General features: G+C 34.8%; 1 protein-coding gene across 2 annotated transcripts; it reads left to right on the top strand.

Moving 5' to 3' along the window:
• Positions 1 to 22,357: 22,357 nt before the first annotated feature.
• Positions 22,358 to 42,500, top strand: side (motor axon guidance molcule sidestep). Of its 2 annotated transcripts, none has more exons than XM_018458442.1 (12): positions 22,358 to 22,761; positions 31,534 to 31,666; positions 36,103 to 36,314; positions 36,388 to 36,498; positions 37,070 to 37,285; positions 38,758 to 39,054; positions 39,328 to 39,458; positions 39,537 to 39,696; positions 40,072 to 40,374; positions 40,723 to 41,181; positions 41,579 to 41,788; positions 41,880 to 42,500. In XM_018458442.1, exons 1-12 carry the CDS (start codon positions 22,659 to 22,661, stop codon positions 41,921 to 41,923), a joined length of 2,379 nt encoding a protein of 792 aa, XP_018313944.1. In that variant the 5' UTR covers positions 22,358 to 22,658; the 3' UTR covers positions 41,924 to 42,500. The 2 variants fall into 2 exon arrangements, with proteins under 2 accessions (XP_018313944.1, XP_018313945.1); XM_018458443.1 differs by having other exon boundaries at positions 22,659 to 22,761; positions 40,723 to 41,175.
• The last annotated feature ends 29,589 nt before the right edge of the window (positions 42,501 to 72,089 follow it).

Below are 72,089 nucleotides of genomic sequence, written 5' to 3'. Positions count from 1 at the left end.
TTTTGAATCTCGGAGTATTTATAAACTTACCTTTACCGGCGCGAAGTACAACGTGGCCCTTGTGTAAATGGAATCTCTGCCGATCTTGCCGTTAGTCACGTTTTAGCGCCAGATCTACTTCCAATCGAACGTATTATTACGTCCATTCATGTACGATCACGTGTTAAAATTATCTTTTAGTGTTGTTTAAAAAATCGTTAATGAATTATTTTTCAATCGTTTCTTCGATCAAATTTCGATATCTGAACTAGCGTTTAAAAATTTATACTACAGATTACTAAATATATTATAGTTTCCCAAATATAATAAAGTTTCTTTTTTTATAAATTTATCTTCACCAGCGCGAAGCATAATATGGTCCTTGCATAAATGGAATCGCTGTCGATCTTACCATTAGTCACGGTTTGGTGCTAGACGATCCAATCGATCATACTTATTCACTTCCGTAAGATCACGTGTTAATCAATTATCTTTTAGTGTTGTTTAAAAAGTTTTCCCGATCGAACTTCGATATCTAAGTTAGCGTTTAAACATATTATAGTTTATAATGTATTAAATGTTATAGTTTTTTCAGATATATTCAACTATTCTCTATTCTTTTATAAACTCACTTTTATCGATGCGAAATACAGCATGACCTTAATTTGCGTAAATGAATATCTACTGAATCGACAGTTAAAATTTATACTACAGAGATTATTAAATATACTATAGGTTCTCTAAACTCTTCTCTTCTTGTAGCTGCGCACTAATTCCTGATATTTTGGCTTCTATCCATCCTCCTCAATCATCGCCTTGACAATTGTGAATTTCTCCCTATGTTAAATGTTTCTGATTATCTAGAAAATAGTACTCATTTTTATAAGATAAAAGAGTGACTTATAGATATTATTTGATGCGTTATTAAACACGCGTATCTCAAGTGTCTTCAACCTTCTTGATAAAATGCGGCCTGCTCTTCTCTTCTTTAAGAACGGCGTGGATTAATCATCTCGTACCAAGGTCTTTACATTCATGCGGCCCTGCGGGGACGAGCCGAATGGTCAGCCAAGGGATTCTTGGGATAATCTCGGAAAAGCGGGATAAATAACCAGACGGTCGGCAGACTGATCCGTTTACTCGTTTATATTTGGATGACGATGCCTTCTCTCGGCCATCGTCGCGGCCTCGCACAAATTGTATCAGTGTGTCATTCCGCGTCGCAATTTTATGCAATTTTACTGACGTCGCGGCTGTTCTTCCCGATCCAAGTCACACCGGTGGAAAGTGGAAATCCGAGCGAAGCGAATCCAACGGCTTGTTCTCTTCTCATGTCGCATCGGGAAACTGGCGAAGCAATCGACGAAAGGAAATGTCCTGTTCCGAAGCAACGTTTTCTAGAAAGCGTCCCACATGTATTTTCATTCGAAGTTTTCTTAGCGTGCGTGGAATTTTAACGCGAAATATCATTTCCATTAGCAAATTCAGTTAACGCGTTGGTGCATATTAAAACCGTCGTACACTGATTTAATCTGTGTGAAAGTAAAATGCAAATATTTCGAATTATAAAATATAAATTTTACTTAACAGTGCAATAAAATGTATTTAGGATTTCATAGTTTAATTCGTTTTTATATTAAACACATTTTTACGTCAATTTATCTACGACGACTATAATTCGTATCAAAGTGTACTGAGTGCCCCCCCCCCCCCCAATTGAATACGCTATAATGAATTACTCTTAAGTCCGTTTTCATAATATATGACTCAATCAAATTCATTCACTTGGTAACTTCTTGGGAATTTCTTGGCAACTTTTAATCTTTAGATAACCATGTATTGTGAAAACGAATTTTAGAATTTTCTTTGAATTTATTTTAAGCACTTTACATGCAACTAATCGTGGAACTTTTTACGGGTTCAGTGAACCCGAACAGTTTTTTCAATTACTGTCGTGAAAAATTATTTGTAACAAATGTTTTTCACAACCTTATATAATTTTAAGTCACATAATTTGATTCTTCGGATTTTGACTTTTAAAATAAAAAAAATCATTCAATTACGTTAACGTTAAGCAAAGATACATTAATTTAAAGTACACTGGACCCGCGAATATTAGTTAAGTAAAGTTTTGGAATGAATATCGATTAGTGTTAATTGCTGTGCGTGATATTTGTGTGATTGTGATTTATCATCTAGTCGAGCGACATCTTCGGAAACCGCGATACACATCCGTCAAATCTTTTTTCGTTTTCTTTTTCCGTAGAACGAGAGCGTAGTACGAGAAATTCGGCGACGACCGAACCTTCGCCGAGCGAGAGAATCTCCCGCGCGTTTCCCATGACAGGATGGACGGATTCGTGCCACGTGATACTGTTTTGACTGATACACGCCTGCCAGTGGAATCCCATCGCAAAGAAAAACGAAACCAGAGAGTGACGGAAAGGATGGAGCAGAAAACGAGGAAGGGAACCATCTCGCGACTTGCTCCCGTGGGACAAAACGCACAAACGCTCCTCGATGTCCCTCCTGTCATACGAAACGTCATTGTGAAAAAGAACATCTCGGAAAACATTTTGGCTTTTTCTTACTGAACATGACTCGTAGGATGGAGCAAAGGTTCTAATTATTAACATCCATCGTGACGTCAACTCTCACGACTTTTTATGACAGGCGAATAAGAATTGCTGCATATGATTTCTATAAAATACATTTTAAGTTCTTTAGATTTTGTTAGACAGTGGAGAAGTTCTGATCTACATTAAATTACTATCGGCACTTTTGCGAGTTAATCGTCAATTATTAACTTAACCAGAAGTTAGTGAAAGAGGCCTAATATCCATTTCTACCAATGTAGATTAATTTCAATTAGATTAACTCGGTTAATCCTTAGCTTACCCTTTATCTTTTTCTGATTCTTAAAACTAGAAAAAGATAAAAAGTAAGTTAAACCGAGATTAAAGTTAATCTAAATTGATAAAAATGGACATAAGTTTTATCGAAATTGCCTTTAATTAAATATGGACTTTTTTCTACAATTTTGACACATCATAATTATTAAATCAATGCTACAACATTGTTATGGACGCATTTAGTTCACTCATACTTAAAAACGAAGACATTTGTAACATGTTTTTCAAACGATTTAGATATGATCTTATTTATTTTGAATTTGAAAAATAAAAAGAAAAAAACAAGAAGATACTTCCATGTCGACGAGTATAAACTTCAAAATTTAATTCTAAAAAAATTGTATAGAATAAGAGAGTGAATTTTTTTCTAATTTCAGAATTAATTAAATATAAATCGTTCATGGTAAATAGGTAGGTTTAAAAATACAAGACTAAACTCGTAATTAAACTAAATTAAAAATTCGAAACTAAATTACAATAATCACCGTCTGCCTTTTAGCGTAACCTAATAGGATACTTCCCGTTGCACATGCAAGTCGCAATGCGTTTGAGCGCCGTTGCCCTTTGGCCCTTGCCAATTTGTGAGTGACCTTAAGTTTCAATTATGTGAGATCGTTTTATATGACGAGTTAAAAAGCGCCCTTTACGATTCGACGTCCGGACGGCGGACGAGAACAAACAATTTAGATCACGCTACACCCGCTTTTAATTCCCGGGATTCCACTTAAACGATTTTACACCGCCGGTTAATAAAATTGTCGACTAATTGTTGGCAAGCGCCACGCTCATTACCGGTGTCTCGAATTTCAAAAGAAAAAATTCTCATCGCATTATCGAGAGTATGCAGGTCGTTGAGGTCCAGTCCCAAAACACGTGTCGATCTATATATAACCGGCTGAAACTCGCGCACCCTTCCGATCTTTACGCTTCAAACGCGACAATAGTACTGTATCGTAACGATTTAGCATACTGACATTTGTGAAATAATAGACCTTGAATACCCCATTCTCGATATGACATATCCGGTTTTTTTTTTAAAAGTCTTTCTCGAAAATCTCTATTTACTTTGCTTATAATTTTTTAACAAAGATACATACATTTGCTTGATATCGTTGTATTCCTAAATACTTGATATTTCGATTGAAAAAAAATTGTTACAATACGTTTATTTTTATGAAAATTATAAATAATCAGTTTGGTTGGATACGCCATACACATTGCAGTGTGTTGCACTCGATAAAACGATATAATGCGGCATTGAAGAATTAAAAAAAATTAGATATTGCAAAAAATAGCGTTTTACTAAATGACATAATGATTGATTTCTTGATAACTCAATCAAAGCCATTACTTAAAACATCAGGATTTAACAAAAAAACCAGACCTAAAACTAATAAAATAGCGATATAATTCTATAACCAAATTTTTAAGTTTAATTTTCGATATTATCCCTTCATTTACAATCACTGTTTTATTCTATCCGTTTATAATCTTTTTTTTCCAGTCCAAGATTTTTTTACTGTTCTAAACTTTCTAAAAATATTGGAAAAAATTCAGGAATACTTTTCAACAACTCTGTTACATTATCAAATACATTATAAGATATTTAGGGGGAGGGAATCAGACTCCGCTTTCCTTTATTCCGAAAAAATTTGAGAATGAAATTTCGCTTGTGTCAAAAAAGACCCAGATTGCAGACGAAGAATTATGATGAGCATATAACTTCAAATTCATCAGTTTTCTTCCAATAGTAGAACAATTTAACTCGCTAAATAATATCCAACATATAAAAGAACAATAAAAGAATGTTATTAAGCGTTAAGTGAATTGATGTAATTCCAGTCTCGGTACTTTGATCCCCATTTTATTGGAAGTTCAACATCAGACGCTTCGTACCTGATGTCCAACGTGCGCTAAGCGACTTACGGTGTTTGCAGTGTGCGTCGACGGAAATAGCGTTACAGCGTGCACGGCCAAACAGCGTGAAGAGAAAAGAAGATAGAGAGCATCGCGGAGAGAAGCGTCACGCACGAAGGAGAGAAGAAACCTTCAAAGTTCTGCCCAGAAGAAGACGAAAGAGAGAGAGATAGGCGTGGCGAAATGAACGCGGTGAGAACGACATGGAACGAATCTTCGAAACGAAACCAAGAAGGAGGAAAGCAAAAGTGAAGAGAAGTTTCGGAGGCGAATGGGACAGGCAGAGCGGTGAAGAGTAGACAGGCACAGCGAGGACGAAAAGGAAGAGACGAAAAAGGAATAAGGGGGATACGAAGAGCGAGAAGAGGCGTAGCAGACTCTTCCTTTTTTAGAGGGACAGGTGCACGCCTCTATTTTGGCGATGCCGGCCGGCGAATGTTCAGTCCAATCTCGCAGAGCGAAATCGCGACATTCCACCGCACAGCTCCTCCGCAAGCAAGCTCTCCGCCCGTTTCGATCTCTCTTTAGCCATGCGAGCTTGCGATTCTGTAGTATGTCACCCTGCGACGTCCTCCGGTTTTCCACCCTCTCTCACGTGTACGAAAATTACATAATGCATCGTCTAACGTTTCTCGTCGATATCATTTCTGGAGACTTTCAATAATTCTCCGAAATTGATCTTGAGCATTATGAAAGCTTCTTTCTCACAATGTTAAATCAAAGGAGTAATGATAATTCTTTGAGTTAATAATTATAATTTATTATTTTTAACTTCGTGTGTCAAAATGTAAATTAATCCATTTCTGTGATTAATTTCAAAGTAAATAACGTTCATATTAACGTATATATTTAATAAATAATAAATTCGAATTAAACTTAGTCCACATTTTCTAATGATATATTGAGTAGGAACAGTGACAAGCTACAGAAATGATGAAAAATAATTCAAGTTGGATATAATTTGACATTATGAATTTAACAGTGCATAAGTATAACTGTATAATTAATATAATTTATTAATTTTATGCAAAGAGCAGGATACGCTAAGCATATTTTCGACACTTCTAACGGACAGAAATAAAAGAAATAAAAAACTTTTTATTTCTGTGTTAAACTTTGCAGGAGAGATAAAAGTTCCCAAAATATCACGAGTGCGAAAAGTTCGAAAAATCTTGTAACGTGACTTCAAAGCAACTTGTCTAAGTGGACTTCTCAAAGGTACTAGTGCCATAGTAACACTGTAATATACTATGTAAAGTAACAAAATTGCCAATAAAATCTACTAGATTCTCATATTGTGTTATAATTAAGAATAGATATACATACTGCACAAAATGAAAATAATAATGATAATTCATAAATATGTAATTTTACTAACTTTTGCTGAAATTATTTAATATAAAATTTAATACATTGCTTCTCTCTCTCTCTCTCTCTCTCTTATTATCCCTCTTATAGAGTTATCATATCAACTGTAATATAAATTCAAACAAAAATAATTTTAACGCATTTCAAGCAAATAATTAAATACATTAGTATTACTATTTATGAATTTACTGCATCTATATATAATAAGAACACATCCACGAACATACAACCACGATAACTACGATTTCTCGTTCTGCATCTGAATAAAGCTTATCATTTTGAACTTTAAATATAGTGCCTCTCTCGTCGATTTAATTTTCCTCATATTTCACATGAAATAACTTGAATAAGCTTTCAATGTGAAAACGTTGTAGCTTACATCCGATTAGCCCGTTTCACATAAGTTTCGATGATGGTTGAAATTAAAAAGTTATTTCGCCACTCTACCGTGGATTCTTCCATTTCGTTTGTTTCTCGTACGCGTCGATGGTACCTATATCTTTCTCGCCCGCATTTGCGTTGAGTTAAAAGCAAGAAAAAGGAAAAAGAAAGGATCGCTTTATGCCTCCATACGCGGAACGACGAAAGCAACAGCCACGAAAACTCGAAGAATTCAGGAACACTGAATTCTCGGCGCCAGAAAATGCGAAACGACGGCGTCTTCCATCGGCATCCCTCTCCGTGATGCCGTCGTCTGTATTTCGCTGCTTTCTTTCTCGACTGCTATTTTCTAGTCGCTTTACACGCCACGTTATTTTCGCGCGTGCCGAACGCGCCGCGCAATCCGCGGTCGAAATACCGACGCAAGTGTATGTCGAATGTAGAAGAATTCCGTCCTAATTAAGGCGGCAACTTTTAGCGAAAAGCAGCTACGCAATCTAGAATGGCAGTAATATCTTTACTGAATCAATCATTTTTTCACGGAAAGAATGATTTAGCTGAAATATTTAAAAATATAGGAAAATACAAATCTGAAAACAATTTGACTGAAAATTAAAATAATTTTGTAGAACTCAGTATAATCAGCAATATTGCAAAAAAATTTGACGTTACAGCAATTTTAAAGTCCTATTAGTTGTTTAGATAATATTAATTAGGATTTTAATACTAATTGTTAAGATAATACTAATTATCCTAATTTTTTTGATCATCTAATAATATTGTTTTCAGATCTTTATCTAGCTAAATTTTTACTACTTTTTCTTGTATATGAAGAAAAATGGTTGAGTAATACTTTTTATCTTATAAGATTTATAAAAATATTTTAGGTATTTTTGCGGAACATATGACAAACTTTACTTACTTTAAAGTAAAAATATCGAAGTAAGGTAAAATAAAGTACATTACAATTATAATAATCCAAAATTCAAGTTAATTTATAATAATTTTATCTACAATTATAATAAATACATTCAAGTCATTTTATCTACATTATACTATTCTCAAGATTGTAAACATGAACAACTCCAGACTTCATACATTTGGATTTTTTACGCGCAGTAAAGTAATTTATTTTTTTTTTGTCAACGTTAAGACAAAAAATATTCCCCGATAAAGTAAACTCTATTGAGATGTATGGTAATTATAGATTTATTTTACAAAATGTAAAAAGTATCTTACAACATAGCTCAATGTTCGCTCATTTACTAGAAAAGTAAAATAAATCTTACATAAGTGAGTGCCTGTTCCTATATATAAATTTTACGCACCTGTCAATTCCATAAAATTTAGAATCCTAGCGCATATTACTTTACATTTTTGTCTATATTTAAAAAGATCAATTATTCTTTTAATGATACTTTTAATTATAAAAGAAAACTAAATAAGATACTTCTTTAATAGAGTCTCTGACTATAAATTAATCTTTTTCTTTTACTGCTTGCCTTGATCTAGCCGCTTTCTCGTCCTCATTAATTTCATGCCACGGTTGACCGGTCCGAGGGAAGAGAACCCCACGCCGCTAAGTGCGAACGAAAAATGTTAGACGCCAACGGGAAATGTGACGGAATCGGGACACGTGCGTGTAGCTACATACATATGCACGGACATATACACGTAGCGTTGAAGACGCAGCATGTGTGTCAGTTGGACTGAATGGATGCCTTGAAACGCCACGAGATTTATTGATGCATTAGTGCTCCCGAAGTCAGCCGGGCGAGTCGCGTGGCTGACGCCTCTCGTCCGGCAATTTCCAGATTTATCGAAGAATTCGGAGGTAGAGATTCTCAAGGCCAATTATTCGCCTTGTTCAAAAAGCGCATTGACTCCAGTCCGGGTGATCTCGGCTCGAGCGATCGGAGGTATTGCGGAAAGAGTGATAGAAAATAATGCAGGCTGAAGCACGCGGATAAATATCGGACCGTAAAAATAAATTGCAATGTAAATTCACGCTCGAGAAATTTGGAGCAAAAACATCGCTCGTATAATCTCATATATGCGTAAAAATAGCAAGTTTATGATCAGATCTTAAATTTGATCTCTCTCGCCGTAAGAGTTTGTATTAAGGGATAAGGGACCACCTCGAGATAACTAAAAAGTTATTAACTTTTCTAACTTACACGATCCAAGTTACGAGATTCATATTCATAAGAGTTCCTATTCTAGAAGGATGAGTGTGTGTATATATATATACTTCTTTAGTTCTAAGAAATAAATTCTAAGAAAAAATTCTCTCCGTGTACGAAATAAAAGCCTTTTTATATAATCTTATCAAGCCTAAAACACAAAAGAAACATATGTATAATTTTAAACGAGAATTAAAGTCATAATTTTTATTTGTAATAAATGTAATAGAACACAGATTTTGATCTTGAACAGAAACGTAATAATTGGTATAAAATCGTTTTTTATATATCTAATTAGAATATAGAATACACACAATAGTTTATGAGTTAATAAAGATTTTAATCTTTTTTGATGCGTGTACTTGCCATATCAAGAGTTTTTTCAGAAGAAATATATATGCTATTTGACTGTTTTTTGTTGTCCTCGAATACATTCTGCAAAATGTCAAATCTCTTTTTTGCAGATAATGCAAAGCCGCAAAGAAATAAAAGATACACGATCACGATCGATCGCATCGTGAATGAATAATTCAATATTGACGAAAAAGAGACAGACAGCACAGCTTTTTTAGAATAGTATGCTGTGTATATTATTATTATATTGATATATTATTCTATTGCTAGAATTACGATGCAGGATAAATGAAGAAACACAATACGTGCTCCACGAATGCGCTTTATGCAAGCACTATAAGTAAGTAAGAGACTATCAAAAGTTGTTTGCACTAATAGCGCAAATATTAGAGGTAATTATATAAAATATTGCGTTATTAATAGTAATACAAAGGTTTTCGAAATGTCACATTTATGTAACGAGTATGTTGTCGTTATTTTCTTGAAAAATACAGACAGTTTTCCTTTGGTTTCTGTCATATTTCGACCGATAAGAGCACCACATTTCAGTAGCATATGTTATGAATATTTCACGAAATATTCAGTGAATAATTTAAAATACAAGAAAAAAGAGACATTGATTCGATGATATACAGTATTGTAAGTGTCATTATTCAGAACAGCATATTAGAGAAGAAGAAGTAACTACACTAACACTAGAGAAAATAATTAAAACAATAATGAACGATACAGTTTTTCAAGGAAGTTTATAAATGTTCTACAATTATTAAATTCAAACATACAGAAACGCTCTACTCTAAAACTCTTTAGGAACACAAAAAATGATCGTAAGTACTACCATTGAATTGAAGATTCTGCCGTCAATCGCCGTGATGTTTATAGATCCTGTTCTTCCCTTATAGCCCATTTAAGTCAAGCTGTGGTTTTTACAACCTTTAGAACGCAGTCTTGATTGTTAGAGTATAATTTCAATTGCTATTCACATTGAAATATAGTCTAAACGATAAAAATATTTTACACTGAAAAAAGTTTACTAATACATATTTCTTTAAATAGTACCAAGTAAACATTTATAGTAAATAAATATTTACTCAATAAAAAAAATGATAGACTAATTAATGGTTTTTATATCAAAGAAATATACGTATACATATATATTTTCATTTAGTAAATATTTACTTAGAAATTTTATTCAAACAAATATTTATTAAAATTTAGCTTTTTGTCAGTGTATTTATATTCTAATTTATAAAAATTAATTTAGAAGTTAATCCTCAAAATATTAAGTAGAAGGATAATTTTTATACATCTATAATGTCATTATATATAATTACTAATTTACTTTTTCTTTTATACAATACCAGAAAAATTGGAATACTGAAAAACTTGATGTTGCTGTTAGATCACACATTAACAACATGTAATACGATCATAAACCAATGCGATAATGGTAATCCCTTTCGAAATCGATAAATCCACGAGGATAGCGGAATAAATCGCCGTCAACGCGCAAGCTGCTAACGAACGTATTTCCCCGAGCGAGAGCAACACACGGCACCAACCTCGATATGTCCCACGAGGATCGCCGAATGCGTTTACGGCTAATCAAAATCGCGCGTACCACCTGGAATAATTAACGGGGCGATGGTGCGCGATGGTCCGCGTGGGATTTCTGACGATTCATTCATGCGAGCGGGACGTTGGAAACATAGGTGGTACCGGGGGGGATGCTTTACAGTATCGAATGGGGGTGGCAGGAAAAGCCTGTAGGCTCGTGAATCATAGCGCCCACGCGAGAACACCATAAAAATAATGCAGCATGCGTCACGGTAATATAGTAAACGTGACTCATCACCCTACGAGCGCAAATGTATCGCACTCGCATCGCAAGATTGCATCGACAAGTCGCTTGACGCGAGATCCCCATTTCCAACAACGCGAGAAGTTATGTATCTCGCGGATGAAAGCACAGCTGTGAACGCAAATGCGATACGGGCGATGCATTTCAAGGCACGCGCGAGTAAACATATCGTGACCGAAAATTGGTAAATACAAACATAACGTGACAATAGCAATCGAACAAGTGGCAGTTTCGCATCATTGCGGAGACTACCGACAATTAAATTAACAAATTGCGATGTAATTTTGGCTGCGACGCACATAGCTTGAGAAATGATTAATTGATTGAAAAAGGCGTGAGAAAGTAGAAAGACGAGTCACAACTTCCACGAAAGAATTAAGAAAGTTAACCGAAATTTACCGCGCCAGACAAGCGCCTGGTAAACACGAGCGGTAAACATTGAGAATTAAAATTTAACATCTGCGTTAACAAGTCGCAGGTACAGGGTTTATTCATAGCCTTTCCCCGAATTGAATGCGAGCTGAGAAAAAAATGACATTTCACAGATGATTAATTGATCGCTCGTGACAAAGAGAAAATGGTGAAGTGCACCTCGAGTTTTAACGATAGCGCGATAAGTCCATCATCCCTGAATCGTTCACAGTCAGAGTGATATCGACCACTCCTGATATTTCTTAGTCATCGCCGACATTTCGTGCTGGCTTGGAGGAGCGTTTTTCGTGAGTCACTAATAAGAGAGTCCATTTCGAGAGTTAAATACTTTCCCAGTACGCAACGTCAACTAAACGTCAGATGCAATAAACGTCCAGACGTTTCGCCGACTCTCGTGGAACGAAGGTTGATCATTTCATGTTCGAAGATAATACCATTGTCATAATATTTTGTTAAGATACTCATTAATGTATTTATTTTTTCTACATGTGAAATTTTCAAATTTGAAATCAATTTACCGTACTGTTTTCAAAAAATTATTATGAAATAAACTAGAATTTTTAACAAACATATAGACTATTAGACTATAATATGATCAGTTGCATGTATAAATTAAAAAAAAAATTGATTTCCAATATCTGAAGTGAATACTTTTAAGTATAATAAGATTTTAATATCATGTTTTCTTATCTATGAAAACTGCACCAGCGTATTATACTTTTTGTAATAATATTTCATGTTATCTTATTAAAAGCTTGAAGATTGGTTATAGTTTTAGCTTCTATATTCTCGCGTATTAAACAGCTCATTATTCTCTGTTGTTAAAAAAAAGAAATATATAACATTCTTGTTGATATATCGATGCAATTTTTAGCTAAATTGATAGATTTAATTGTTGCATTTGTGCTTTTAATTTATGATAATAAATAATACGTATCAGTCAAATTAGTATGACGAATGTATATTCAAAGTTTTACTTCGAAAAAAGATTATACTTACATTTAAAGGAAAAGAAAACAAATTTATTTCACATTGATTGTTTTGTTCATTGCAGTACTAATTATCGTCATTGACGACATAATTGGGGCTGCGTTCCGATATTTACTGCCAGTATTGAAAATCTATAGTTATGTTACGTGTACTATAGATTTTCAGCAATGAATATCGGAACGTAGCTTGGAAATAATGTGCAGTTTGCTTGTAATCAGTTCTATCGAATGATGAAATTATAGCGTGGTATTGTGATACAAGGAAGGCAAACAGCTTTACATTTATCAAACATTTACCATGAAATAAAAATCACTGATTATGTATGTGTGCGTGTGTTTAAACATTTCAAAGTCCTTCAATTATCATATTTGCTTGTATTGCAAAAAAATTTTAGGAAGAGAGAGAGAAGAGAAAGAAAGAGAGAGAGAGAGTTTCCAAACTATAAAATGCTTTTGCAAACAACTCTTTCTGATCACTTTTGCCAAAGCAAACTCACTTGAAATTTGACTATTCTTCGGAGGCACGTGAATGTTTTAATTTCGCTGGTAATTGTCTTATATGATATATGTAGATACACATTATATTTGCATATATACTCGCTTCAATGGAAATAAGATTACAGTATTATAGCATTAAGATCCAATATTTCTTAGTCGCCGACGTTTCATGTTGATCTGAGAGAGCACAAAATGTTTCTTGTGAGTAATTAATGAGAAAATCCATTTCCAGTTAGATGCTTTGCTTGTATTGCAAAAGTCAATTAAGTGCCAGATGTAACAAACATCAAGGCGTTTTGCCAGTTCTCATAGAACGAAGGTTGATTATTTCGGCGGAATCGTGTACGTTTATTCCAAATTTTCCGTGTAATCGTTTCCGTGAAAGCACGCATTACCACGTCATAACTCGGTATTATAGTCGAGCGAATTTTCCTCGAACTCCGAATAAACGAAAAATATACAATAAATATGAATAACAGATATTTAAATAAAAATGTAAAAAATTAAATTATAATTAAATTAATGAAAAAGATAAAAATTGTATAAAATCTCCGATGGTTCAATTTAAATTTATTCGAAAGAAAAATATTATGAATTTTGAGCCATCTTGATTTTAAATTTTCTGAAACGCTTTTATCAATTAGCATCTGTTTCCGTTCATAAAAGATACATAACGTAACGTAAGTTATGTCGTAAAATGAGTTGGATGGTAATAACCAAGCTTTGGCATCATCGTCTGTCCGAGGGGATAAATTGGAAGTAGTAATTTACGATCTTACGCACACGCTTTGAACCGGAAGAGTAACTTTCGTAGCCCGCATAAGGACGATTAATCTTCTAGGAAATCGAGAAGGCGTAACCGATGCGTGAATCTACATAAGTAGCTACGGACGCTAAGTAGCATGAGTTTTCGTCACGGGTAATTCGTTAAATTTATTTGTTAACGCTTTGTTGTACGTCTCTCGAGTGAAAATAAGGCATAAAGGATGCGTTTCTAAATACCATCAAAAATCCATTTCTTCGTCTGTCTTGCGTTCGAGAGTGCCGAGAAGAAAGAGCATTAGCGTTTTTATACTCATACTGTAGCAGCACTTTGATAGTGTGTGCGTTTCCATCGTGATGAAAAAAAACAAGAGGCAAAAACCACATTTTAGTACGCTTCGAGAGCCTCGAGTGGCTCTCCTTGGATCCCCGCTGCTTTACGAGGCGAGTTGAATCCGTCGAATCTCCCGGACGATCGTGAACTTTTCTCCCGGGACCATTCGTCGAAAGCAGAAAATTTTCAAACGAATATATAAGAAACGGGAAAACACTTCTCAAATGGATTCGTCGAGATCATGATAGTAAACGTAACTCGATTAAAAAGTGCAATCGGAGTTATTTTAATGAGACGTATTCAATTTCTGCGGAATTATTTGACGTTCGTCGACGTAGTAATGACATTTCACATCGGCTTAGTAATGGCTTTATTCCATTTGACAAACGTACACGTAGCACAACGAAATAAAACGCGCGCGCCCCGGGGCCACCCACTCCGAGAGCACTCATAAATTACGTCGGCAATTCGTAACAATTACGTCTCTCTCTCTCGTAATTCTATTATTTATGCCCAGGAAGGGCTACAAGCGGGTCTCATCCGTCGTCGTAGGGACGCTGGATATCGATCTGCCTTTTCTCGGTCGCCCGCTTATCGCTCATTGCGAAACGCACGTGCGTATAACCGCATTCAACGTTTATCGGATGGCGAAAGGGATCATTTAGGCTTTAGGGGCAGCTGGAGCAGAGTCGAATGAGGGGATGTATGCGACACCGCCTGACTAACATCATGGACAAATAGATGCACTGCTCGATGCAGCGATAGACATCGAGACGAATGATGTTCGAATCCCATCAATGAATCGTGAGATAAACCTCACGTGGCGTCGGATACTCGCGATAGCAGGCGGCGTGAGCCATTAATTGAAACGCTATTAAACGAATATCGGTGCGTAGCATCGACGATAAAGAACTAATAAAGAAGTATTAGATATATATCAAATTGTGACTATATTATACAGAATGATTCATTTTAATCTTAACAGGCAAATATTTCGAAAATAGGTAATTTTATCAATAACCATTCCAAATAAAAGTTGTATAGTATAAGAAGGTCACCATTTTATGTCTCCTTCTATATACCGTACAATTTTTTTATTTGGAATGTTTTTTAATAAAATTGCATATTATCGAGATATTTGTTTATTAAGATTAAAATAAATCACCTTGTACATATATCATTCAATATATAAAATATTATCAGTTGTGATATTTACGTGTCTTGTGTAAATTTGTCCACAGAGATAAACCAAATTAAATTATATACCACTAATTGGCTATCGTATCGTGATCTCGGTTTATGAGAGCGTATTTAATTCCTATGTTATTTTTCTAATAACGAGTGATATTTGTGTTCTTTCTCAAATAACAGATTTTTTATAAATAAAAAAATAATCATTTTCTTGTTAAGGCACATAAGTGGACGGAAGATATAGATGAAAGTCTTTCAAAGCGTGCATCCATTGCGCCGCACTCGCGTTCACTTCATCTGCGTATAAACAAATCTATGACGGAGTGAAAAGAGAGATTTGTCCGGTTAAATAAACTGCGGTTCGACGAAAAATAATGTTAAAATCACCGTCAAAGTAAAAATCGCCATTTCCGTCGCGTCAACGAAACAGTCTCTTCGTTTATTGAATTAATAGTATAAATATTTATTCTACAATAATTACCATTGTTATTTTGAGAATTTATTTAGCCTCTTTCCGCGAAAGTTGCAGTGGGAACACGAAAATATATGAGAATTTGTGTCATCAATGCCAATAATATCTTAATCCATGAATCATTGTAATAACTATATCAGAATAACTATTAGAATCATTATAGAAAATATTTTAAAATTACAATAATCATATTAGAATAACTATATTAGAAAAATCATATCATTATAGAAAATATTTCAAAATATTAATTCTAAGAACACATTTGAGAGTTTCATTCTTTCTCCGTCAAACTACTTCTTTAAAGATATATTACACACATGTCACATATTTCCAAAATAATGAAAAAATTATAAAAACGGTGCAGATTATTTCATATTTAAAAGTAGTTTACAAAAAGTCACTTAGTAGTTTACAAAAAATTAATTAGTGGTTACAAAAAATTTAGAAACTGGATCAACAATTATTCCAATAAGAAGTAGTATTTTGTTTATCTGTGTGGAAATATATAGAAATGTACTATAAAAAAATGGTAAAGTCTCAATTTTTTAATGTAAGTACTTTAAATATTCAAGATAAGTTATATATTTGTGATCTTCAATTTTTCCTGTTGAAATAGAACGTATCTGAAGAAATAATTTTACTGAAATATTTAAAAGTCTAGCTAAATATATAGATCTGAAACTAATTTTGTTGGACCATAAAAACAAATATGTGGAAAATTCAAGCATGATGAATAGTGCTGCAAAAATTTTTAATATCCTAGCTTGAACATTTTACATAATTATTTTAATAGGTCAAAAAAAATATTTTTAAATTTGTATGTAGTTAAATTTTTCGATACTTCAGCAAAACTATTCTTTCCGTGTAGCAGCGTGTTATTTCCGATATATTAACATCGTTACCTTTTCATTAACGACATATTATGCGTTGGCGATTACGCAATTTGCAGCAGTTTTCCGGGTAATCACTTACAGGGCATTGAGCCCAAGGCAGAGACAGGCCAGCCGGCGAAAAGTGCTCCTCTCGAGCTACGTCGCGCGTATTTACGCGAGTGCGTACGTCGGTTAGATGAAAGAAGAGAGAAAGAGAGACAGAGAGAGGAGGGTTGCCGTTGCATGGCATCCAGCGAGGGAGAGCTCGAAAGGAACAACGATGGGAGTCTAGAAATAGAGAGGCTGCGAACCGAAGCGCCAAGGCTAGAAAATTTTACAGGCGCCGTAAAATCGTGCGGCCCTGCGTGCCGCGCGTGAACGCGGTCGCCATGCCGCTACTACTTGTTTCGCAGCGATGAAATTTGAACGGAAGCGAGAGAGTGCGTTGGAGAGAAGCGTGCATTTTATTTATAGGAAGTTTACGCTGGCGGAAACGAGCGCGCGAATGTTCGCGAGAGCGGTTGCGAGGCGCTAGGGACAACGCGAAAATTCACGTTTCTCGCGAGCGTTTCTGCTTGGCAAAACTTGCGACGCAAATGCGCCTAGCAAATTCGCCTAATGAGCCTAAGCCGTGGTGAGTAATGGTAGCGGCAATAATAGCGACGGGAACGCGTTAGTAGTAATAATAATAGTCACTCCGCACCGTGAGATGCGTTTGCTAAGTTTGGGTACACATTTGTGAACTATATGTACTTGGAAAGTAGTTAAATTGAAATTAAGGGTTGTTTGTCTCATTTTAGTGGAAACCACAATCGGAGTAAACATCGAATCTATTCTGAGAGGTTGCGAGATATTTTCAAGTTGCAGGAACAAAATACATCAGACACAAACAGAAATTTGTGACACTGCAGAGGATATGACTCGAAGAAATAGGATGCTCTCAATAAACAATCTAGTAAAAGACGTAGCATATAATTTCGAATTACAGAAAGAGATAAGAGATATAATTATGAAAAATATCACTTTAGAGAAAATACACGATAAAAAAACGATTTTTTGCTGAAGCATTTAGAAATTTCATTTTAAATTCACAACGAATAATTTAAGCACTAAAGATCCAGCTTGACCGTTTAGGACTTTCATTTCCTATTTGTTGCATTTAAAAATTTAGTCAGATACATAATTTTGTTGAACCATCAAAATAATTACGTAGGAAATTCAAGCATAATGAGCAATGCTGCAAAATATTTTAACATTCTACCAACCAGTTTGTGTGTCCTACATAATTATTTTAATGGTTCAACAAAATTATTTTCGGATCTGTATCTATATAAATAAATTTTTAGATGCTTCTGCAAAACCACCGTGTGTTTATTCCATTGGGAATTAGTATAATTAATTTGTTGTCTATTCAAGAATCTTATTTACGAGAACCATTTTTAGAGAGCAAACATTAGCGACCTGATCCTGGCAGAGAACGTGAAATACTTTTAACCAACTGAAAATATGTTTATAAAGACCCCGCGTCTCCGGAATGTACACTCGATCGAAAGGCCAACGTCAGTTCTACGCTTATTTGAGAATTTTGTTTTCGAAAGTCACTCTTTCTCTCGGAGAGCAAACACCAGGCTGGATCCTGCGGCGGAGGATCTCAGAATGCTTTCCCCACTACAAAAGCAAAACAGAAAGCGCGCGAGCGCGACTGGTGAACACGCGTGACAGGCAGGAAATCATGGCACGCGTGAAAACTTGCCCCGGGTGCAACAATAGGGTCCCTGGGCAAACAAGCAGAATTCGATGCATCGTGGCGCCGACAACACGACGCGACGCTTCGAAATATGCTCGGTTCTTTCAGAACACATTCCTGACCCTCGCTTGCTCCGAAACTCAATGGTCTCTGCTCCACCCTCTGGGCTAGTTCGAGATTGCTGTAACTGCGTTTCCAACCCCTCCGGCCGGTCGGCTCGGCCAGCATCGCGTAATCGTCCGTACGATGACACGCCAGAAACCCACCCCTGTACATTTATTCCAGTGCACCAAACTCGGCACTCGGGGTTGCCTTTCCGTGGCGGAAGGATCGGGAAGGAGACGCGCGGTGGAGCGGAACGCGCGCGTGTGCGTGTACGCGCGCTCGCCCGCACGAACGCACACGAGGTATTCGGTATATAGCGTACTTTCGCAACGGGGGATTGTTACCGGCAGAATTTCGGCGTGATTCAATTCACGATACTGTGGATATATATGGCCTACGGAGACAGTAAACATAATGCTTCGCACTGACTATCTAACGTTGTCGTTGAAAACGACCAAACACGTAGATCGTTTTCAATTGTCTAAAGCAATGAAATTCGAATCCGGCGGAATCACGCAGAATTCACTAATTAATCGAATCACGAATTGAGAATAACTCGATGGAATTCGATATATCTAGCTACAGGCAAAATCTGTATTATGTACCATCATTTGCCTAGAAAATGGAATCTCAAATAAAGTTGTTATCCTTAGTTCTCTATTATACGTTGTGACCAATTAAAACAAAATTACCAAAAAACCACAAATGTTATAGATACAGTATGCACAAAAAAATGCGACTCTCACAACTAACACTTCAGTTGTCGGTTTAGTTAAATAAAGTGAGTGGACGGGGGCAAATTTGATTATAACACAAATATTTTGTCCTTCTACCAAATATTTATTCGATATGATTTCCTTTAATTGCAATCACTGCGTTACTGTGTCACACTCAGCAAACATAATAGTGATTAAAAGAGAGTAGCATTTTTTTTGGTGCATACTGTAAAATCATTACGCACCGTTATTTACCTGGAAAATGGACATTTAAAATAAAGTTGTTAATTCTTAATTATACGTTGTAATTAACATGAATAAAATTATCAAAAATCATAAACGCTACAGGTAAAATCTATATTATGTACCGTAATTTTCTTGGAAAATGGACATTTAAAATAAAATTGTTATTCTTATAGTTCTCTGTTATACATTGTAATCAATTCAGATAAAATTATGAAAAAACCATAAATGCAACAGGTAAAATTATTATATATCATTTACCTGGAAAATGAACATCTTAAATAAAGTTGTTAACTTCCTCTATTATAAGTTTTTATTAAAACGAACAAAATTATCAAAAGATTATAAACGCTATAGATAAAATCTATATTCTGTACTGTCATTTACCCGGAAAATGGACATTTTAAATAAAGTTGTTAACTCTCTCTCTCTTCCTATTATAAGTTTTTATTAAAACGAACAAAATTATCAAAAGATTATAAATATTACAAATAAAATTTATATTCTGTACTGTCATTCATCTGGAAAATGGATATCTCAATATATAATATATGAATATCAAATAAAGTTATTATTCTTAGTTTTCTATTATACTTAATTCTATTATAATTAATACGAACAAAATTATCAAAAAATCATAAATTAACATTATAACTATTTTCAGAGAAGAAATCTCTCTCGAAGATAAGTGTAAAATCTCTTTAATTCTTTAAGTACTCTCTTTTTAATTCTCGATTTTAATTTCAATTGTTAAAGTACGCCTACACTGCGTGTAAAAATAGAGATACGGTTTGTAATAGTAAATTCCTGGAATTCGCTTTAGACGATCTATAATTTGACTGAAGAAAATGGAATTCTGTTTCTAATTTTATCTGCGATGTGTAATACAGGAAACATTTGAAAAATTGAAAATATTTGAAAAATATGACATATAAATTATAAATTTTGCTATAAATTTTATTGCAAATTATAAATAGACCCATAATAAAGAATTAAAGAGTAAAGCTAATTAAATGTTCAGTACACTTCACAAAAAACCAACAAAATTTCCAGTCTTCGTGTAACAAGCAGAGCAAGTGCAACGTTTTACAACTTTGTATTACTCACTGCGGCATTTGCATGCGTTACTTAGACTCTTATTTAGCATTACTCCCACGTCCACGCAAATGCACCTATGCACCGGATCCGGCGTGTGTGAGGGCGCAATTCACTCGTATGTGCTTCGCAACCGCGTGCTCGGGCCGAAGGCGCGCTTGTGCGGATCTACGCGTGTAGGTGCGTGCCCGCGTTTCAGACGTGCGTGCGTGAAGAGTGGAGTATTAGTGCGTGTGCCGCGCGCGAGAAGGGCGAGGGTGTCTCGGGTAGGGGAAACTAAACGCGTGTCTTCGGTTTTGGTTTTAGTTTCGTGGCAGTCGTTGCCGACGACGACGCCGACAACGACGATCGCACGATCATAACGACGACGACGACGTCGATCCTGCCGAGCGGCACCGATCTCGCCGCGAAAACACGACGCGTCTTTTATCACGCCGATATCATTTCTCCGATTAAATCGACGTCGCGCGCGCGCACGTAAGTGAACGAGTGATACCCTCTGCATCTTCGTGGGTACCAGCTGCAAATGCGGATGAAACTAAATCCGAAAGTACGTGTCTTCAGTGTCGCCGATTACATCTTTGTGTATTATCCCCCGAGAGATAAAGATTTATTCGAGTCGGAGTACCACACATGTTACGTTTCCCCCGTTTGAAACACTCGAATAGAATTTACGCGGTTCTATGTGACGCGGGATTTAAATCTCCTTCAATCTATCACGAGTGGTACCGATAAACTGTACTAGTATCTTTTCTCTCCTCAAACTGTTGTGTAAATATCGAGTTCTTCGCCAGTGCTATTGTGAAGCTCCAGCTAACAAAACAAATATTTTCTTTAAAAGACCGAGGTGTTAATTATTGGCCAATCCTCTCTTTGGAGAACCTGAAGAAATACTGACTTTAACTATTAGCCAATCTTTTCTTTGAAGAACCTGGAAAATTTTTCTTTTAATCTAAATCTCATTCTTAATTTATTCAGTTTAAAAGACTTCATTGAGAGTCAATATCGATATACCTATGTTCTACGAGGGTGTTCGATTTCAAGTGATTTCACGTTAAATTCAAAACATCGACAATGAAACAGGATATAGACGATAATCACTGACATCGCTAATAAAGAAGCGTGAAAGTGACGTGCGATAGTACCACCTGACCGCGTCTCTAAATTAAACCGCGCGGCGTGCAAAAGGAGGACCACCTACCAAGAATAACATCAGGAGAGAAGTGTGGGGAACCAGTGGTAAAAAGGGACGTACGAAAGGCACGCGCCCGAAACACAGGATCAAAGTTGAAATTCTTCGAGAGGGTGGCGAAAGAGGAAGAGGAAAAGAAGGAAGATCGTATGGTCGGAGGAAGTCAAAGCGGACGAAGAGGACGATGACCAAGTCGAATGCCGTGAGGCGAGAGTTTCGACGGGAAGAAACGAGCGTGTAGAAAGAAGGGAACACAAAGGAAGCGAGAAAAACGCCGACTGGTTTTGTTAATCAAAAGATTTTGAGACACGCGTTCAGCCTAATAACGAGCGAGGGGAGGAGGAAAGGCGGGCGTGAAAGGACTCGTCGGAGGACCTCCGGTCGTGAATTGTGTCGCTGGCGCCCGTGCTTTTTGTACTCCCGATTGAATAGGGCTGACAAAGAATAAGGGTCCACCCTTGAATAAATGAATGAGTATTATTGAACTACCGTCGAATGCAAATATATTTGCGGGGAATTGGAGGCTTTAAGAGAAACTTAACAAAATTTTTCGCGTGAAAATTAAACGTTTGCAGCTTGGAAAGGATACAGAGAAAGTACAGGGACTTCTTACAATTCCAATTGTTATTTTGAAGTGGGTCACGACGATAAAAAAAATTGTAGGATTCAGATCGTGTGGTGATTACAAATAACGAAAAATAATTTTTATTTATTATATTTATTAATATATAAATACCAGTTACTAATATAAGACTACTTAAGTGCAACGTTATATTAGTGTGAAAAACAATCAAAACGCGAGAACGTCGAGAATGCCTGGATTTTCCGAGTCCTTCGAGTGGTCGCGATCGATCGAGGAAGCGACGCGATCGAAATTTTTCTCGGATCCGCGACTGTCTCGCGAGAAAGACTGTCGCCGAATCAGCTCTGCCCTTATTTGAAAAGTAAATTCGATCAATCAAGATCGAATGCAGCTCCTCGTGACGGGAGAGCGGATTCGACGTGTTGAGTGCAGTCATCGTGACACCTGAGCCTCGATACAAGACGATATCGAAATGCGCTGTGCGTCAGGATACGTATTTTTGACGAGTTTGTTGATGGTGCTAAGGACTCGCCGAATGGGCGCGGCTGCAGAGGAGTTGGAATTTCAGAACAAAGGTATGTGCCAAGGATCGAGTTTCCTTATCTCGAAACGTTCTGTGAAATCTGTGAAATTTTCTCTAACCGCCACATTAAACATCTTTTTAATGATGAATTTATTCCTGGATTGCGCTAAAAGTCGGTGCTTGAAATACAAAATTCCGTCTATTTTTGACCGTCAATCTCCATCTTCGGTATACAACGGAGGTATGCAAGCGCCTTAGCTCTCCTTGTTGCTCGAAACTGTCAGAAGATTGACATCTAATTAACAGGTCAGATCCGTCAGCGAGGCTATTAACGCAGTATTCGCTTGAAGTTCTACGCGCCCTTCAAGTTTACATTTAGCTACGTTTACACGTTAACTAATTAACTTTGCATTGACATCATGCGGGGGCGATTTTCTGAAATGTGATTTTCAGTAAATTTCTTTCAATACTAAAATTTCCGGCTACGCGGAAATTTGATATTCTCATATTTTATCTGCTGAGAAAGAGAGAGAGAGAGAGAAGCAAAGTAAATAATAAGCCAGCAAAAAATTTTAATAACGTAATTCTATTAACTATAACGATTAGTTTGTTATAATAATTACACAGAAAAAAAGATTTTCTCTGCCGCAGCTAATCTTAATTTGTTATATACCATATTTGCTACCGTAATTATAAATTACAGCGAAATGGTTTGCTGTTGCTGCTATAATATAGATATCGCAGTTAAGACATTAGCTATAATACCTATATTTTAGCTGTCCATATTTTACATCTACCATTTAGTTACCATGGACAGTTTTTAGTTACGACAGCTACGTTTTTTCCGTGTAATAATTTGTACTCAAAAAATAAGAAAAGAAAAAAATAAATGTATATAATATAAAATAAATAATAGCTGTTATTATTAAAAAAAGATTAAAAAGACAGTATCGAGTAAGAAGAACCGATGATTTTGGGTCATTTTGACACAACTTGTGAAGTGTCTTATTACTTTTTCACCATCGAAACCAACCGGAAGGATTTAAATAAACCCACAGGCCCGCATGCGAGCTAGTGACGTTTTAGCGTTCGTAAAATTCATTCAAGACACCTTTTATTATTTATTAAATTCAATCTCTAGCATATTAGAACATTAGAAGCACGATGCGTTGTTTCCTGTTTATATCATTGCAATACACTATCTCAATTCGCACTGGGAAGGAAGCAGATAAAACATTGCATTCGTTATCGCGTAAGAAATGCCATACATGATTAATTTAATTAATCATGTCACGAGGAAGAATCTGGCGAGTGCGGTAATAGCACGACACGACGGACAAGTAGACAAAAATTGGAACTGCTGTCTGAAATAGACGTCGCCAGTTTAATTTGGCGAGACTGTCGACGTTCGCTAGTATGCCAGAATAATTACGTTATTAGTCTCCGAGTCGCGGACACTCGGAAAATCGCGACGTAAAAAAAGCATTATGCAGAATCCGGAAGGGTCCATCTCAGTAAAACGTGTTATAAGTGAGATTAAATTTGTGATTACGACGCAGTCAATAACATGCGTCGGTCTAAGTAATTCTCTTGTAGTTGTTTAATAATTATATAATATATTTTCTCTCTCTCTCTCCTTATATTTGATACACGTATTCAAGAATAATCTAACCATAAATTAGAGAACCTGCTTTACAAGTTCAGGGAAAAAATTTAAATATTAAATTATTTAATTTAACAAACTAATTGAACGTCTATGTAAGAAACTATTATATTTATCCTACGATTTTTTTTATTTTTATCCTTTTGTTTTATTTTTTAATAGTAAAAATTGAATGGGAAAAATTGATTAATTTTTATAAATCTTTATAAAACACATAAAGAAATGAAAAAAACTTTTGGTAATTTTGTCCATTTTGAATTTATAATTTTTAATATAAATTACTTAAATAAAAGTTTATCGATTTAATTTATTCAAAAGATAAACAAAATCATTTATTAGTTGAATATTATTTGTAAAAAAAGGATAGGAATCACTTACACTTTATCTTCATTTTAAATCTTTGTATCTTTTTTTACAAATATTCTAAGTGACTAGATTTTCGGAAATAATAATTTTTTTATCCTTAATACAAATTGCAGTCTAAAAATTTTAATTAGGAGTTACAAAAATTTAAAAAAGAAAAACGTATAAGACTCCTGTAATTTAATGAAAATGAGATATTTTCAAGGTATCACAAACAAGGTATGACATTTAGGTATTTTAGGTAGAAAATTTAGATATTTTAACCCTCGACTACACTGAAAAAAAAATTATAGACTTTAAATAAATATTTACTCCAATAGTACTAACGAAATATTTATTTATAGTAAATAAATATTTATTCAAAATAAAACAGTTATCTGACCGAATACTTCGACAATTTATGTAATATTATTTGTTTTTACATTGAAAATGATCCGATCGGCGTCAAAACGTTTGTACGAATATTAAATATTTTTTAAATTTTAATTGGTTCGTAGCCCTTCTTTTATTTATTGATTTATTCTTATTGAGCCATATTATTAATTTTTTTTTTAAACAGTTATGTTTAAATCGAATAAATATATGTTTACATTTAGTAAATATTTCGTTAGTACTATTGGAGTAAATATTTATTTAAAATCTGTAAATTTTTTTCTTTGTACAGATATGGATTTTTTAACTAATTAAACGCGCGAGAAGAATATCAAGGAAAATTTCAAATGATAAAGAATAATAACGACTGATGCTAATGATTTCCTAGCTCTAATTGCGTGAAGATATACTAATGCAAGGGGAAAAATACCGAACCGCAGTGTGTTAAAATAAATGAGCGGCACAATGCTAGAGCAACCGCACTGCGACCGTTAAGATAAAGTAACCGCGATTTATCTACCCGCGAATTATATCCGCGAATCGATAACGCGTGTGAAAATATCCTGTCACGTGAAAAACAGTTGATCGAAAGGAAATGCCATAAGCGCGAATTGGTGTGTGGATTTTTTAGATGATTTCTCTCACATGATGATCTCTATAACTAATGGAAATTAAGCGCAATTACTACAGAGAATAAGAAGAAAACAACGATCCCTATCGAATCTCATGCAAGAATGCGGGAACTTGGATCATTTCGATTTTGTGTCGAAAGAATTCACGCGATTTATTTTCAGCATGTGGAAAGAAACCTTTGGCTCTATCACTGAAGTGTGATCATTTATATACAATATATAACTGAAGAAATCATTATAAATTGTGAATTAACGTTGCCAACAAACACGATGTATTCATAAATTTTGAAATGCAGTAGCAACAGCGAGAGATATGAAAATGCATCATTCCACCAAATATATTATTGAGAACGTAGCTAAATATATACAGAAATATATGTAAATGTGAGGGGGTAATCACTAACTGAAATATTGTCCTACAAATTACATGATTTCATATGATTTCATCTGATTACATATAATTTTTTTTCACTACATATGAAGTAATTTGGTAAAATATACGATTTTATTTAATATTCTACAATGATTTCTCGTGGTTGCATATGTAATTATCGGATTATACATAGAGATTTCATATGAATTTTATAATGATTTCGAGGACTCTGTCCCACGATTACATTAAGTGGTTACTCCCTCATGTAAATGCCTAAGTTCGGTAACGAAGCTTGATAGTTTTATAATATCGTTTGATCATTTATCTATATTATACATATGAAAGATGATGAAATCTTGCCATTTATCATCATTCTCATATAGGTATCGCAAGAAGCTTTACATGTTTGTCTAACAGTAAAAGTCATGTGGAACGGCCCGTTGCGAAAGCAACACTTTCGACGGAATGAAAACACATAAACCACTGCAATGTGCTTTTCGAGCTCAGATCACCTTTGTATCGTCATATCTCAACAATTCTCTCGATATAATGCATGCTAATCTCCTAATGCAAGTCCAATTTACATCTTATTTATAAGATGTGCATGAAAGATTAACTAGCAGTTTTTACATGAAAGAAAGATCAGGTAAAATGATATTATAATAAAATTTGCTCCAAAGAAAAAATATTGTAAAAAACACACGAGTAAAAAATATAACATTCTAAATAGAAAATATTCTAAAAAAATACACGAGTAAAAATATAACATTCTATCTCTCTTACTCTCTAAAACTTTAGAATAAATCTCTTAAAGATAGAAAATTAATTCTTTTTCAAGAGTGGCTCAATCTTCACTCTTTAGAGTGATTCTTCCACTTCGAAGAATTTAGAAATATTTCTTCTCGTCATTTAACTATGTAACTATATATTGTGCATTGCAATAAAGCTTAAAGATTTATCTTGTATTGTTTTATGATTAATTAAAATATCAAAATTAATAACTAATTACTGTAAGAAGACGAATGAGTTTAATTTCACGAAATTTTAAGTATGAATTACATCTTCAACGTGCCGGTAAATGCATTTAATTAGTGCGCATTACTAACTTGTTGCGAACATCAGAAATGATAAAGTAGAATAAAATAATTCCTCATTAAATGGAAACGGACCTTCGCACATGTTCCAAAGTGACATTTGCGATAATTATACGTTATTTTCTAATTGAAAGAGTAATTAGCGTAGTCAGCGTGAATTGCGTTTTACAAATATTTTACAGTATGCACTGCCACTATTCCATTATATTACTTATAGTCGCTCAGTCTCTTTATTGATTCGAGTAATCGTTGATTCATCAAACAAGATCTGCGTTATAATTAATTGCAGCGCATTTTGACATTTGTCCAACCGTTCACTGATCCTAAACCCGCTGTTGTGCGTGACACATGTCGCCAACGTCACGGACGAGTATGTGGATTATATGCATGAAAATTATAGGAAAATAGAGGAAAATAGAGATTATTTACGGATATATCAAATATGTACATAATATCATTGAAATAGTTGATACCTCGAATCAATTATTTGTTAATATCCAACTATCAAAATAATTAGCAATTTCATATTGATCAAAACGGATTATTTCTTGTGTATATATATATATATATATATATATATATAACTGGGGAACTACGAGAGGATTTTTATTTTTAAACTGATACAGTTATAGATCTACAAGATTGAACGATTAATACTATGAAATTATTCATGAATTCAGTTATAATGAAATGTTAAAGTGTTATACATGTATTTTGTGAAAGATAAAATCACATTCTGTTATCGTTTCGACACTGATTGTGAAACATTGCGTCGTCAATGTTTAAACTCAAGGGTCGAACGATAAAATAGCGAGGTGGAACATGGAGAAAGGGTTGGCCCTTTGAAAGCGGAACAGGTTTGACTAATGTAACGAGGAAACCACGCGGGATACGTGGGTCAGAGCATTGGTGAAATTATCATACAAAGTGGTCAAAGCTATCCCGGTGTACTCTCCTTTTCCATCCCTCGGGCGACCCTTGGGACGGACAGCTCGCAGGGTGGTCGAATAAGGAACAGAAGGTGGTCGACCGAGAATATCGACATAATTGTCGGGTTGCGTGTGGCTCGTTATTTGGAAATAGATCCGGATAATTTAGGTAGATGACCACATGTTCTTCGTAAATAATTACTGAACATCGAGATGAGATATATTACCTATTTCTCAAATAAGAATTCTTAGTAATTTCAGCCTTCATAACTCTTCAGACTTAAATTCGATATATCAAGCTTTCACATCGATTAATATTACTACTATTAATCATTTTATATTTTGAATGAAATTTTCATTTCTATATGTGTAAAGTTTGCCTCTAATTCATCATACAATTTTCATATATAATAACAAAATTAATATATACAATATTAATATTATTTTTTAAAATTATTAGTATTATTATTACTACTAGTAATAGTTTATGAATTCACTTATGTGCCATTTTTTATTTAAATCTTTTATTTGAAATATCTACTTTTATGTAAATAACAAAGAATCATCAAGTTTTTATGTAAGTTTCATGCTTTTTCGTTACGTTATTTTCTTAAAATCAATGATCTTCTTTTATGAGATGGAAAAACTCCATTGCATAATAAACATGACCGCGAATTCGATTCGCGGATAGATGCACGATCGAGTGAAAGGAAGGGCAAGGAAAGAGGCCAGGCTACGACCCGCACGGAAATAGACGCGAGTCGCCGGAAACGCGATTTCCCAACGAACACACGATACAAAAATAGCAGAGTTATCCCTCTCTCGACCGACTATTATTTACATAACCATCCGATGTGTGAGCATCTTTTTTCCGATCTGGAGATTGGTTCTTCTGGAAAAGAAAAAAAAAGGAGAAGATATCTGTTTCTTACATTAAAATAAAAAAAAGAGGAAGAACAAGAGGAACGTGTGCAGTGATCCACTTTGGGGTCCGTGAACTGTATGTTCATTTTTTTCCTCGCGTAGAAGACAGGTGGATGCAGTAACGGAGTGGCCGACCGCTTAAAAACAACAGATCTACTCTTTTTAACCACAAGCTCTTATTTTTTTTATGAGATTGAAATGGAAGAAATACATACTCATGCCAGAAAGAGAGGAATAAAAGAGGGAATGATCGTTTTTGTTTCAAAGGGGAAGCGAAACAATGATAAAATGATAATAAAAACGATGGATTGTGTCATAAAGAATTTTCATTTAGTTTATTATTTTAAGATATAGATTATTGTGCACGTAAATTGATATGTCCTTAAAGATAAAAATCATAGGAAAAACAAGTGTTGAAAATTTTCCCTATTAACTATTGCTTGCAATTCTTTGCACACGTATCGAAATAAAAAAAAGAAATGTGATAAAAGGTATATGTAACATTTCTCAAATCTTTTCAAGTTGATATAATATATAAAATGATGTAATAATCTAAAGTTTCAAGATTCTGCCTTGAACGCCTCAACAGGTGCAAATGCACCGCTGAGTGTGCAGCAAGAATGCCTAACCGCCAATGTAAAACTCGACAGGGCGGTTAGTTGCAACCCTCTCATCAGGTTCTTAAAGGCTCGTTGAGGGCGATGAAACATGTAGCGGCGTACTAATGAAGCAGTTCCTCGCGAGCGACACCGTCGTTATGCTCGCGTAGCCACGTAGATATACGGTATGCACAGAAGAGATACATCCGCTTTGCTAAACTCGGTTCGGTCTTACACGAATAAGTAATGACATGAAAATTTACGTGACTTTTAACATAAATAAGCGAAGAAAGTCATATTCGGTCAAAGCGGATCTTAGTGCCTAATATTTTTGAGTGAATTTTACAATTTTCAGTTCAAGTAAACTACTCACCGATTATTTATCGGTCTTGAAATAGTTCTAAACTACAGCTGTACTGAGGAAAATGTTTGAAACTAGATAAACTACATAGAAGATTCTGATTATATCAGTCAGAATTCCGGTTATCTCAACTAGAATTTTAATAGATTTAACTAAAACATTTTTTAATAGATTTAACAAAAAAATTTTCTGGTGAAATCTACTTAAAATTCTAGTTGAAATAATCGGAATTCTGATTTAATCAGAATTTAATCAGAATGGTTTATTCATTTTCAATCAAACCATTTTTTCAATGTATACTGATAATACTGATGCTAATGAGTATAAAGCGAATATGGCTTTCTTCGCTTATTTGTGTTGGACATTTCCCCGTGAATTTTCTTACTATTGTTCATGTAACTTTTGTTCCTTATTATTTTTCTCTTTTATATCTTCTAGGATAATTTGTACTTGAAGAATCTTTTCATTCACACGTATGTTCAATATTGTCATCGTAGTACTGCGTCACGAGTCTATTGAGTTCTGTCAAAGACAAAAAAAAATGGGAACTCGATAAAATACCCAACGAGAGACGTTCCGAGATGTGTGTGTTCACAATGGAAGAGTTATCAATGGCATACCGCAATGTGCATTAACAGCAGCGCGCCTCGTGCACGTGCGACGACGGCTGTCCGGCCGGCCGTCGGCTTACGTTATATCGTTTCTATTTTCTGCACTGGTACTTCATAACAGTGTGGCGAATCTAAGTATAAATCCCGCGCTGAGGGCCACGTAAAATCATGGACAATGGTGCATCGAACTGATGTCCACTGTCGCGGTTGCAATTGTGCGATGAAACTAGCAGAGTTGCGAGGGAAACGATTGTTATGAAGAAGCTTGAAGACAACAGGCCAAGAGTATTTTTAGTCGTATTTAAATCTCAATTTGTTTACTCTGAAATATATCAATTTAAAAATTCAAAAATTCTTGCAATTAAATCTAAGTAAATATCTTGCAATTAACAATTAGAAAAATTCGTATATATTAAATTATATTTAAATACATATAGATGCGTATATAAAATTTAATAAATATGCTCATATTTGTAAAATATGTAGAATTTAATTTTTTTTATTTATATTCATTTAAAAATAACAAACTAGAAATTATAAACTAAAATTTCAAAACAACATTATTTTCAGAACAGTATTTTCCTTTGATTTTTGCTAACATTTGTTCGATAATTTATGTAGTCGTTGATTTATGTAATCTTCTGCCAGCCGTTCGAGGACATAATCGCATAAAACGTATGATTCATATATCACGGGAAAGACTTGTATCTCGACTTTTTAAATAGGTCGATGTACGGTGGTTATTGATCATAATTTTGAACGAACAGAGTATTCCAACCTTCTACTTTCTAAATCTCTTGGTTAAATCTCGTAGAATCAAGTGTTAAAATTATGATGAAGGTTTAGAATAAGAAGAAAAATATCGCAGACGTAGTAGAAAATATGCAATTTTTCCTCTTTCAGTGCCCGTGAGATTAGTCTGGGCCACCGAAGGCGATGATGTGGAACTGCCATGCGACATCACACCACCGACGCCAGAGGATTCAGTTAACATGGTTCTCTGGTTCAAGGACAATGCCGGGATACCGCTCTACAGGCAAGTCTTGCACTTTAAAAATAATCCTACCCCGATCCGACTATTTTTACATGGCGCTAAAGCCACGAAGCTAGGACATCAACCTATCTGAATTTAACTCTGCGAAAGATGTCGCCATTAATTTCACAAATCATAACCAAGCTACGAATCACTCCACAAAAATTAGAAGAAAGAGAGACATAGAGATCTGTGGAAAGCTTACGTTCACAAATTTATATGCAGATCAGAATATATTTCTTAAAACGCAGCAGAAATATTTTTTTCTCTGAGTGTGCGGTCTAAAAGCTTAAAAATATTCTTCCTGCTGTCAATTTCCTGTTTTCTAAGAACCCACGAGGACTGATTCACATGGTTGACTTTCTGCCGAATGCCAGCTGGGTCCGCGTTATTGGGGGATGGGATGCCATTGTTCTGAAGCCGCATCTCGAAATATCTCGGTACTAGGCTAGGCTCGAGCATGAACTCTCATTATGGACACCTCCGACGTGCTCTGCTCACGACATATAAATATCACGGCTCATTAACTGTCTATGCAACTAAGTGTAGTCTATATTTCAATGCTAAAGATTGTTTTTAGTATACATATAATTAGATAATACTTTTATGTTAAAAAGGACTAACTATCGGTCTTAATTGTGGCACATTTAAAACAATTAGAATCAAATTCAAAATTCTTATATTTTGAAAGTATTAATATAAAATTTTTGTAAGATATTAATGTTTTATATATAATTGTGATACGAATTTGGACCGATAAGAATAAATTTAGTTAAATAAGATTAATCCTATGTTCGGCCAAAGCGAATTTAGTTCTTAAATGTTTTCGTGTGAATACGTATCTAATTCTGTGAACCACGTGTCGGTCTTTTTTGGTCCTGAAACGTAATCATGAACAAAACCAGAGTAGTTATATCATTTGTTTAATTGACGAGAAATTTAATAATTTTTGATGTTAAATATATATATATAAGCATCTTTATAATTTATAAGAATATTAATAATGTGAAGTTAATAAAAATGGTAAATCTGTATAAAATATTGTTTTATATATAATATGTGAACACACACACATATATATATATGCATACATATATATATTAATATTTGTTCAATATTTTTAATATAATTTTTAATATAATATATTAAAAATAAAATTAATAAATTTTAATTTCTAAATCGATTTTTTAAAGGAATGTTTTGAAAATCATCATTTGCTATCCTGCCATATCTACTTTATTCAAATATTCATCGCGTGTACGATTATAGAAATGGATGCGTTGCGTATTGGTGCGTGCACGAGGAAATTCAAGTCAAGCTAGATCAGGACTGTATAAATAATTCGACCGAATTTCCACGATCGGAAGTGTAGGATGATGGAATTTCATAACACGACCCAGAGATTCAGGAATAGCAGTCGATCGAAGACCCTTTTCGGCTGACACAGGCATTAAACAGAGCGCAAGGCGTCGCTTATTTACGAAAACGGTCTCTGGAATCATAAAGTAAAATATTTCCTCATCAACTACCATCATTCTATGAAAAATAAATGGAACCGTGTGTAAAAGTCGCGTGTATTTAAAAGGATTTTTATTATCTACAAATTTTTATTACTTTATTATGGTCTGTCTTTCACATTTTCGCATTTCGTTTGATAAAAAACTAAAATGTAATATAAAACATTATGTAAATACACGAGTTGCTTAAATCTTATTATATGTATAATTATTTTTTTAATAAGATGTATTTTCCGATTCAGATTTTGAAAATAAAGAAAATAAAGAAGAAATGTTACCGAAGTAATTATAAAAAATTGTAATTATATAAGATAAATTATGAAAAATTAAACAATATTAATATCATGTTTTTATTAAATGTAAATATATCTCACTTTGGGTGGAGGTTTATATAAATCTCGTAGAAATTCTCGAGAAAATATGGACAGCTAAAAGTGAAATACGAAAGTGTAATGTGGACGATGAAGGAAACTATCAGCGAGTGGTTATCAGAAACGTGATGGTTATAAGACTCACAAGAGAGCATACAGTTCCGGGTAATATGTCAAAGGACCTTCATAGAAGAAATACAACAAGCAAAAGGGAGATCGTACCAAAGGAAAGCGAGTGAGTTGCGAAGATGGAACATAAAGCAGTGTCTAGTTATTTGTCTTCTGCTAGTGAAGCGTTTCTCACAGACTCTCGCGGATTCGCGCTTCCGATAGTCACTGAAATGGTCGCGAAAATGGCAGAAAAAAAGGGGAAAAAATGAATCGTGCCAAGTCGGAAGGAATTTGTGCTGCGGTGCAAGTGCTTCGAATTCGGCAACGAAATGTTTTATCGTAATATATTCATATATATCTTTTATTTCAATCACGGAAAAAAAAACAGATTGAATTCAGCAAAGCTAGAACTTGCTGCGCGAGTATCTACAACTAAGATTTGATGATTCAACGAAGAAATTATGTCTGTAAGCATTATACTAATTCAGCTAATTCTTTGTTACAATGAAAATTGTTAATGTAACAAGTTTCCTTCATTGTAGCAGCAAAAGTACGCTATCTTTAGATAGCACGTTTTGTTAAAAATTTTGATCTATTATATTGAACTGATTTTCTATAATCGCTAATTTTATTCAACTGTACAATTTTATTAATTTAACATAAAAAATGATTGTCCGTATATTATGGCTGTAGATTTGTTGAATCAGTAAAATTTTTAGTTATTTTAACCCATTAAAGACCAAGTCCTTATTTTTTTCTCAAAATTTAAAATCCTTTTAATGGCAAGCTACTATGCCCTTAAGGAGCCTTTTGATAGAGATTTCGCATCTCAAAGTTGACTTATTTTTTTTGGTCGAAAAATCGACCAGCCGGTCTTTAATGGGTTAACAAATCTTTCTTTCCGTGTATATAAAATGAGAACAATTTTTTACTATTAAAGTTATTTATCGCATAAACGTGGATCAATTTAGAGTCTTTTCAACAGTTTCATGGTGACGTCGAATTACTACTTGATCGATTAAACGCACGTGATTTAAGCAAGTCAGTCTACCAGCTGCTTTTTGCGTTTTCATCTCCGAATTCCTCGTAACGGAGGACATTTCGTGCATTCGAAGAACCGTCATATTCTCGTTTCGATGGATAGAAGATGGCTTTGCTAAATTTCACGGCACATAATCTAGGTTACACAAGATGGAACTTTCCATTCTCCGTCGCTTCCGACTTTGACGGCGTATTTGGCGAAGATCGTCGTCAACCCCATATCAACGGATCGCGCGGACGTGCGGTAAACAGCTTCAGCTGATATCTCTTTTTCCGTTGTCAGCTATCCGTTTTTCCACCGCCTGGCCGGAACGATTTCCTGTTCCCGTTATTGCGCAATAGTCAGCTCTCTAAAGCTAAGAGGATCTAAATCCGCGAGTGGCGAGTCTGCCAACTGTCCTTTTTTCCAGCCGCGAATAGACGACGTGCGATGCACGCGAATTTAGCCACTAAGAGCCAATTGGCGAAAGCGCGATGTTTACTAAGTTTCCGCACCGGAAATGCTCAAGATCGCGATGGAGAAGCTTAGCCTAGAAAATTCCTCTTGAATGAATTAATGGCGCCTCGGCTTAAAAGAGACATTCCTTAAATAACGCTGCTCAAGCAAATATTTTTATCTCAAAAAAATAAAAATAAATCCCCTGATTACCGAGAGAAATGTCTCAAAGAGAGAGGAAATACATTTGACAGCATATTTCTCTTCGCGTTCTTTAAATTTTTAGATTATTTTGAAAATAGTAGTATTGGACACACATAATAGGTTTTCGAGACTTTGAAGAAGATAACATTTTCCTGATCTTCGATATAATGTTATTCCGTCCGCATGCTTGGCCGTCAGAATCTCGTTTGTAAGAACAGGATACACAGCGTGTAGATGAGATTGAGACTTGGAGAGGCTATTGTGTGATGAGCGCGTCGCTATTTCGTATGTCCCCATACGACAATGTTCAATATTTTTATTCCGTGAAATCGTTAGCGTTTACTAAAGCGAGTTGTTTACTCACTATTCGTTCGTGCTCGTTTGCTTGATCTAATTTGAAAAAAAAAATACAAATTACTTGTTTAAACAATAATTCGAACTAATCAAAATATAATCTAGTTAATCATTATTTTTATAATTGTTGTATTACATTATAATATAATACATTAAAAAAATTAAATCAATTTATATATTATATATTTTTTTAATAGTACTAATTGTAAGTAAACTTTTAGTTACAGTAAATAAATATTTACTTAGGACTATTTAAATAAATATTAAAACTTAATATTTTTTTCAATGTAATATAAAATATAATATAATGTAATATAATATATAATGTAATATAATATATAATATAGAATATAATATTTAATATTATATATTACAGTTTGATATATTAAATGTTCTTCTCTGCAGTTTGGACGCGAGAAACGGTAGCTTGATTAGCGCCATCCACTGGGCGGTCAGCGACGACCTCGGAAAGCGAACATACTTCCAGGTTGGCGACGGTCACCGAGCAAAATTAAAAGTCACCGAAGTGACGTTGAAAGACCAGGGGGTCTTCAGGTGTAGAGTGGACTTCGTGGACTCTCCGACGCGAAACTTTCGCGTGAACTTGACTCTAGTTGGTAACTATCGCGTTTCAAAAGTTACAAGAGAGCGATGAAACATTCGTTACACCATCACGTTTGACTCTTTTAGAACAGCCAAGTAAGCCTGTGATATATGATGCCCAAGGACGAGAGGTGACGGGGGTGGGCGGCCCCTTTCTCGAGGGTTACAATCTTGCTTTGATATGTCAAGTGGCTGGAGGTAAAGTCTTATCTTCTTAAATAACACATATCTTGCGCATCAACATTTTCTGTATCATTACTCAGTGCATATAAAAGTTATCATTGTTATTAAATTGGCTGCGTTCAGCAGAAAAAGCTTGCGATTGTTATAAGATTCTTTGAGAATATTCTGGCTGTACTATATCAGCGAAAAGTACCAGCCAAAGTCAGTTAACCCTCTCTTTGTATACAGGGGTGCAAACACACCCCAGGCTAATAAAAACGTAAATAAAAAGTTGCCGAACGGAAAATTTTCAAAGTTTTCGTTGGAATTTTTTTTCTTAAAATATTTGTACTTTTGGATAAATAACTTTTAGTTTTTAATTCTTCGCTAGATCTAAATGTGTAAACCAACCATGAATGGCTGTATTCAGCAGAATATTTATTTTACAACGCGCTTATTGATTTTGTAAAGTGCTTATTGAACGCTGACTTTGCTGAATGCGGCCATTATATCAGCTTGCAAGTAATAAATATTATATTATCGTATAAATCGTATTGAATCGATTGATAAAAAAACCATGTGTGTAATGTGTGTAATTGATTCATAGGTAAACCTAAGCCCTCGGTAACATGGTGGAAGGACGGCGAGCTCCTGGATGGCGTAGTCGACACTTCATCTATCGGTTCGTCGAGCAGATTTACGGAGAATCACTTATTCGTCGACACAGTTACCAGGTCACTGTGGGGAGCGAAACTTGAATGCAGGGCTCAATCCGGACCGATGGAGAAACCTATCGTTCGCGAAGTGCCTCTTGACATATATCGTAAGCATCGCATTTTACGCAAAGCGGAATATAGATAATTTTGGACGGTTAGATAATTTTGAAAAAATTTAAAATTAATAATTAAAATTAATCTCAGGAAAATTTTGAAAGACAAGACGTGGTTATATTTTCAAGCTGATTTCTAATTATGATTACACGAGCTCATAAATCTTTTGGCGATCACGCCCTATCGAGGATTTTGACTCGAGGATCTTCCGACGTTTTTTTTAACTTTTTTTATGTTCAAGCGATGAAATGCAAAGGGTGACATTACTAGGAAATGGATCATAAATGCCGCGTTAACGTGACATCTGCTTAAAATAAATCGAAGAAATATACACATACACACAAACACACACTTCAAGGCCATTCACTAAATCCTAAGCACGTGCTAAAAGGCAGTCTCAAGCGGCGCGTGTTAAAGGGCACTCTTGGCACGTTTTATTCGATCGACACATTGCGCTTCCGTTCCTATGCCTTCCTCTCGTATTTATTTTTAGGTCGAGCTAAACAGGAAAATCGTCACACTTTGCATCTATAAGAGGCACAGGGAAAACACTTGTTGCAATCTCTTCGGAGAAAGATGGCATTCGAATCTAAACAACGTGCTTACATTTGAAGATATTTCTTGCCATTTTCAATTATTCAATGAAGCTTAAACATAGAAAAGTTATTTAATACATTACGCATTTTTCAATTAAATAGATATAATTTTCCATTTAATTATCCTAATTTTTTTCTTGATATCACCCTTTCAAAATTCTTTTGCACCCTGAAATATTTTATAGCAAAGAAAGAAATTTAAATATAGTTGTGAGCAACTGACCCGCAGCGGAAGCGAAATGAATTCCAACCATTTCGCGTGGATCTCCTTAACTCCTTTGACGGTCGTATTTCGCAGAATTGTCGTCCAAAAGTAAAAATATACGGTTCGGGTCGGCGGGCATCTGGCCCTCCCTTGAACCGTTATTTTCGTGGCGCAATGCCGACGAAAATCTTGACTCGCTCATAGTTTTTTGCATCCCGGAATCATCCGTCGTGCCTACATCCGCAGATGTAAATTTTTGACGGCGAAGTATGTTACTTGTTAGACTTCCACATGCTGCTTGCCTTCGTGTCTTCTTATATTAGAAATCTAAAGTCAATCAAGGAGGAACAACAAAGATACTATATACACACATACCTAAGTATTTCATTCCTATAATATGACACTGAAGGATTAGTATTTTCGCGAAATAAGTGAAAAGTACCTTATTTATTCAAAGCGGGTCTAGTAATAGATATGCGTAATATTTTCACATGAATTTATACATGCAATTTTCCTATTTATGCTGCGCGCCGATTATTTGTTGATTTTGAAACAGTCCTAAACTGAGATTGGAGTCGTAATATCACGAATTAAATTGATATAATACTTAACATTTTTATCCGCTTAATTTAATATTTTACTATCAACTCCTATCATATTTCAGTTAAACCGGCAATCGTGAAGATTGTTTTGAGCGAGGAACAGATTTTCGCGGGTCGTCCAATCGCTGCTAGATGCGAGACGTGGGGTAGTTCTCCAGCGGCTAGGATCATTTGGAGACTCGGCGAACACGTAATGAGCGATCCCAACGTATCCACCACACAAAGGAGTAACTCGACAGTAAGCAAGGTAGCCTTGGTCCTCGGCAAGGATGACGATGGCAAGGAACTAGTTTGTCGCGCTGAAAATCCGAGATTTCCCGGAGGAGTGCTTGAAGAAGTCAAAATACTTCGCATCTCTTGTGAGTCTTCTTGTGACTTTACAATGTTTGTAATTTTTGAATTACAATAAATTTTTCTCGATAAATGTACAATATTAAATGTATAAACGTATCCAAGAAATTCTTTATATATATTATTTATAAAATTTTAGTAAAACAGCAAGTGCCATAAAAATATTTTTTGAAGAATTTGTCTTTTATTATATTTAAATTCTCTATTAACCAAAACATTCGTTGCGAAATCAAGTATTATAATAAATAATGATGCAATCTCTCCAATTAAAAAAAAAACAGATGCTCCAGTAATTGTCGCTCGTTTGGCTAATGGCTACGTCTTGGACACTTTGAGGGAGGGCGACGATCTCAAGTTGGTCTGCGACGTTCAGAGCAATCCGCCACCGACACAAGTGACTTGGTACCACGATGTAAGTAGAAAGAGAAGAAGGGAAAAAAGAGACTCATAATCCAACATGATTGACTGTTACTCAAATCCTTATTCTTAGAATCAGCGGTTGGAGCACGACGTAAGCGCCGGAATTCTGCTGGCTTCCAACTCGCTGACCCTCCGCGTGCTCGCACTCGCACACGTCGGCGAGTATTCCTGCATGGCCACGAACGCCGTGGGAGAAACTCACAGCCCGCCGCTTTTTATTCACATGAAATGTGAGTAGTCGCTATATTTATTAACATACCACGCGAGACTTACTTTCGTAAAAACGAACCATTCTTGCGTCTTAGACGCAAACTAAAAATTACGTCAAGATTGTCTAATTTGATTTAAATATTCGTTTGTAAGTTTTATAAAAATCTGATAAGTTTGAAAAAATTAATTGATTATTTTGATTACAATATCGCGATGGATGTTATAAATACGCTAAAACAATCTTATAAACTAAATATAATTAACAATTATATTAATTAATTACATATTTATATTAATACTTGACATATATAATTAAATAAAATAACATTTAATACTTTGTGTATGATTTTCGTGCTTTTCTTATGTTTTTGCTAACAATGTCAAATATTCGATAGACGCACCGAGGTGTAGAGAAGATAATGAGAGAAGAGAGATCGCCGTTGCTCGATACGAAACGGTACTGCTCAAATGCGAGGTGGAAGCTTTGCCTGACGACTCTGTACGATTTTCATGGACTTACAATGGTACTGTCGGCGATGTTCTACCTATGCCGAACTCGAAAGTCGAAAATAAAGGGCTTGTGAGCATGCTAGAATACACCCCTAACACTGAAACCGATTACGGTACGTTGGCTTGCTGGGCGAGCAACAGCATCGGACGGCAAAGAACACCCTGTATATTTAACATCGTACCTGCCAGTGAGTTATCAGCCATTAATTACGTCATCGTCTCTTGCGCCTTCATTAATGTTCGTAATGAAAGAAGCTAATACGTCTCCGAATAAAAATAAAACTTTAATAATTAAAATGTAAATTTTTTATTAGCGGATTTTTAAAATCTGTTTAATCTTTAGACGATGGGGGTTTACTTTTTTTTAATTTTACAGTTTTTCCTTGAGTGAGATTTTGTTATAATTTATTATTTCATTATATTTCCTGTCTCAAAATAAGACACTGTTTTAGCATTATAATGACTTTTCCAGTCTATAAAAGTTAAAAGAGTTACATCTTCATTGCGACTTAAATGCCAATTTTTTTATCGCTCAGAACCACCGCAACCACCATTGGACTGCGCATTGCACAACGAGACCAGCTCGCTGGAGGTTAATTGCATCCCGGGATCGGACGGCGGATCGCCGCAACACTTTTTGTTGGAAGTAAGAGGATCTCTCAGGAGTTCTGGGATCGGCCATATTGGACCTCACACCCTTCAAACGCCTCAGAGCGATCAGGGAATGGTCGGGGAATCTCCACCTATATATCAGGATATGAATCCTACTCCAAATTTCCAACTTCATGATCTTGAACCAGGCTACGATTACACGGTATATATTTACGCCGTCAACGGACGCGGCATGAGCGAACCCGCTCATTTGGAAGTTAGGGTCATCGAACCTATCGGCGGAAAGATGGAGAGGAGCGGGATCTTTTTGGAAGATCTGAAAAAGGCGCTACCGCAAGCGAGCTCCGAAAATATGATCATCGCCATTGCACTGACAGGTACAGGTAAAATCGATGCTTGTGGTATTTTAGTTTCACCTAATTTTTCCTAATTATTTGGAAAGTCATGATTTAATTTTCCACTAATAAATCTAAATGGAAACAAAAAATCGTTTCTTTACGAGTTCAAAATTTTTGTAAATTGTATTAAAAAATTTTATCACTTTTATTACTTTAATATTATAATCAAAAGACACAGTAGTATACATTTTTTTCGCATACCAGAAAAAAGCTATTTCTGAAAGCAAAAGTTTGTAACACATTTATGAATTTTAGATTTAAAAATCCTATTATATACTATAATATTTTAATTTATTCTCTTTAATTATATATTCTATTAAAAAATATATACTAATAAATTTTATATTTACTCTCCTTATATAATGCAAATTTGAATTTGAAGGTGCGGTAGCGTTGATCCTTATCGGTATTGGAGTCATCATCGGCGTAGTAATCTGCAGGAAAAGATCGAACACTCCTGTTATAGAAGGCCCCGACGATTTTACTACACCGACCTATGTTCCGGCCCAAAGAATTGAGCCTAGAATCAGATATTCCAACGAGAATAGACGTTCTCAAAGAGCGAGTCTCTACGTTGAAGAAAATCGAAAGGGTAGCTATCATAATAGAAAACATCATTCTACTTGTGCCATTCTACGCTGCCAGAGTTGAAATAATTCCTAAATTATTTAATCTTCTTTCAGAACCAGATTTATTACATCGAGTGGAACTTGATTTACAAGACTAAATCACCTGATTCTGTACAGTTACAAATAATCAAGACGCAAAGTGCAATGTTAATTAAAATTCCATAGAATTGCCTCTCGATATTAGCATAAATTTGTATGTCCCGTATACCGAATTTATATTACGTCATAAAACTGGAAGCATCGTGATTATCGACTATAATGAGTAGTTGTTGGATAAGCAAATCGTTTATTTAACTCGAAGGATTAGCGATAGAGCGCCACAGATACTTTTTACGATCAAGTCGAGAAATTTGCCGGTCTTCAGCGCGAATTGAGGTGTTACAAAACATTCTATTAGTTATTTATGTTCGCCTTACATAAAACGTAAAAGATTCGCAGCCGAAATTTTTACGTTAGATTGTATAGAGCGCGTAGAGTTATAATAACATTACAAAATGTACAGCTATTTTTACAGCGTAGGAGACTAAGGCGTACGTATACTTGCAAGTATTAACGTATTAATTGTCGACCTAAAAACGTGATTTTATGTACCTTTGTCGCTTAATAGAGACTGCTTCAAAAAGACGTCAACTTTTAAACTAAATTTGGATTGTTTGAAATTTTTACAAATTTTAATCGCGCGTACTTTATGAATTTTAAATTCATTCAATTATGAATGCAAATTTGTTATACTTACGCCATACGTTATATCATACTCTGTGTTTTATTACGTTAGCGTAATCGATTTATATTTCAGACTTATACTTTTTTTGAAGCAGTCAGTAATTTATAAATTATTATTAGTGATTAATTTGTATAATTTTTGATCAGCGTAGTTGACGCTATTCCATATGTAAATACAGTACTCGTATTGATTGATACATAAAATTAAAAAAAAAAATAAACTGCCACGTTGTATTATTAGTGATTAATAAAATTGAAAAGACTATCATAAAAGTAGTATTTCCTTTACCTTTATTCTTCGTGAAATAAAGAAAGAGAGAGTGAGAGAGAACTTATTGATATTCCAATTATTTTGTGATAAGTAACAATGTAATAATCTTTAATAATATATATATTTCTATTACGTAACAGCATTATATAACAAACGCATTAAAACTACCATTGAAATAATTTTATTGCTATCGCAATTTGTCAATTATTAGCAACAATAAACCCGCTCCAACTGACTACTGATTTAATTATCATTTCGCAAACGCGTCTGGTTTTATAATCAGTTAATCAGTTATATTGCCAAAATATAATACTCTACGATAAACGGATTGGCATTTAATATGTCGCGATTTGACATGGCAAGTAATTGAATTGCAGAACCGAGCATTTTCCAACTTCCGCGAATTATTGTAATTACATTTATTTCAATATGCAATACATTAACTTTAATCTCGGTTCAATTTACTATTTATTTTTTTCTAATTCTTAATTAGAAAAAGATAAAGAGCGAATTAAATCAAGATTAAATAAATAGACATTGATAAAAATGGACATTGTAGAGATATATTTATATTGAATCCTAAGTGTCGATAAAGAAACTTCTTGTGCAATTTTCAAGATATGGAAAACATTAACAGACATTGCTTGTTAATTCCAATCATAAGAAAAGATAGGTCTGAAGCGTATAGATAATAAAAGTACATTAACATACAAAAAGATTAAAATGCTGCTTCCTATTTGAAAGTCAAAGCGTGTCCTATGTTATCAGCCATCAGTACAGCAATTGGTACGTCTCTGTGTAATCACGTTTGATAGCGCCACATGTGCAAAGAAGCAATCTACATATTAGTGTAATCTATAAAGCAATTATAAAATTAATTAAACTTTTTTCATTTTTTTCGATATTAATATAATATTAAAAATAGCGATCTATTTTTATTTTAAATTCTAATATCCACTTTTCTTTCGGTTATAACATTAAAAAATTTTAGAATATTGATATTATCATTTTATAAATAGTAATACGATATCATAGGCATTTCAAAAGAATTTTAACGCTTAGTATTGACATCACGATTGCAGCATATTGCGACCATATCGACTTATGCATGTTCGTTTTATATTCGCGACGAGATCGAACACTTTTCCATGAATACCAACAATCCATTAATGAAAACTTCATCAACGTCGGAATAATTATGTCGCTGCACACGACAGCTGTCCTATTTCCGCAAATTGCCTAGCAGCGGTTGTGATTTAGAGCCATGAATTAAATATTGTGCGATATATATATATATATAGAGAGAGAGAGACACGTTATAATCCTTCATGAAACGCGATAGAACACTTTCGCTCGCGTGTATTAGACATATAAGATATATCGGCAAATTGAATTACCAGAGTTAATGTTAAAATATAATTATTATTGGGGCTGTTAATGTAAGGTTATTAAAATAATTGTTTTATATGCAATAATTATACATATACGCTATACTGATTCACGAGTATAATATAGTAAAGGACACTCGTTACTCTCGATTGTAAAGCGAGAACAGAACAAGTAAATTTTACCACAACGAATAATGAAATAAATATTATTTAAAAATCACGGTAATGTTGCTTTCATTTGACTACACAACTTGCGAAAAATATATACAATAAACCTCACAAATGCGAGAACAGAATTAAAAAATGTATGACCATCAACATAAAGGTATCTCGTAATTAAAGCTAACTACACTGTTAAATTCAGAATGTCATATTATACCCAATTTGAATTACTTTTAATCATTTCTATAGCTCGCCACTGTTTCTACCCAATATATTATTAATTTGACTAAAACAATGGAGTTAAAAAATTTAATTCAAGAAAATGTGTTAAATTTGATTTAAATTTAGTTTATTATTTACTAAATGCATGCGTTAATTATGGATGATGTTTACTTTGCTAATCACAGAAATGGATTGGTTTACATTTTGACACACATAGAAGTTAAAAATAACAAAATATTATTTATCTCAAGGGATTAGGTTACCATTGCTCCTTCTAACAGTGTATAAAAAAAGTTTTGTTATATTTTTATAAATTTAGTTAACGCGAGCATGAGTATGTATAGTTCGTGTATGGAATGTAGAAATAAATGATCGGTATCATTCCAAAATCGTTACATTATCATCATGTTTATATGACACACTTAAATGGCGCAATCGACGATACGAATCGGGAAACGAGTAGCGTTGCTATAAATGCACGCGCGACCGTAATGAAGATGCAGCCGACGTGCACCATACGTTGAATGCAATTGCGCATTACGCGACGTAGCGCAAAGCGCGACGGGGCCGGGGCAGATAATTAGATTATACTTTGCAGTGCGCGTTGGGACCAGGCATTATCGTTATCGTCATGGGAGATGACGGCTGGTGTACATCGCGGATAATCCCTGTTATTTTCAGTACCGCCGGCAATTCGTCCGACGTTATACTGAGTGCTTGTAAAATTAAAATTCCTGCTGTTACCGTTAAGAGCACATGGTGTTATCATATAAGTAGAGATACGGCAAAACATATGAGGAGAAAAGACGCTTTTGGCTGGACACGCGATAAAAAGAGGAAATATTCTCTTTACATTGCTTTATTGCACGAATATATCTGCGAAAAATGAAACAAAAAGTTGAGATAAATAAAAAAGACCACTGTATGTACATTAAAGAGCCTTCAATTGTGAGATAATGAAGAAAATTCTATATGTCTACGGAAAGAATACTGAAGTATCTGAAAATTTAGCTAAATATAAATCTGAAAATAATTTTATTGATCTATCAAAATAATTATATAGGATGCTTAAACTGGTTACTAGAATGTCAAAATTTTTGGCAGCGTTGCTCATCATGTTTGAATTTCCTACATAATTATTTTGATAATTCACGTCTATATTTAACTAAATTTTAAGATATTTCAACATTGTTTTTCCGTGTATACACGAAAGATTTTATAACGTACAGCGTTAAATTCTGATTAGACTTAAAAAACTATAATTTTTGGCATAAAGATATAATAACTTTTGCAGTTAAATAAAAATATTAAATCATGCACTTGACACTATTTTATCTCAAAATTATTGATGTAGAAGCGATAGAGATTGAGAGACTCTGTTAGACTTTCCAGACATATTACATTTTACAAGTTAAACCTTGAATAATTTTAACAGTACCGTTTAACACGATGTTTACGCAAACTGTCTAATTGTCGTCATGTTTCAGTCAACAAATCCTTGTTTAACGAACAAATTTATTTGATGGACGAGCAAGAGAGACGCTTGAGTAAAGTGAAAGTTTGCATAACAATTTTATTTGAATAATCTGCCAAGTATACATATATACAAAGCTGGACTGAGATGGATAAGCGGCTTTGAGTGTTGTTGGACAAAATCGCACACAAGTAACACGAATTGTCGGAAGATTCGACGCAAGGGAAAATAGTGGATTCTTTTTTCGATGCTATCCAACCATCGTCTTTTTTCTCAAAAGATTGAACAGGAGTGCTGAATCGCACCGAATGTCTGGGTAAAGGAAGCGAAGCGCCGCGGGGATTCGCAAATTCACCGTGAAATCTTCCGCAAACGGAAGTAAGGTAACTCATTTCCGTTTCATCGGGACTTTCTGTGGACCATTAAAAGAGCTCGTCTTGCGTGGAAAGGGGACGCGAGGGGTCAACTGAAAAGCGAGCAAAGAAACCGATGGATTAATTAACGTAACGTAATTACGGCGCGCACTGTGCAGCACGTCGCAACGCTTCGGGGTTGCGGATGAAAGGATCAGAAAACTTCAACCCTTTTCATCTCCTCACGGTTTCCAATGTCTCGTGAACACATCTTTATTTTTTTATTCGAAAACGCAAAAGTACTGCTTAATGTAATTTCGAACTTATTTAATACTATTTATTTTTAATTTAATGATATTTAATTACTCAAAATCAACTCTTGCAATGGTTTTATCGATCGTAAGATTGGTCCATTCAATATTATAGAAAAAGATATTTCTACAGTCGTGTAGAAAGAACTCATGAAACATCTTTCTTTCAATAAAAAGATTCTGCCAATGAAATCAAAAAGATTGGAAGAACGTAGGCAATTTTTTCTCGAGTAAATGATAAGCCATTGTAATTGAACGATCATAATTGCTCGCGAATTACTAAGTAACATAAATAAATTTGATCGATGAATAAGATTTAAACTGATATCGAAAGTTAGCGTGAGGAGAAAATGCTTTCGTAATAATAAAAAATGCGCTGTTCGATATTAATTATTTCGTTATTCGCTCTAGATACTTAAAAAAATATAAAATGTTTGAAGTTAAATATTATAGAAAGGAGCGAAATTGATAGATTGATTTTAGAAACATCTTTGAATAATTTCTGTAAACGCACAATATTAAAAAAAAACTGAAAGAACCATTGTTAAAGAGCAGGTTATATTTCAAAATAGCGCAAAAAACAAAACATGATTCGGATTCATGAAAAAACAAAACGAAACGTTGAGTCCATAAAACACTTGAAATACTCGTGTGCAAATAAAGGTTTTCTCTTTTTAATTTCTATTAGTTTATTATAACTTTTATTTTTAACTTATATATATATATGCGCGTGTACTTGCACTACCAAGAATATTTGAGTGACAAACAATTACATCGGTGTTGTCATTGTGAAAAAATTACACAAATGCGTACAAGAGTTTTCATTTTATAAATAAACATATTTTATAAATATATTTGAAGGAATTATCAATGCTTCCTCAATTTATTTTGAAAGTTGCTTCATTTTACAGTTGAATATTTCATATTTTTAATGTATTTTCTCTAAATTATTTAAGAGTATTACTCAAAAACAATGTCGTTTTAAAACACATTTTATCTTTAAAAAGCATAAAACAGAAGCTATCTATATAGTATTGAAAATTAAATAATGCTAAAACGTCAATAATGTTGAAACCATCAATAATATATTGAAAATAATATATTTCAAAATTCTGCATGAACAGTTTATTTCAATATTTGAAATGCGCATTCATTCAAGCGAGTGAACGAGAAAAAGAGAGAAAAAAGTAAATTCCTTGTTCTAATTAAATAAATTTTATTTAACATTATCTCTTGATTACTACGTGTAAAACATAACACTTTTAAATCGAATTGAAACGTCCGAATCTAACTTTTACTCAACAATCATCAAAGGATTTTCTTGGATGTACGTTTTAACTGCACATCGGATTACCGTCACGAAAGTAGGTTGCGGAAAATCGAAGGTATAACGAAACGATGCTATAACGAAGCGATGCTATAACGAAGGTCGTTTACGGGAAGTCGATGGCCGGTCTTGTATACACACAGCGGTCCTCGCATCCGGTAACCGAGTAGAGTGCGAGTGCTCGAATTAAGCCGCCACCCCGGGGTCCCCGGGTCGCCCGATTTGTCGAGTGACACGGCGACACTGCCGAGGACGCGAGCCTTGAGCTTTCTCTCTCTCGGGTTTGCGGTCCCCGACAAGCTTTATCGAGTGGACCTTTCTCGCTTTTCGAGTCGAGGCGGATTTCCGTTCGAATGCATCGAAGGAGAGAAGATTTACCGAGGCGATCCGGAACCGGCTCGGCAGCAGCGGCGCGGTCTCTTCTTTCGGGAATTACGAAGTTGACTTTCGCCGCTCAGCGGCGGTTGTATAAAACCCACTTCGTGTTGAAAGAAGAGATTATTGATTGAAATAGGTCACCCTCCGTGGCCTCCGCCCCCTCGATCCCACTTCTTCATTTGTACTCGTTACTAGCAAAAAGATCCTGCCGTTCTTGACCCGTTTTTGAAGGATCCGGAGGCTTGACTTTCTTTCTTGGTGGAATTTATACCAGAATACACATAAATTCTTTTGTCGTGTCTTGATATGGGATGTATTCATTTTAATGATATCTCGCATTTTTCTAAACCTATAAAGTATCCTCCTCGCGGATTCGCATCTCATTGAGATTCATAATGTTACAACATAGGATAATACCTTCTAAGGATTCGCATATTTTTCTTTGTAGGATCTTTACGCCTCTTTTTCTCCGGCGGCAACAGAAATGAAAAGATCTACGAGCTGCACAATCTTATCTGGCACCGATAGATTTAATTCGCCGACAGGTGGATTAAACCGCAGTAAATCTCGACTGTCCGACAGTCGAAATCAGACCGCTAAATGGATGAGCACTCGAGGATACCGCTTGACATTATCTTTTTCATGAGACTATCGATATATTTACCGAAACTTTTCTTCTGCACTATTTTCGATGATGGAGTAGAACATTACAGAATAAAGTTTCATTTACATAATAATCCGTAATTTACTATTAATTAATTTAATTTAAAATTTTTATTAATTTGGAATTATAATTGTTTTAACTTTTATTGCGTACATGCAAAATACATAAAAGATAAGGCACCAACATGCAGGTTGCTGTTACAAAGCCTACTTGAAGTGAAGTAGAAAAGTATTATATAGCAGTGGAAACTCGCATAACGTAATTATGCATAATTTACACCAGCAGTTACAGAAACACTCAACACGCAAACACGCATTCTACATGTGAAACATATTCACATACACACACGCGACACGAATCCGTGAACGTTATGCAACTTGCTCAAAAATATAGAAAATGACGAAACTAGGCAAAAGTAGAAGATGAAATTGGTTGAGTGGATAAGAACAAGAATAAGCAGTGAAGGTACTTCAGCACTCGTGGGAAATAATACAGTTAGTCGCTGCAGCAGAAAAGAGGATAAGGAAGGGGAAGATTTAACGGAAGAAAGCAACATGTAATACTTGACAGCGTACGAGGAGGTGGCTTTGAATTTTGTGGAATAATGTAAAGGAAAGAAAGGCAGTCATAGTAGCAGGTGTCAGGGATGCTCTTCTTTTATAGGAGATCCGAAATAAAATGAAAAAGGGTGCGTATGAAGGAATGTTAAAACGAAAAAGACGTTAATAACTTTAACGAGATGCCATCCATCATGTAATGCGTTGTATATACATTATAAAATCTAGGAATATAATAAATAAGATAATATTATTAATTAGCTCCGATCCAAAGATAAATTCGTTAGATTAAGACACGAAAGAGAAATTAAATATCAGTCCATTTTCAATAGCTTTCAAAATGTTGACGCTCTATTCTCGTAAATATTGGAATTTCCACACTACGGGAGACGCGATATCGAAAACGAAATTATATACGATGCAACTTTATCCCGGCGTCACGAGTTAGGTTGGCGTTAAAAGACGGGAGGGTGCATCGAGGCGAAGCCGTAAAACCAACTGGAACTGCCATTAATAACTTCGAACGAGAGTGCCGAAGTTTTAATGGAATTAATGTGGCTCCGAGGACTGCTGCTACTACTGCTGCTAGCAACGTGCCAACATTGGCCACGTGTGCAGCACGCACGCATTGTGTAACACGAGGAAGCACGATGTATCATTTACGTAATGTCGCTCAACAATTCTCCAAGCATTTTTCACATTGCTCTCTTACTTCAAAAGTGACACAACTTAAAAAGCGATTTTTTAGTTACTACCATAAATGAGTTAAATAAACATTACGCTATCAATCATTAAAGGTAAACTAACTTCATAAAGTCATTAAAACTAAAAAAAGAAAGGTTTAAAAAAGGTTAAAAAAAATCATCAAAATTGTTACAACTCAAAAAGAGTAATTTTTCAAAGGTTGTGAAATGTAAAAGATAAAAATGATATTTTATCATGATAAGAATATATTCTTTTTGTCAATATTACTTGATTAGTCAAATAATATTTTTGTCAAGTTGAAAAACAGTTTCTTTTCTGAGAAACTTAATTTTTTTAGTTGTGTTACTTTTGAAGTAAGGGAGCGATGTCTCTCCTTAAAATATAAAGAAGTGTAATAATATAATAGTAGCCCACATTACATCGTTTCGAATACTTTGAACATTTATAGATTAAATATGTTATGAAAATATTATAATAAATGTGAAAAAATATATGCTTATCATTCTGTTATATAAATTTTTATTGGTTTTTTGAAAATTTTATACACAACATCTAGCAGAACTTTTTTTCTTTTGAATAGTTAAAAATTATATATACCGCTTCAAAATATTTGCGTGATAATTTCGACAATTTAGAATATCGAAATTAATATAATAATATATAAAATTAATATAATAAGGACTTTTAAGAAGTTAAATTATATACAATTATAACGTGATAATAACTATATGTCAGAATTAATTCAAGGTTTTAATTAAATATGTTGCTAAAACATAAAATTTATCTCAAGAGACAATGCATGCATGGAATATGTAGCTTTTCACTCGTGCTCGCTAAAGTTAACAGATGCAAGCCTGATGAAAGATCTAAATGTTCTACCGTCTGACCCGTATACTGCAGGCACTCCACATATCAAAACGTACTTTCGGATCAAATTTGTCCGCACGCGTCCCAGAAGAGCGCCACGTCGAAAGTACGGTTCTACCGATTCTCGCAGCTGGAAAGTAGCTGAGACAAAAGTCCGAACTGTTGATCGAGCGACGACAGTGCAGCGCGCAGGCGGGAAATAATCCTGGATCAAATTTGCCGCGTGCTTCCCCCGGGGAAGGCGAAATCGCGTGGCGAAGCCGTGACGGAAATAAATCAGGAATGATTTTCACGAGGCGCGCGACAGGCGAACTTTGTTATTCTCGGCGGCGACGTACGCGGCTGAATCGGCCTGGCGGTTCTCGTACATTATTCCCAATGAATCCCGGCTGCGGGCACGCGAATGGATTTATCCTACCATTCACACGATGATGGTTAATATTAATGTTTACGGAAATGTCCATATGTATCCGCACAATCGTACATCGATAGACCGGAATTTACACGCGAGGTATATCGAGAGCGAATTGAAGCTCGCCTATCAAAAGCGAATCTGTCACCTAAATCCGCTCATGCTGCAAATTTAAATAGAGATTTAAATAGAAGTGAATAAAAATCTTGATTGTTTGATGCCTGTCCTTTTTTTGGATGACAGGTGATTGTGGATGCAGAAAGGAAAAATATCCTTTTCAAATAGTTTTGGAATTAACTCTACCATACAAAAACTTTTTTTTGTAGCTATTGGATATTCCGCGATATTCTAATGGAAAAATCGAAGCGCATTTATATTCAGATACCGAATTGTCTTCCAAGACTGGCGTGTATCTGCAATTTCATAGATATTTCGTGTAAATATGGTGTTTCCAGATCGTGATCTGTCGCTGTTAAGGAATAGTGACGTGGGAATAGGATCGAAGTTTGTCAGACCTTTTTTTGCGTTCATTGACGTGCACTTGTTCATGCCCGTTGCGTGCGGAGAATTGCTTTAGCGCGTATACATCGGGGCCGCTGCCATCATAATAACTCGAAATGGACGTTCGACCGAAATGGCACACGACCGACGGAAGTTTTCCCAACGCTATGACCGCGCCGTTAGCAAATGAAATTTGTTGCTGCGTCGCCACGCTTGCCATTAAAATTATTGCAAACGTCGCGTTACCTCCACCCGGGAACGATCGGCAAACGATCGATCATAATATCCTCAGAGGGCGTAGCCCGCGAAAAGATTGCAAAGTTTCCTCTTCCTCGTATTTATATCTTTCTTACAAACACAGCTGGAAATCCTCCCCGAACTTTGATAATTTATTTTCTCTCTGTTCTTTTTTTTTTATACAGTGAAAATTCAATCGCGAATCTTCAATTGTTGCTATCATTAATATTTCTCCTCGCGCATTGGAATATTTTATCATAATTAAACTACACTGTTCAACAGAAAATGATTTCTTTCAAACATTAAATATTTATAAACAACAAATATCTTTTTAATCATAATCGATAAGTGTGTACAACAAATTTCTTTTAAAAAATATGAATTATAACAACTTAATGATTGCAATGAAACTTCTCTAATGTATGTGTCATATCATAGTTATAATACGACAAGATTCATTGAAATAACTTTTTAATTAAATTTCTCAAAATTGAGATGTGATACACTAAAAAAAAAGAGTAGTAATTATAGCTGTCAAATTTAATATAACAAAAAATAATTTTACTTTTCTAAATATTTAATTATTACTAAACAATTGGTTATTTATTATGTATGATAATATTTAATTATGTTTCGTTTTATAACTAATAAAATAATTATTGTTAGGAGCTGTATTTCTAGAATTATTACTACTATAATGTAATGGTAATAATTTTAGTTACTATTGCTATATCAGTAATAATAATTACATTTATAAAATTACATTTATATAATTACATTTAAAAAATAGCTGACATCGAAAATGATTATAAATTACAGTTAAATTGTGAATTACCAAAACAAAAGTCGAGGAGCAAGATAAATGCTAAATTAGTTAAGCTGTTCTTTGTGATACAAACTTGATAGATACAAATTTCTAACAAATCTTGTGGATTTACACGAATTCGATACAGAGTACGCCATAGATAGATACATTCAATTCTGCGGATTAATCGCACTCCTACATCGTTCCACCGGGACGACAATGAATTTTCGATCGGACGTAAGTGGAGAGGCCGTAACCCTTTACTCGTTGTTGTTATTGCCGACGTGGCGCCCGCATTGCGTCCGTTACGCACGATCATGAAAAGGAAAAACTTTAGATAAGGGTATCGCTTTATGGCGGCATTAAAAACTAGGGGAATGAAGTTATTTTGTCTTGAAATAACATTGGGAGGAAACTCACTGCCGCGGCTTCGAATGATGTGCAACGGCACGAACTACATACGTACACCGCAAATATTCGACATCGGGATCGACGATTCCGATATGTCTGAAACAATTTGAGTGTCGGATCGAGCCTCGGGAAATCTGCGAATTGAGAAAGATCTTACCCGCCTGGCGAATAAAAGACACGAAATCGATGTGAGCTCGAGTTTCGACGCTATATACAGATGTGGAAAAATGTATCTTACGCCAATTTATGCCTTTATCGCCACGAAGCACACGGAGAGAAAAGCTTTGATATTTGTAACTGTAATTACATGTCACTATAATTATAGTTTAGTGCTAATTAGTAATAATAACTATACATATAATAATAACATCTTAATCTTAATGTCATAAAATGATATGTCAAAGTATTAGTATAACTACAAGTCTTTTGAGAGTCACAAGTAACGAAAAATGTCGCAGCTAGTTTCTAAAGTTATTAGCCGCAACAGACTTCTAAAGTTGCAAGAGAGAATTACATAAAATTTTGAACAATAAGTTTTACAGAACATAATAAAGTCGTAAAATCAAATAAATTTAACGACAAACAATAAACTTGATTTGATCAATTTTGTAACTGTATCAAAATCGGATTTGTAATTTCCTTATAGATATTTCCTTATAGATATTGAAAATTTGTCTTAATACTTAATAAATCCATCGATCTCAAGGGCGGAGATGTCAAGATGGTAAGAACGCACGTGCCTTTCGTTAATGCGTCAAGTCACGCGTCCATTTTCGGTATTGTTACAGTGTTGCCGTCGTAGGAGATTATCGGCACGACCTCCAGTAAGAGGGCAGAAGTCATCCAATCTCCGAAAGGGAAACTAGTTATACCGTCCGACACGGGTTTGAACTTTGCCACTTCCTGCGAGATGCTCCGGGGACGTCCAAGGCGTGGGGTCCCAAATGGACTGATTTGAAATTCCGTCGCGCTGCACGACGCGCGACGCGGAACGAGAATAGATGTCGTGCGAGAATAAACAAATGTCCTACCGTCGCACCTCCGATTCGTCTTGTCCGTAATCGACGCGGAAACCGCTCCAGAAAGCTAAACACAGGTGCTATTATATATTATAGCTTTATCCAGTATGCTATGGGAGTGCAAGGCTTCCAATCGATCTTTCTGTGACGAGGAGCCTTTATGGGGAGATGTTATAATACAACTTGATGTATACTTGAATGTGCCCGACACTTCAAAATTGGAGCAACAAATGCAATTTAATGCACAACGCAACATTTCAAAGTGGCTAAAACTAATGACATATTAATTATAAAATTTACGGCAAACCCGAATCGAGCTAATTACGCACATGTCAGAGAATACTAATTAGCACTCCGCGACGTGAGAATGATAAGAGCTGCTCGCGATGCCGTGGTCCGGTAACGTGATTGTCACGAACAGAACGTCTGTATTTATTCTAAAAATATTATACGTGTAGATGAAACAATGACTACGGATATGACGAGGGATTCCTAATCGAATGGAATTTACACAATTTGCAAACGTCCTTCGCAATCGGTATTTGATAAAAGCGGATAGTTGTCGGGAAGGAGGGGAGGACTTCCTGTCACGTGTATTTCAACCCCACCAGCGCGTTTCCCGGATCGAAATATAAACCATGGTTTTAAATTCCACTTTTGTCAGCCGCGAGAGCACAACAGGAACGTCACGGGAAATTCAATCCCGGCTCTTTATGCCGCATTGCATCGCGTCGACTAAAAGCATCCACCGCTCCGCGTGACGACGGTTTGTTTTACGAACGGGATCACTCAACCTTCTCAGCCAGCGCGGCAACGCTCCAGCCGACATCCTTTCGTTTTTCTACCGCCCATTAACCACCCTCTTTTATCCGCGATGCCGCTTGACCGCATTAACCGTGCGACGTCGCTCACGTAGATCTTCGCGATCCTCGCAGTGACAACAGCGGGCCAAAAAATGAGGCTACCCCGCGGGCGGATCTGCCGCCCTCCGAGACGTGATGAGAAAGAAGAAATTGGAGCATCCGTATAAGTTGGCGTCGGGGATGAATTCTTCGCGAACAGTCAAGAAGGCAGTCTACGTGAAATAAATCAATACCGCGGACTTTTGGGACCAACACAACGCTGTTCCAATAAGACACGGAAAGAAAGAGGGAACAAAAATATACGGAATGTTTTGCGAATTGTCAAAATTCGACAGGCCATTCTCCGAATTGGACGGCAGTTCTGAACCGGGAAAGAACGATTAATTTGTAGCACAAAATTAGTCTTTCATAAAAAGCTCTGTTTAAGTCAGATACGAACAACCTTTTAATCCCAAGTTGAAATTAATTTCTCTATCAGAACATTGAAACGAGTTCGTTCTGACTTTCGTTATTGAAGTGTAAGCCGGCAATTAATGACAGGATGCGTTGAATTGGATCTATTGGTAAGTTCTTTAGTCGCTACTGCGGTATTTTCTCTCGTTTTCCGCGGGGACTCCAATTAATAGGTCTTCATCGAGATCGTACGCTAACCAATTCGAACTTCGTCAATTGAAGCATAGTTCCAGATCGGAATTTTTCGGCGTTTGAATTGTACTTCTTTCAATTCGCAAGAGAATTACGATTTTTTGTTTCAAAAACTTCGCCCGGATCCCACAAACGCGATTAAAATTTTCGCCATCAACTTGTAAATGACTGACCAACAATTGCATTTGTATTCGTATCTATAATAGATAGGAATTATTCACAAAACTTTGTTAGCAGAGATTTAAATTTGTTATAACGCTCCGACGACGTTGTTTTGAAGTAATTAATCCGTTCTATCCGATATTACCGTAGAATAAAGTATAGCAAAATGGCGCTCGTTGTATTCGCTCAATAATGAGCGGCACGCTTCCATTATTCCGAATAAAATTATGTCGATCTAAATGCAAACGTATGAAATACCGAAATGAAATAAAGACCGAAATGAGGTCAATGTGAGACTAATTAATAATTTCGTCATTATATTATACTATATGTTACAAATATGTGCGTTTTCATTGTAACATTGCACATTCTGTTCATCATTTTTTAATAAATGATAGCTCAAACTGCATTTATGTCTTTCTCCTCAATACTTTTTATTATTATAATTACTATAATTTAAATATAAGCATTTTCTGCTTACTTTGAAAATATTCAAGCATATACTAATAATTAGCTAATTACATTAATATAATTATGTAATTATACACTGAGAAAAAGTTACTTAAAAATTTATTTGTGAGAATATTTATTCACTGAAATAAATATTTATTAAATACGGCAAAATAAATTTTTATTCCTAGCAAATAAGCCACCTACATATTTTATTTGTTTACAATTAATTAGATATTATATATTTCACTGAAATGTATACTTCGTCATCACAATCAAATTTTTTCATAACTAATAAATATGAAATTGAAGAAACATTGTAATATTTGCTTCGCAATATTTCGACATTCTTCTCTCATGTACTAATTAATTTTTATAACTGTACAAATGAGATGTTGAATAGGTACAATCTAAAAAAGTAAAAATGCAAGGTCGCAATTTAATCGTTTGGAAACACGTGCCTGTATTCAGTCACATTTTTTCAGTATTTTGTCTGGAGAAGAAGAATGAAGGAGTACTCACTCATATATCGTGTCTACTTTAAATTGGAGAAAGAGAGAGAGAGATATTTTTCGGGCATGTATCGTCAAGCGTAAAAAGAGATGACGGAGGATCGTATCTGCAATATGTGCAATAAGCGTGTCTGATAAAGACACCGTTCAAAGATAGGAAAAAGCATTATATATGATGAATTGCTTCACATAAAATGCCCCCGAAGTGCAGCAACGTATATTCGGAACCAAAAAGGTACTCCGAAACGTGACTCCACGCCGAGTTACGTTTTACATCGGGCAGAAGATGTTCCTGGCCATAAAGTCGTTACTATAGCGTATTTACTATAAACTCTTCATTTTCTCTCTCTCTCTCTTTCTCTCTCTCGCTTTGTGTTTGGCATGTAAAATCGGCCGTAACGTGAAAGTAGCTAAAACACCATCTTTTTACTTCCTCACTCTCTCACTTCCCTTTTTATTCTATTTCCAGCCAAGTAGACAACGTTATTCCAAGGTAGCGTGCATCTAGCGATCACGGAGCGTATTCTCGCCTCGACTCAACGCTTCTATTTTAATGCTAATCGCCGCTATTTGATACTGATTCCGATTTTAACCGTTAGCTGCAGTCTCTGCGGAGTATACATCCGTGAAAAAGGAAGAGAGAGTACTTTAAATTCAAAACGGAATCTAACAGCAATGACGCGAATAAATTTATGCGTACATTTGAAATAAAAGAATTTCATTCGGATGTTGTCTCTCTTAACTGTGCTAATTTACTTCCAGATCTCTCATGGAAAGCGTAATGCTCCCGAACTAATAATCGATGTGTATCTTTCCGAGTCTAGTAAACTTTGTGGAACCTCTATCCCGACTCGTTCTCTTTTGCGTGCAACGACAGCCGCGGCGAACGCGGTCAAGTATTCGCGCGCATAAATTAATGGACGATTTTATCGCGGCCCAATTAAATCGGTATCGCAAATAATTAATTTACCGCGGAGTAGTGGACGATAATGAAATTGCTGTAAATTGATTAAACCGCTTGATTCCATAAACGCCTGCGCGTTTTGCGTCGGCATACGTTTCACGATAATGCGCTACGACGCGGCCGCATTTCCAAAGGATTAACTTGTACTAAAAGCCATTTAAACTGTTAGTCTTGGTCTCGATATGTCACATATACATAAACAAATGCGTTCAGTAATTATGCTACTACGGTTATCTAATTACTAATGCAACAGCTACTTATTGATCCGGACGTTATTTATGTGTATGGTCGTTAAAATTGGTAAATCTCATTGTTGTAATGTAACACATTTTTACAATAATAGGATTTACCGATTCTACATAAATAACGTTCGGAATAATAAGTAGCTGTTGCATTAGTAATTGTCTTTTGCACATAATTAATGAAAATATATCATCATATTAATTATAGATAAAGAATATATGTAACAACTCTCTGCAATTTTAATCCTTTTTATTTTAAGGTTTTTTACTGTTTTAGTTTTTTAAAAAATGTGAAAAAATTCAGGTTATTCTTTAATATCTCTATTATATATACATTATCAAATAGTTTTTTAATAAATAATATTTAATAAAAATTGAAATTTGAATAAAAATAAGGGTAAAAATTGAGAGTAACATTTGGTTTACGTAAAAGAAGACAGACTGCAAATGGAGAGTTAAAATATTAAAACTATTAAAAAAATTTGTTTTATAATCAATTATTTACATCACTACTAATATTTATAACTACTAATATTTTTACAATAAATTTTAAGATATCTAAAAATTATTGTTCTTAATTTTTTAACATATAAATATATATACATACTATACATATAACATTTAATACAGCTATAATAATGAAGATTGTATTTGCTATAAATATAAAAACTTATAGCCTTGGTAGATATATAAAAGTACGGAGTGTTCTCTTATAAATATTCATCACACGGATACAATATAAAAATATTACGACACTCTCTAGACTTTCGTTCGGAACTAAAATAAATTTATTGATATCTCAAATAATTTCGAGGATAACTGGCCGTTATGCTTCGCGTAAATTCGAAGGTACATAGCTGTCCGTTGTGTTTGCGCACACGTGCCCAAAAATCTTATCTCGCGTGCTATTACGTCGGCCCTCCGTGTGTAGATCGATGCGACTAATTGTTTGCCATCGGAAACTTTGCCGAGGCGGCATTTCATAGTCGGGTCACGCGCCACCGACGCGAAATCCGCCGGCGGCAAAATGCAATTTAATTAATCGTACATTCGCGTTCAGGCGGCGTGGCGTTGTAGCGCACGTGTAAACCGCAAAACGCTTACGGATCGCGCCGCCTCTTGTAATAAAGTTTTTATCCGTTTCGCCGTTATCCTGCGTCGTTTCTACCATGATATCGCGGCATTACGGCACAAGCTGAGTTTCTGTCCAAGAAAAATACGCATGCGAGAAATTGACATAAACTCTTACGAGTTCACTCAAAAAGCGCGGAAGGATCTACCATTGTGCGAGATATCTTAACGAAAGACAGATTTACTCAGTATCTTTGAATATATTACGGTCAATTTGGAAAAGGGAGTCACAGAACTTCGGAGTAATTTGATTCGCTGTAATTCTGTATTCAAGTTCTAAGATTCTTCGAGAGACGTACGTGTGAGTTTGCCGTGATGTTAAACGGATCATTAATCGCTGAGAGGGGTGCTTCCACTGGAGGAAGGAAGGCAGTGGGGTAAGCCTACTCGGATTGAATCGCCGCATGTCGATACGGGGATAAGTTACCGAGAGACGTCATGTTACTCGTGTCGAGATTGTCTAACATGCGCTTCCTGCTCTGTGATCCAGGGTACTATCGATACCGTCGATTACTCACCGGAGCTATCCAATTGAACTTTGCTTGCCAAGGGCGTACCGTAGTTCGTATCCCCAGTACCTCGAAACTTACCTCACGTGTGAGCGCAAGGCAGTTTCACCCCCGAGGCTGTCCGAAGCGTCTGGATGTATGGTAACTAAGGGTTGCAGTAACTAGTCTTTCTTTGGCGGGAACACTCTCTCGATCTTCGACGAAGTCGGGAGAACTCTTCGTTCTTCGAAGGGCATTTCGTGCTCAATTTAGGAAAACTTGTAGTGCACGAAGGATACTAGTACGATAGATGAAGATCAAGTAACCTTAATTTTGCCTTCAAAAATCAAAGTGATAGCATGGACGTTATTATCTTTCTGCATATAATTCAAAAGTCCTTAAAACCGAGTTTTGTGTGTGTGTGTGTGTGTGTGTGTGATAATCAAATAATTTTTACAAAATTCTATCAGCCATATATTAGACTTATTATTTTGAATTTTTTACTTTTGATCTTAGATTCAAATAAAACATTATCAAAAATTACCCTAAGTTTCATGAAAATGAAACAGATTACTAAATAAATGCGGGTAGTTCCAAACAAGGCTGTCTGTCCATAAAGAGTTAAACTTATATTACTGCATACAAAAAACATCTGTTAATGATTAAGTCATGATATCTATTGTGTCAGCAGTATCAGAAAGTGCGGAGTGAATACAGTGTTTGACCAAGCAAAAGGTCATCTATAAAGTTTAAATGATACAAAAAGCGACTAAAATATTTGAAATCGACAGTTCTAAAAAATTTATAATAAATATAAAGTCTCGCATTTCTATCATAATTGATTTATTATAAAGTATTATTACACAGTTGGAGCAAATCAATTCTAGTACCTATTTCGAACCCATCTATACAATATCTATTTCAGATACTTTTTCGAATTATTAAAGGTCATGAAAATTGGGAGAAAACAATCTCGGCGAATTCATTGTAGAAAGCGCACTGAGAAAGACGCAACATTTTTCCTCGTGGTGGAAAAGTTTCCATTCTGTCGCAAGTCCACGGAGGAAGAGTCTAACGAGATCGCCGCCCTTTGTTCCTGTCGCTGTCCTTAGCTGCGGTGTCCGGAGGTATCCATTTGTAACTTTAAATTCGCAACCGACAGCATATTTCAGACGCGGCATAGAATGAATGTAATACGATTACATCGTACGTAAGACGAGCGCGGGAAGGTAGAACTCGAGACTCGAGACAGCGACGCGGGAACTTCTTCATAACTGTACCCAGAACCGTCTTAGCCATTGGACTGAATGGCTTATAGCCTCCGGGATTCAACGCTTGAATCACGAAAATGTATGGGCTTCTCTCCCTTCGTCGTTCGCTTAACAAATTTATTCTGACAAAATTTGACAGTCATACCCACTTTGTTTAAGCATATCTTTTAACATTAACTCTTAAACGCCGTTTCGGTATGGCATATTCAGCTTCTTTCAATGCTTTTCTAATGTTTTTTTCCATTCCTTATAACTTTTTCATTAATAAAGATACATAGTACATTTGTTTAGTACATGGAGAGAATTATCTTTTAAAATTTATCCTAAAAATATAGTAGTTGTGGTACAATACAATATTTTATACTTTATTATAGTTTTATTAATGAATGAAAGAGATTTACATTAAAATTTCTCGAAATACAATGTGGTTCCACGACTATTATATTTTCAGGGTAAACTCTAAGAAGAAATTCTCTCCGTGTATCATTACATTCCTAAATGTCCGGTATATTAATAAAAATTTTTTAACAATAGGTTTATAATTTTATAAAAGTAATAAGCAATCGATTTGAGTTTGATATGCCATACAACAGCAGTGTGTTGTTACCGTAGTGAGGCATTTAAGAATTAACGAAAAATAGACTTATACTTTTATACCAATGATATAAGCTTATAAAGTATCTATATGATATATTTATATATATATAAATTCCGAAATATTTCTTTCATATCAACGATCAGAATTTTTAAATTCATGTCTTCGAACAATACTATTATTTATTTTAAAATGCGAATTATGCCATTAGCAAATTTGGATTCTAATTGCATCTGACTATTTGAAGCGTAATACTGAAAAATTTTCTGGCGTAGGATTTCATCTGCCAGCTATTCACGTTGGGTTTCTCAACACGACTGTTGATTCAGTTACTTTTGCAGTCCAAAACTCCTGCCGAACAAATATTTTAAGAGACATCGTGTTATGTCTAATAGAGAGATTTCGTCTTCTAATTTCCATGTTTAAAACATTGCGAATAGTTTAAAACATTGCCAATAGAGAGATTTCGTCTTCTAATTTCCATATTTAAAACAAACTACGCGAGAAATGGTTTTTATCGGTTTTATACGTTCGGATAATATTACATCTAGTTCTAAAATTTCAGTCATTGGAGGAAATTCGAAATAAAGACACTTATTTTATGAAACTATGGAAATTTTACTGCGAGCTACCGCGAATCTGTAAAACTATGCGAATTATACGAGAATCAGAGAAAACATGCATTAACTGGCGGCTTATACAATTCCTAATTTTATATTAATGTATTACAAATTAACAACAGTTTTTTTAAGATGTTCAAATCAGGCAATATCCGTCGAATAAATTTGGTTGATCAACCGAGTTTCCTGAGAATTTTCCAATATAGTCTGAATCAGTTTGATATGTTATGTCTCCACGGGAGAACATTCTGTGCTTTAAAGATATCGAATTCAATAAATGTAGGAGAAGTATTAGACATTCATATATAGGCAAAAGTAAGGGAGAGAAACATGAATCTTACGAACAAAAAGCAAACTTGAAAAAAAAAAAAGTAGTATAGTAAGGGCGGTAATGGTTTCTATAATGGTTTTATTCCTATAATGGTTTCATCCCTTTTCTTAACCCTTTTTTTTAACAATATGAGTTCCCTTAGAAATCTAATACTAGCCAATTTAATACTGAAAGATAATTAATTACTTATTTTAAGTATTAAATTGGCTAGTATTAGATTTCTAAGGGAACTCATATTGTTAAAAAAAAAGCATTTTTTTAACTACACAGTCTATCCAAAAAATAACGGAATTTTTTTTAAATAAAAAGAATCATAGCGCCAACTGTGTAATTATTTTTTACATTCAAAAGATACATTTATAATTTACATGCTGTTAAAATTTTATAATATTTAATGTAAATAGATGCTGAGTTATAATGATATTTAAGTGACAGTATGTTTTATATAGAACGGTTGAAAAACTAGTTTCAAACATAGAACTAACATTGCTTTAAATTTAAAATTTTAGTAAAACTGTACCAAAATGTTCCAATTAATAAAAATTATGTATGGGGATGAGTGTCTTCGCATATACAAGTTTACGAGAGGTTTAAATGTTTTTAGACTAATCAGGAAGGCATTAATAATAACAATTGGTTAGAGTGTTCAAGATTAAAAATTGTCAAAGAAACACTGTGTTATTATTTCTTATTTTCAAAGATCACAAAGCATTGATGAAAGGCTGTCGCCACGCTAGCATTTCTAGCATTCAAACGATCGTGACGAGCATTCAATCTCAACAGCATTTCAAAAAAAGATTTCTGAAAGTCATTTTACGACTTGATTGTGCCGATTGAGCGTACGAATCGTTGTGTTGCTTGTGAAGAAATCATTTTAAATAAAATTAAATAATCTTTTTAACAGAATTTGTAGTACCTTTAATTTAAAAAAAGTTCTGTTATTTTTTAGACAGACTGTGTATACAGGATGTCCTAGAAGGAAAAGTCAATATTCTAGGAGGTGATAATGAACGTGTGTCCTATTTTATATGGTTTCCGAAGTAGTTTGAATAGCGGAATTTTTGAAAATTTATCATAAATTTAAAAAAATGTATCAAAATGTATTGAACAATAAATTATTAGCAAAATTACGTAGTATCTCTTTTTTAATAGTAATTTTGCAACAGCACATTCAATTTCGGAAAGCGTTCGGAATAGCACACGCGTTTATGAATATTTTTGCTCGGAAATCTCAGAAACCATTTGAAAAAGAACATACATTCATATGAACATTTTTGCTTAAAATTATTGATACTATCACTTTCCAGAATATTAAATTTTCTTCTTGAAACACCCATTTACATAGATGATATATGTCTGTGTGCCAAAGCAGCTGTTATCTCAAATAAGCAATATTGCAAATGATCAAGTCCACGTGCACAAAAAAATTTTTAGTTTAATATTATCTCAGAGATAAGATTATTTATATAAACAAAAAAAAATCTAATACAAACCCTCGGGTCGGGCATATAGGGCTATGACACACATAAAAACTTCAGCAATAAGATGTAAGCAGTAAGGAAATCAATATGTTGAATTTGCTATTGCTTACTATACGTTATAGTTTTACGATCTTTTCTGCGATTGGCTACGCTAATTACAGTTTTTTGAGTATCATAACCCATATCTTGCAGATTTAGAGGTAAACTTTTACACACTGCAGCGGGTCGATCTCATACGCACGGATCAGCTGGTAAATACCTTTGCTGTCAGATATTTCTTTTCCTCGCTGACACATAGAGCGGCTTTTCGTACTGTCTCTAGCGAAATTTTATTTGCGTTTTCAGCGATCCATCTCACTAAATCGCTAATCCTGATCCCCGCCGTCCGATCGTTGTGTCGACTTTTTACGTCGAACGAACATCTCGTTTTAATCCGCGCCGCGTCTGTCGCTTTGTGCGCCGCCGGATACTATTTCACCCACCCGCCGAATTTGTCGTGGAAAGATTCTTTAAACCGTGCTATACACAACGTGGAAAATATGAACAAAGAGCGAAAGGTTTGCGCTGCGGTCTGGATATAGTGGGACATTTTTCACTTCGGCTCACGCGATTCTCAGTAGAATGAATAAAAAGTGAACTAAAAATCTTGATGTACACTTGATCCATATATGATACTTTTACGATTTTTCTTTTCTTCAACTAAATCATGTACAAACGACTTATACAGAGTGTCTCACAACCACCGTACAATACTTTCACAGCAAACTCTAGAGTTAAAGTAAAGAGCAAAAATTCTAATATGAAAATGTCGAGGCTATAATAATTTTTTCAATTATAAGCTAACTTTAAATGCTATTATAGTCTTTATTATTATTTCTAGGTTTTTTGGAACATTCTAAAACGAAAATCCTAATACAAAAATATCAAAGCTAAAATAGTTTTTGAATTATTACAAACTATCTTTGAACGCTTATAATTAAAAAACCATAGCCTCGACATTTTCATATTAGGATTTTTTACTCTACTTGATTTTTGGCTCGTATAAGCCTTTTTTCTTTATTGCATTTTTTACTCTTCTTTATCTCTAAAATATGCTGAAAGAGTATTGTACGGAGTATTGTTGTGAGACACCCTATATAATATTTTGTTGTTCTGTTATGAAACGGCATTGGCAATTCTATGAGGATTATAATGATTTTTAATTACAAGTGCTATAGATTCAGAATTTGCATACGGGATTTTCGACAGATTTCGTATTATTACACGCGCGCGTTAATATTCATATAATAAATATCCGCTCACGTCAAAATTGACGAGTTATCGATTCGCGTATTTGACAATTAAAGCTCTTTTCTTCTGACGCTTGTCATAACAAACAAGGGAAAACAGATGTCGCCATCATGTTTGCGTGATGTAACTCTAATAAATGTTGTTACTGGCGTGTCGCGAAATATATAAATAAACCTCACATATATTTTGCAGTGGCGCGCAAATTCGTACGCGGCGCATAAATCATTTTACACAGTCGTCCGATCCGAGTACGCACGACATACTGCGACACTGTAGAAAAGTCGTAAAACAATAGCGATAAAGCTCATCCGGCGAATCTAATCTCGAAGCAACAATAAATCGACCGGCATTTATGACCCTCGCTTGTACACTGGTAAAATCCATTAAATTCCCTGAAGGTCTGCGTGAGCAAAATTCTCTCACTCGGAATCTCGCAGTGGAAGAAATGATGCAATTACAAAATCGTCATACTTAAGTTACTGAATTTCAACGATAAAATAATCTCTCTGCGCAATTAGACAAATGTTTTCAATTATAAGTGGAAATTAGATCGATACAAATATAAATCAAATAAAAGAAAGGATCTTATTTTCGATCGAAGCGGATCTTGATATTTAATAATGTAATTTGTAATAATAATGTAATAATGTAAATTGTGTTATTTCCAGTTTTAGTTTGTGTTTGCGTTTCAAGTTCGATAAAAAGAATCGGCGCGCGCAGTTTATAGAACTGACAAAATGTATAATATTTGTAAATCTATAATAGACATAAATATTATTAAGCATCAAAATCGGAATCAAGATTCTGAAAACAGGTTCTTCCTTTTATTTGGTTTTTCATTAATTTCTGTAATTTATGACCACACATATACTGCAAATCCAAATGCGTAAAAAGTGACTTTAAAATATGTGTGTAATTTAGTTTTACGTGTAAAAATTACATTATACTGTACATTTAAATGTGTAAATCCATTTTTGTAACAATATATACAGCGTACACGAAATTTATTTTCAAACAATAAAGTAAGTTCAGACTCTCGAGATTTAAAAATAATATAATATTTAAGAACGGGCAAGGGAGAATAATTCCGCAGACAATTATTGCGTTATATTATATAATATATTTAAGAATTCATTACTTAGCGTTGGTTTCGCTTTAAATTAAATTTATTTTTACACGAAAACTAATCATACACATATATAAAGCTACTTTTTACATACTTGGATTTATCCATACCTTGGGCCAGCATATACACGATCTTCAGTAATATTGTATTACTCCCACATTGCAAGCAAATCGCCAGTGAAATTTTTACTTTATGGCGCTAATTTGCTACAACGACATAACTAAAATTGGTATTTTTTGAAAAAATATAAGAACATAAAGAAAAAGAAAGAATATATTTTTATTTCTCTACAATCAGTTATTACAGTAAAATTGCATTTTATAATCAATAAATCTAATATTTTAATGATTTAAAATATTAAACTCATTTTCTGGAAAACTTTGTTTTCGTATCGTTGTTATAGCAAATGAATGCTTGATAAATACTATATTTTTGTGAAACATTAAATGAATTTAATTATTATATAAAAGATAGATTTGTTACATAAATTAAGTTTATATAAACTCATTAACGATGTTGTATAATTAAGGCTATCAAACATTCTATTAATTTCGCCACTAGAATTACTTGCTAAAATTCTCTTCGATACCAGAACAACGTAGGAACATCATTCTTGCCGAAGAATGCGAAATTGCACCATTGACGATCAATGAGGCAACTGACCGCCACATTGAGAGAATTTCCGTAACATGAAAGGGGCAAGTAAAGACGGACGGGCGGAAAGCGGGGAAAATCGTCGGTGGCCCACAGGGAAATATTATGCAAAGTGGGAAACAGATGCACGACTCCCGTGGGAGCGATGCTCCTATTTTTCGTTGCCGTCGTGAGTCGAGGCGAGTTGTATCCTTTTTAGCCACAGCCGGTTGCAAAGCGAGAGGGGGGAAAGAAACAAAAAAAAATGGTGGAAGAGCCTCTGCGAGACACGCCTGGCCGACTTTTCGCGGCTGAGATTCTCGTGGCCCTTTTCCTGCCAAGATTTCCTGAAAGAACTCGAGAGAGAATCTCGAAAGACGGTGGAATTTCCGCGTCGAGACGTAAACAACGCGATTTTTGCCCGCGTTGCTCTCCACTGGGATTCCTGCCTCCCTTTTTTTCTCATCTTTCCGCAATTCGCGTGGAATTTATAAATGTAACGCGCGTAATAATATATTTCATAGTTTACAGCTTTTACCGATAATATATGCTGCGCGAACATTAATCGTTGTTCTTGGTACAAGTTATTCGTGCGATTTTCTTATCGCGAACGCATAAATCCCTGTCGAAAAATGTTTCTCGCCGATTTGCAGTCTTGCTGCGAGTGCGCTGGCAATGCTGAACGTCTTGGCGCAGGCCATGGGAATGTATTACACCGACGAATCGGCATATTTTTTTACTGGGAGAAAAGCGGGACACTGAATTTAGATGCAATGCGACGGCATACAGGTCTATTCGTAAATTTATTCGAAGTACCCGCAGGTTTACGTTAGAGAAACGTCGCTCTCGTTTTGTACAGAAGAGAGAGACAGAGAGAACGTGAGGGAGAAGCATCCTCTAAAATATTCATAACTCAAGATCATCCTTAACCCACTAATTGATATTCCGCGCATCTGGAACTCGCTGTGCTAACAGGTGTGCAAGTCTGAAGTTGATCCTTTCACACCGTGCCCGCATGTAATATCGATTCTCCTCCATCTCATGCATATCTATACGGCAATAATATGCGGCACTGCCGATAACATTCCTTCCAAAATGCATGTCTTGCATGCGGCTGCATACTAATCCGAAACAAATCTGGGACAGATGCTTTGAACGAATATATCTTGTCCGCTCATTCGAAAGTTTAGACAACGATCCTATCCCTCTCTAATATTTACGATAGCTGCGTTCATCAGAAAAAGTTATGCAATTATAAGAATCTTTAATTAAATACAATTGATTATTTAGATTCAGTGATAAACTAAAGGTAAGAATCAATTATATCCTATAAGAATACTTATTGAGTGATATAGTATTGCTATTGATACATAAACTTTACAAGGAAATAAGAACTTTTAATTAACGTAAAATGTAGCGATCGTGGCATAGAGCGTAGCGCAGCTGCTTTCTATGCCGAAGATTCAGGGTTCAAATTTTCACCCAAAATATAAAAATTTGATTTGATCACTATCTCTCGGAAGGCAATAACAAATCACCGAGAATACATTTACTACTACCGTTTGGAACCGGCGTTAAAAATTCTGTCTTAAAATAATACGAAGTATATAGTCCAATTGTGTGTGTCCCTTTATCGTATATATACCTAAATAAAATATATAATAACACAAAAAATAATAACTGTTTAAAAATTGAAATCACTTATCACGCTTTCTGTTGTTATTGACTACCACGTCCGTGGCTCGCGCCATAGCTTAGCGCCGAGACACTACCGTGTCTCCAGATCAGGGGGTACAAACTGGTATATAATAGACAGAATTTTTAATGTTTTGTGTCCGCACAAAAGTGATAGAAAAAAATTGTGACAACCATTTTTTTGCAACATTGGCAATTATAGTATCTGTAACTAGTTTTATAGAGTAATAGCTACTACTAATCTATACTCAACACTCTAACAACATAATTACAACAATATTTGTATACCATTAATTTGATAACGAAATACTACCTCAACACATTAAATAGTTACTTAGACTGAAGAAAATAAGAGACAAAATAATTATATTTTTTAAGTTTAGACAAACATTTTTTTACAACAGAGCACGCTATATCATAATAACTAATTAATCATTGTTGAAGTAACTTTAAAAAATACAATCAAAACCTTTTCACCAAAGTCGCTCAGTCACGAGCTTTTCTAAGAAGAAAAATCACTCAGCACACAATAAAAGGCGCAGCATTGGATTTAAACTTCGAAGACAAAAAGTAAATAAGAGATGCATCTTAACAGTTTTTAATTCCGTATTAAAATTCAGTAACCTTAAAATTCCTAGAAGTTATTTATACATATAAAAATTTTTAACTATGTATTATAAATTTGTAATAAGTACAATAAATAAATTAAATAAACTAAGAAAATATAGTAACAATAATCATTTGTAATTGTAATAATTATTTTCTTAGTTCATATAACTTATTCAGTATTCTTATTAGAACTTTATAATATGTAGTTGAGGCGCTATTTAACTACAAATTTATAGTTACTGATACGACTTTTTTCTCTGAGTGCGCTTGTCCTAGCTTTAAAGCTTTGTGCTCACGCTGCTGGAAATCATTTCAAAATCTCAGGCAGAGAAAGAATTAACATTTGAACAATGCAGTCATGACCAATGCGATTGGTCAATTCTTTCTCCGTCCGAAATCTCAAACCGATTTCCAGTATCGTGAACTTAAGGGTTTAACATGACAGATTGGATTTTCTAAAGACCACTGAAGGCATAGCTTAACGTTCAATGACCTTGCTCACTTGTACATAAAATTTACGTATCAATAACAGTGTTAAAGAATCTTACAACAATCTCAAAGCTGCTCCTGGCAGTTTTTTCTGCTGAACGAAGCTAATGAATACCGATATATATGTTAAAGAAGCGTTTTACATTTAAAACGCTCTCAACATGTATCTTAATCGTGCAACAATTTTTTAAGCAGTTTGTAAAAATAAAATTATCGATGACTATATGTTTTATTTTTTAAACATTCTGCTAATCTGCATTTATACTTGACAAAAAACTTGATACTTATTATCCAACGGTTTTCCCTCGAATTGTTTATTTACCGCTAAATTAGTTCGATCAGTTGAAAAGAGTATACTCATCTTTTCATCTCAAACGCATATTTGACATTCGATATTCGAGCGATGACCTCGCGATTCACGAGAACGTGAGCGAAATCTTTCTCGATTTTGTCGCGTATACGCATACGAACGACTGAAAGTGAGAAAACTGCGAGTGAAAGGAAAAAAAAGAGAAAGAGAAAAGCCAAGAGGGAGCAGAAGAATACGTAGGAGACAGGGGAATATGAGTAGATAACGAAAAATGTTCCTGCCATCTGCTCGAGCAGACTTCTGCGAGCGAGAGGGACTTCAAAATCACTTTCACGAGGGCCGACTCTGCAGGCGGACGGTCGCATTCGGCCTGGAAATTTCATTTTCATAACTTACAAGACGGCAGTTTGTCTCTTGATGTGTCGCGGGGGTATATCCTTAGCTCTTTTCCCGAGCACGATGATAGAGAATGTCGTTGGACGGAGGCAAATTCTTATCGCATTATCTGGTGACTCCGATCCGATGCGACAGATAATGAATTTCATTTTAATAATATATATATAATTCTGACGAAATTTATCAAAATCTAAGGATATATTATACGTTATTTTATAACGTGTATTCTTCTCCATTTGTAATTATCGTCAACATTTTAAACTATCGCACGGCTTCGAGCAGAAACAAAGAGATCTATGAAGACCATCTATCCATTATCATAAATTCCGAACTGAATCTCTACAATTAGGTCTCTTCCGCATTACTAACGGCAGCGAGGACTGAAGCTGACGTAGTTTATATTCGAGGTCCAGCAAGCCCTACGATCGTAATTACTAAAATCTATAAAGTTCTTTCTCGACAATGGTTTAACTTCTCTGCATAAATCGTAGAGGTCTCATTTAAAATTGATCGTGGGCAAAATTATTGCGTAGAAAGATTTACAGTCGCATAAAAATATTTCACAGGAAGATAAAGTTAAAAATGCAATATGTAATATAAATTCGAAATATTAAATTAAGTATATTAAGTAATTGCGTTTTTTTATTACGTGAAAACATTTCTTTCATTACGCGCGAGTGTACAGCTCAATTATCTGATATCCTTAATCTCGTAATAACTCTTCGATAACCTGATAATCAATCTCCTAACCAATCATTCACCCTCGTAATACCTTAATCTATTCGACAACCAGATTAATATAGATACCTACACATAATTATGTCCGCCGTAGATCTCAAATAGTACTGGCTAGTGACCATGTCAAATCACTTTCGCATCCATAGGCATTAATAAGAATAGACTGCGCATTCCTATGAAGTTGTCACTCTTGATTTAGAAAGCGTGCAATAGCTTGAAGCATATCCAGAGTTGTCACAAATTCCTCTTTCTAAAATTCCGTAACTTTTCCCTTGATTTCCGACCCTCATGATTTTCTCTGATACTTTCAATAATATTTTGAAATTTTTTTGTATTTTCATTCTGACTTGGAAACTGTCAAATATTTTATTAAGAGAGCAATTTAACGTAGTAATGCAAATCGCTATTAATGTTGCTGACAATGTTGATGTTTGTT

The sequence above is a fragment of the Mycetomoellerius zeteki genome, unplaced genomic scaffold, assembly GCF_001594055.1.
Source record: "Mycetomoellerius zeteki isolate Tzet28-1 unplaced genomic scaffold, Tzet1.0 scaffold73, whole genome shotgun sequence".
Lineage (NCBI taxonomy): Eukaryota > Metazoa > Arthropoda > Insecta > Hymenoptera > Formicidae > Mycetomoellerius > Mycetomoellerius zeteki.
The sequence above is the reverse complement of the archived record's forward strand: the minus strand, read 5'-3'. Positions and strand labels throughout refer to the sequence as shown.

Coding starts and splice junctions, on each gene's coding strand:
- side (XM_018458442.1), top strand. CDS start 22,659: ATGCGCTGTGCGTCAGGATACGTATTTTTGACGAGTTTGTTGATGGTG. Junction 37,286..38,757: donor AGTGCCTCTTGACATATATC/GTAAGCATCGCA, acceptor ATCATATTTCAG/TTAAACCGGCAATCGTGAAG. Junction 41,789..41,879: donor CGTTGAAGAAAATCGAAAGG/GTAGCTATCATA, acceptor ATCTTCTTTCAG/AACCAGATTTATTACATCGA.